Genomic DNA, 72,089 nt, shown 5'->3' with positions numbered 1-72,089 from the left:
TCAGAAAAAACAAAGTGTCTTCCTCTTGTTAGTACACACACACATACACACACACACACATGTAATACATAAACACACACAAACACATATGCCCTGACACTATATATATATTATATATATATATATATATATAATATATATATATATACTATTATATTACAAACCACAACACACACATATGTGTTTATCACTTCTCAGGCTAAAGAACCATTTCTATACAGGACTTATTCCTGTTGAAATGGAACCTCCACTGACACATTTATTTCACTTTACATCATGGCTATTGATACTGCAACAGATCAGGCTGCCCATATTCACCAACTTTCAAGGACTCTCTCCAAGACAATTTTTTTCTTCTTTTCCCATTAGAGTATTTATTTTATAAAGAGTAGGAAGTGTGCAAGCAAATATGAATAATATTTCCTTTTCAGTCTTATCATTTTTTCTTTTTTCTCATTTATTTTCTATTTATTTATTTAGTTAGTTAGTTAGTTATTCACTTTACCTCCTGATTGCAGCCCACTCCTCCTCTCTTCCCAGTACCTCCTTCATATAGCCCTCTACCACATTCTCCCCTCCTCTTCTTCTTAAAGAAGAGGGATGTCCCCCATGGGTACCAAAACTGCCCTGGCACATTAAGTCACTGCAAGATTAGGCACATCCTCTGGAGGCCGGACAAGACAACCAAGTTAGGGGAATGGGATCCAAACGAAGACATCAGAGTCAGGGAGGGCCCTGCTCCAGTTGTTGGGGAACCCACATGAAGACCAAGCGGCACTTCTGCTACATATTTGCAAAGGGTCCTAGGACTGGTCCAAGAATGCTTGTTTGTTGGCACTTCAATCTCCATGGGCCCCAGTTAGTTGACTCTGTAGGTCTTCTTGTGGAGTCTTCAACCCCTCTGGCTCTTTCAGTCATTCTCCCAACTCTTCCATATGACTTCCCGAGTTCTGTCTAATGTTCAGCTGTGGGTCATCCAGGAGAAATTTTTGTGACTAAACTTTGACTCAAATAAAAAAAAATTAAAATTTATCTCAAGCACTTTAGTGACTTTGGCATAAAGCTCTTTCTCTTGATAACGGGAAAGTAAAAAGAAAGAAAGAAAGAAAGAAAGAAAGAAAGAAAGAAAGAAAGAAAGAAAGAAAGAAAGAAAATTTGAAAATTAGGCTTGTAGAATGCATTTTTCCCCATTAAAATAACATAAAGGTGATTTTTCTAGATACCCTTTCATGGTAAAAACGTATGATGAGATCCAGACAGTAGAACTCAATTATATTGCTCTATTTGACTCTACCTAGTTCCCAACACTGAAGAAAACATAAAATTTCAGCAAGAGTTCTTCAAGAAGTGAATGGAGTGAAGGAAAAACAGTCCCTTATACTCAGATGTAAGTGTAAAGCTCTCTAGCATATTGGTTCTTCTTGTCAGTGAAAACACAGTAAGTTAGCCACAAAGATGGTATGGAGAATGCCCCAGTATGAAATTTCTATAGCAAGAGCATGGCTGACCAGTTAGATGACCTAAAAGGTGACATACTTATTAAGGAAATTGAGGAAAAATTTAGAATAAAAAAAATTAGAATTTAGAGACATAGACAGATAGCCAGCTTATGTATGTCAAAGCTTGGTTATGTGAAGACTTCAACTTTTACACTGCATGTCAAAGATATATGCTGAGATCTCTCCTGAGAAATTAAAAGACACAACCTAGAACCCCTGCACAGATGTAGCCCATGGCAGTTCATTGTCCAAGTGGGTTACCTAGTAAGGGGAACAAGGGCTGTCTCTGACATAAATTCAGTGGCTGGCTTTTTGATCCTAAGGAGGGAGCAGCCTTACCAGGCCACAGAGGAAGACAATGCAGCCAGTCCTGATGAGACCTGATAGGTTTGGATCATACGGAAGGGGAGAAGGACGCCCCCCATCAGTGGAATGGGGGAGAGGCATGTGAGGAGAAGAGGGAAGGAGGGTGGGATTGGCAAGAGATAAGAGAGCGGCTATTGCTAGGATAAAAAGTGAGTAAATTGTAATGAATAATAAATAAATAAAATTTTAAAAAGGCACATCTGAGTGAACTGCTAAACTTCAAATGTTAGAGCTAATATCTAAGTGATACAGGTAACAAGCATACAGAGTGAGCACTATTTTTAATTAAATTTTTATTTTTATATTAATTACAGTTTATCCACTTAGTATCTCAGCTGTAGCCTCCTCCCTCAATCCCTCCCGATCCCACTCCCCCTCTCTCATCTCTTCCCATCCCCCTCTTCCCTAATAGGTCCTCATCTCCTTCCATCTGACCCTAGCCAATTAGGTCTCATCAGGACTGGCTGCATTGTCCTCTTCTGTGGCCTGGCAAGACTGCTCTCCCTCAGTAGGGGGTGGTCAAAGAGCCATCCCATGAGTTCATGTCAGAGACATTCCCTGTTCCCCTTACTAGGAAACCCACTAGGATACTGAGCTGCCATGGACTACATCTGAGCAGGTGTACCATTAATTAAGAAGTTTGATCTTTGCAGGATATTGTTAGGTTGACATTCTATTTTCATTTAAAGTGGAAGTGTATTCTTAATTTATTATAACTCCGTATCATAAATACTACTGAATTTTCATTTGCTAATAGGTAAGCACATGAAATATAAGCAAATCAATAATTACTTCAGGATCAAGACTGTTAGAAAAAGTAAAGTTAGGCAAATCTATAAAACATTGATAAGAAGACATTTTGGGAATTTAAAAGGTTAAAATTTCAATTTGAATGGCCAGAGCAGTATTTAACTGCATAATTGAAAGAGTCTAGGCCTACTTCTGCTACTCCAATAATTATCAAAAAGATTACAAATATGCTAGGTTTGGGATCAGATCTTATTATTTCCCTTCAATAATTTTTTTTCTTCATGTAAAAATGTTTTACATAAAGTTCTTGCAAAGACCAAAGTTTTCATATTATTAAGATAATAGTCATCTTTGAAATGAGGCAAAATGATGAAATTTAAATAATTTTACACTAAATTATTGGTATAAGACAACCAACAAAGACAAAAATTCTGAATCCAGGGGGTCCTGGAGAGATCTATATGCCAACCAAAGACCATGAATAAAGAGGAGCCAGACCTCCTGTTTCGTTTCCAAGTGTGTTCTTTAGTAAAAGGGGGCAGGGACAGTCTTGGACATGAACTCAGTGGCCAGCTCTTTGATCACCTTTCCATGGGGGAGGTGCAGCCTTGCCAGGCCACAGAGGAAGATGATGCAGCCAACCCTGATGAGACTTGACAGGCTAAGGTAAGATAGAAGCAGAGAAGGTCATCCCCTATCAGTGGGCTAGGGAAGGATTGTCTCTACCCCACCAAAAATATAAAATTCAGTGAAGAGCTTGAAGAAGTCATGCAGACGTCTAGGAAGATGGTGACTCAAACATAGATAACATCCAAAAAGGACAAGGAGATGAGGAAAAATACACGAGGGACCTCAGATTTGGACTCACAGTTACCATTACACCAATCAGTAGATTTCTCAACAGAATGGCCTCACACATGATAAGAAACACAGCAAAGAATATTGGCCTAAGCTCTGGATTGTAATACTCAAAAAAATGAATTTAGTCACATTGTTTGGATTCTCCATTTGATGTGAGCTATTGAAAGCATGGAATTCTGCACTAGAGAATCTTTAATAAAATGTCTTACTTCTAATTAGTAACTATCAGATATACTGGTCATTTGTTGTGCCCTGTTTCCATCCTCCTAAACTTGCTTTTTTGTTGGTATAATCTATGTATAGTGTATCAACTGGCTCTGAAGGTGTGCCCTTATATTCTCAGTTGCTGTGTCAGTGATGCCAGGACAATGGAATACGTAAATGTTTCCCTCTTCTTCACATGACCCCCCCCCCAAAAAAAAAAAACAGGTTACCTTGGAAAAGGTCATAGAGCCCTCAGTCTGGCCAAAAGGCTGCTGATTGGTTCAGAATAAGTAGCAATGGGATTTCTCCTACTTTGCTAATAGCATTTTTCTATGAAAAAGAAGAGTGCCATTTGAGGAGTAAATAGCTGATGGCTGGAGCTGGGGCAGGAGAAGAGAGAATACAGGCAGAGAAATAGGAGGATATCAGGAGAAGAACGGATAGCTAAAGAAGAGAAAGAAAGTCACATGGTGGGGACACAGAGACAGAAAAAAAAGGGTTAATGTAGATGGCTATATATCCTGTATATTAGCCATCTGTCAGATATAGGGTTGCTGAAAATCCTTTCCTAATCTGTAGGCTGTTGTTTTGTTCTAATGACCGTGTCCATTACTTTACAGAAGCTTTACAGTTTCATGAGGTCCCATTGATTGATTGTTGATCTTAGAGCCTGTGTTGTTGGTGTTCTGTTCAGGAATTTGTATCCTGTGCCAATGAGTTCAAGGCTCTTCCCCACTTTTTCTTCTAACAGACTTAGTGTATCTGGTTTTATGTTGAGGTCTTTGATCCACTTGGACTTTAGTTTTGTGCACGGTGATAAGTATGGATCTATTTGCATTTTTCTACATGTAGACAACCAGTTGGACCAGCACCATTTGTTGAAGATGCTATATTTTTTCCATTGTACAGATTTGGCTTCTTTGACAAAAATCAAGTATCTGTAGGTGTGTAGATTTATTTCAAGTTCTCAAGAAGTTAAAAAGCAACAAGAAAAAAAAATCCAATTAAAAATGAGGTACAGAGCTAAACAGAGAATTCTCAATAAAAGAATATCAAATGGCAGAGAAACACTTAAAGAAATGTTCAACATTCATTAGTCATCTATGATGTAAATCAAAATGACCCTGAGATTTCATCTTACACCAATCAGAATGGCTATGATCAAAAACTCAAGTGACAATACATTCTGGAGAAGACGTGGAGAAAGGCAAACATTTAACCTTTGCTGGTGGGAATATAAACTTGTACATCCACTCTGGAAATCAATCTGGCACTTTCTCAGACAATTAGTAATAGTGCTACCTCAAGATCCAGCTATACCACTTCTAGGCATATGCTCAAGTATACAACAAGGACATTAGCTCAACTATGTTCATAAAAGCTTTACTCATAATAGCCAGAACCTGGAAACAATCCAGATGTCCCTCAACTGAGGAATGGATACAGAAATAGTGGTACATTTACACAATGGAATATTACTCAGCAACTAAAAACAAGGAAATTAGGATCCAAGATGGCTGCGACCAGCGTGCACCATATCTGAGAGGCAGAAGATCTGAAACTCTGAAATTGGCGAGTGTAAAGGCAACTGAAGCCAGAAAATTAACATTGATGCTTCCTGAACAAGAAGGGACATCACATGAGCTGAGAACATTCAGATTCATGTTACTGGCGGACTTCCCTGGAGATGGAGAGGGGCAAACTTTTGAACATCTTGCACTTCCCTTTTTTGGGCTTCCCTCCTCCTGGGAGGAGCCAGCCCACAGCACCAGAGACTAGGCACAGAACTTACAGCAGAGGCAGAGCTCCTAGTTCCTCAACCACAGCTGCCAGCTGTACCAGCCTTCTGAGTCCCAGATCTGCAGTACCATCCTTCCCAGTCCTGGGTCTGCGAGCAGCTGTATTGACTCCACAGGGCATCCCAGCTGGTGACTGTATGAGCTGCCCAATCCCTCAGTATAGGACAACCAGCTAGCTGTACAGCCACAACAGACCTGCAAAACCACCTAGGTACACCAGGTGCCAGACCACCTAGGTCTGTGGACCATTGTTGTGGCCCCTCAGGACTTCCCAGCAGGCACTTGGACCAGCCTCCCAGTTCTGCAGCTGCAGCTGGACTCCCTAATTTGGTGGCTGCAGCACCACTGAGCTGACATAGCTCTTCCTCCTACATTTGACTCAGCAGGTCCAAACCTGAAACTAAAGAACAGGGAGAATCCCTTTGCTTTATGATTTGACCTGACAGTGAGTGCACCCTCAAGTGCCTACAGAGCCACAAATCCAGGGTGCTTCTAAGTTAAGAGACAGATATCAGATGCCACCCACCCACCCACACATCCACTGTGGAAAACAGAGGGACTCTTTGGACATTGAATCCCCTGCTCTGTGGGTCTACCAGTGTAGTTCAGCAAAATAACTCCTGGAGCTCAGTCATAGCCAAATATAAGCAGCTTGTAGGCTACTGAGGTATTCAGGGAATTTGCACCAGTGATTATCACTAGTGCCTGTGACACCTTCAGCACCTGCAACCCCTACAGTGCCAGCAAGGTGCCCCTTCCTCACACTGAAGGCCTCCACATTCTCTATCACCCTGTTCCCCAAAGCACACTTACACACACACACACACACACACACACACACACACACACCTAATAGAAGTCTACAGATCTTTTCATCCAAACTCAAAAGAGTATATCTTCTTTTTAGCACCTCATGGAACCTTCTCCAAAATAGACCATATAGTTGGTCACAAAGCTAGCCTCAGCAGATACAAGAAAATTGAAATAATCCCTTGTATTCTATCTGACCACCATGGTCTAAAGCTGGACCTCAACAACAACAGAAATAGTGAAAAGCCTCCACATACATGGAAACTGAACAACTTGCTACACAATACAAGTGGGTTAGGGAAGAAAGAAAGAAAGAAAGAAAGAAAGAAAGAAAGAAAGAAAGAAAGAAAGAAATTAAAGACTTCCTAGAATTCAATGAAAATGAAGATACAACATACACAAACTTATGGGACACAATGAAAGCAGCACTCAGAGGAAAATTCATAGCACTAAGTGCCTTCAAGAAGAAATATGAAACATCACATAAAAGCAACTTAACAGCTCACCTCAAATTCCTAGAAAAAAAAGGAGCAGGCACGCCCAAGAGGAGTAGATGGCTGGAAATAATCAAGTTCAGAGCAGAAATCAATAAATTATAAACAAATAAAACAATTCAAAGACTCAATGAAATCAAGAGCTGGTTCTTTGAGAAAAATCAACAAAATAGACAAGCCCTTAGCCAATCTAACTAAAAGGCAAAGAGAAACTGTCCAAATCAGCAAAATCAGAAAATAAAAGGGAGATATAACAATTGATACTGAGGAAATCCAAACAATCATTATGTTTTATGACAAAAGTCTATATGCCACAAAATTTGAAAATCTAAATGAAATGGACAATTTTCTGGATAAATTCCACTTACCAAAATTAGAGTAAGATCAGGTAGAATTGTTGAATAGTCCTTTATTCCCCAAGGAAATAGAAGCAGCAATCAAAAGTCTCCCTATAAAAAAGTCTAGGGCCAGATGGTTTCAGAGCAGAATTCTACAAGACCTTCAGAGATGAGCTAACCCCAATTCTCTTCAAACTATTCCACAAAATAGAAACAAAAGGAACTTTACCGAACTCATTCTATGCAGCCACAGTCACCTTGATAAATAAAGCAAGCAAACAAACAAACAAAAAACAACAAAAAAAGAAAACTTCAGACCTATCTCTCTTATGAACATTGATACAAAAATACTCAATAAAATACTGGCAAACTGAATCCAAGAAAATATAAAAGATATCATCCACCATAACCAAATAGGCTTCATCCCAGGCATACAAGGGTGGTTCAATATATGGAAATCCATCAATGTAATCCACCTTATAAACAAACTGAAGGATTAAAACCATATGATCATCTCCTTAGATGCTGAAAAAGCATTTAACAAAATCTAACTTTCATTCATATTTAAAGCCTTGGAGATATCAGCGATACAAGGCACATACCTAACATAGTAAAGGCAATATACAGCAAGCCTTTAGCCTACATCAATCTCAATGGAGAGAAACTTAAATCAATCCCACTGAAATCAGGGACAAAGTAAGGCTGTCTACTCTCTCTATATCTCTTCAACATAGTACTTGAAGTCCTACCTAAAACAATAAGACAAGTAAAGGAGATCAAGGATATACAAATCAGAAAGGAAGAAGTCAAGTTTCACTATTCACAGATGACATGATAGTATACCTGAGTGACCCCAAAAATTCAACCAGAGAATTCCTTTCAGCTCATAAACACCTTCAGCAAAGTGGCAGGAGCCCTCCTGTAAAACAAAGACAAAAGGTTGAGAAAGAAATCAAGGAAATAACATGCTTTACAATAGCCACTAATAACATAAAGTACCTCCGAGTGACTCTAACCAAGCAAGTGAAAGGCCTGTTTGGAAAAAAAAAAAAAAAAAAAAAAAAAACAACTTCAAGTCTCAGAAGAAATTGAAGATTATCAGAAGATGGAACGATCTCCCATGCTCATGGATCGGTAGGATTAACATACTGAAAATGGCAATTCTGCCAAAAGCAATTAACAGACTCAATTCAGTTCCCATCACAATACCAACATAATGCTTTACAAACCTTGAACAAAAAGTTCTCAACTTCATATGGAAAAAGAAAAAATTCAGAATTTCCAAAATAATCCTGTCCAACAACAGATCATCTGGAGGTATCTGCATCTCTGATCTCAAGATATAGAAAAGAGCAATAGTAATAAAAACTGCATGGTATTGGCATAGAAACAGAAAGATATATCAATAGAACCAAATAAAAGACCCAGAAAAAAAAAACACACATCTAAGGATCCTTGATATTTGACAAAGAAGCCAAAACCATTCAGTGAAAAAGAAGACAGCACCTTCAACAAATGGTGCTGTTCCAACTGCATGTCTACATGCAGAAAAATAAAAATAGATCCATATTTATCACCCTGCACTTAACTAAAGTCCAAGTGGCTCAAAGACCTCAACATAAAAACAGATACAATCAATCCGTTAAAAGAAAGAGCGGGGAAGAGCCTAGAATTGATTGGCACAGGAGACAACTTCCTGAACAGAACACGAACAACACAGGCTCTAAGATCAACAATCAATTAATGGGACCTCATGAAACTTAAAATCTTCTGTAAAGCAAAGGATATGTCATCAGAATAAAGTGTCAGTCTACAAACTGGGAAAGGATCTTCACCAATCTTATATCTGACAAAGGGCTAATATCCAGAATTTATAAAGAAGTAAAGAAGTTACAAAACAACAAATCAAGGAAACCAATTAAAAAACAGAGTACGGAGCTAAACAGAGAATTTTCTGTAGAGGAAAATAAATGGCAAAGAAACACTAAAAGAAATGTTCAACATCCTTAGCCATCAGGAGATGCAAATCAAAACAACCCTGAGATTTCATGTTACACCCATTGAAATGGACAAGATCAAAAATCTCAAGTGACAACACATGCTGGAGACCTTGTGGAGAAAGGGGAACCCTCCTCCATTGCTGGTGGGAATATCAACTTGTACAACCACTTTGGAAATCAACCTCAAGTACATAGCAAGGACATTTGTTCACCAAGTTTGTACCAGCTTTATTCCTAATAGCCAAAAGCTGGAAACAACCCAGATATCCATTAACAGAGGAATGGATACCGAAATTGTGGTACATTTACACAGTGGAATACTACTCAGCAATTAAAAACAATGAAATCACGAAATTTGCAGGCAAATGGTGGGATCTAGAAAAGATCAATCTGAGTGAGGTATCCCAGAATCAGAAAGACCACTCGGTAAATACTAACTTTTAAGTGGGTACTTGACCTATAAGATAGATTAAACATATTAAAATCTCTACACCTAAAGAAGCTATACAAGAAGTATGTTCTGGGGTAAACTGATCAATCCTCACATAGACAAATGGGGTGGACATTGGAAGTAGGAGAAAACAAGTAACAGGACAGGAGCTTACCATAGAGGGCCTCTGAAAGACTCTACATAGCAGTGTATCAAAGCAGATGCTGAGGCTCATAGCCAAACTTCGGGCAGAGTGCAGGGAATCATATGAAAGAAGGGGGAATTAGTAAGACTTGGAGAGAACAGGAGCTCCACAAGGACTAAATATATCTGGGCATAAGGGTCTTTTCTGAGACTGATTCTCCAACCAAGGACCATGTATGGATATAACCTAGAACAACTGCTCAGACATAGCTCATAGCAGCTCAGCATCCAAGTGGGTTTTCCCTAGTAAGGGGAACAAGTACCATTTCTGATGTGAAGTCAGTGGCTGGCAGTCTTGCTAGGTCACAGAGGAGGACATTGCAGCCAATCCTGAAGATACCTGATAAACTGGGGTCAGATGGAAGGAAAGAGGACCTCCCCTATCAGTGGACTTAGATAGGGGCAAAGAGGAGATGAGGGAGGGAAGGAGGGAGGGAGGATGAGATTGGAAGGGAATGAGAAAAAGGGCTGGGAACCAAAGTAAATAACCTGCAATTAATATAAAACCACAGAAATAAAATATTTGAGAAAAAAATTAAAAAACAAGGCAATCATGAAGTTTGCAGGCAAATGATGGGATCTAGAAAAGACAATCTTGAGTGAGGTATCCTAGAACCAGAAAGACACACATGGTATAAGCTCACTAATAAGTGGATATTAGAAATATAATACATGATAAAATATTTAAATCTGTACACCTAAAGAAGCTAAGCAAGGAGGACCCTGGGTAAGATGATCAATCCTCATTCAGAAAGACAAACAGGATGGACATCAAAAGAGGGAGAAATTAGGGAACAGGGCAGGAGCTTATCACAGAGGGCCTCTGAAAGACTCTACCCAGCAGGGTAACAAAGAAGATGCTGAGGTCCTAGCCAAACTTTGGGCAGAGTGCAGGGAATCTTATGAAAGACAGGGTTAATAGAAAGACCTGGAGGGGACCGGAGCTCCACTAGGAGAGCAACAGATCCAAAATATCTGGGCACAGGGGTCTTTTCTGAGACTGATACTCTAACCAAGGACCACACATGGAGATAACCTAGAACCCCTGCACAGATGTAACCCATCGCAGCTCAGTCTCCAAGTGGGTGCCCTAGTAAGAGAACAGGGATTGTCACTGACATGAACTCAGTGGCTGGCTCTTTGATCACCTACCCCTGAATGGGGAGCAGCCTTACCAGGCCACAGAGGAAGACAAAGCAGCCAGTCCTGATGAGACCTGATAGAGTATGGTCAGATGACAGGGGAGGAGGATCTCCCCTATCAGTGTGCTGCGGGGGGTGGGGGGGAAGGGAGGAGATCAGGGAGGGAGGCTAGGAATAGGAAGATATGAGGGAGGAGGCTACAGGTGGGATACAAAATGAATAAATTGTAATTAATTTAAAAAACAGTTTTTAAAGACAGATGGCTAGCTGAGAGACTATAGAGATATCTCCATGTCTTTATTCTTAAACCTGAAGTGGGATCCCCAAAAGCTCCCACAATAAGTTTTGTACAACTGACTTTGCATACTATGCATACTACCATGTGTGTTTTTCTTACAAAGCACAAATTTCAGTGTAAGGTCTGATGGCATCTTCTGCCTTAATCCCACAATACTATGTCCTCTCCCTCTTTTACCTCTAACTTTCTGTTATGGTGCTTGATTCTGTAACTATAATTCCTGCTTCATATATCTAGTGCATACACAGTCCTAGCAAAAAATATATCATTAACACCTTTGTGGAACTCCAACAGTAGTTGATAGAAGTCAGTGGATGAACCGTAACCTGTTTAACACAATCTGAGGCTTACATTTTACTTTCCCTTCCTCACTCTCCTCAGTGCTTTATTTTCTGTTTTCCATAATCAACTGTCTCTATTCAGCCCTTCCCTAAATGCTTGCTTTTGGAAAGCTTTCAGGGAGACTGTTGACCTTCATTTATCATTATATACACTCAAGTATACATCTTTAATACATATAGACATACATACATATATACATATGTACACTGAAGATTTATATATATTGTATATATGCCAAAGATTTATGTATATTGCATGTATGTGTGTATTTACATATATATGCATATATATGGCTATTATACAAACTTATTATACTCTAAGGTCATATCTGAAGAGTTTCCATTTACTAAGGACCATATTATAATATTCAACTAAGAAATTGCCTTCTAAAATGCCATTGTATGTGTTTTTTGATTTTTTAATGAATTTTGTACATGAATATAATGTCTTTTTAAAGTAGTTTACAAGCAATAGATTTTATTGTGGCAGTTTCATGCAGAATTTGTTTTGTTGATCCTCCCAACCTCTTTCTGCAATTCTTCTGCCTCATTTCCCCTCACTAGTTTCATTGTACTCTACTGTTATACATAATTCCATACTGTGTTTTCCTCCTCACTTCTTTAAAAGCTTCTCCTCTTTTATAGTTCTTTTTCTACTTTCATAATGTCCCCATACACATGTGTTCATGCATATGCATACAAACAACATATATACATACACACTTACATGCACATATACATTTAACTGCAGGAACACACAGCTTGGTGTCATAGTGCAGTTTTTGAGAAACACCTGGGTTTCAGTAAAAGGAAATTTAGTTCTCCTAGTCTAGAAGCTCCTCATTGATGGTTTGATGTTCACTCCTGCAAAAGACTGATCCATTAACAGTAATCAAAGTCAACATGAGTCAGCTCTAAGTGCTAAGATCTATATATTTTTCTTTTCTAATTTAAAAAAATTAATATTAATTACAGTTTATTTACTTTGTATCCCAGCTATAGCTCCCTCCCTTATTCCCTCCCAATCCCACCCTCTTTCTCTCATCTCCTCCCATATCCTTCTCCAAGTCCACTGATAAGGGACCTCCTCCCCTTCCATCTGACCCTCACCTATCAGTCCTCATCAGGACTGGTTGCATTGTCTTCCTCTGTGGCCTGATAAAGTTGCTTTCTCCCCTCAGGGGGAGGCCATCAAAGAGCCAGCCACTGTTCTCCTTTCTAGGAAACTTACTTGGAGACTGAGCTGCCATGGGCTACATTTGAGCAGGGGTTCTAGGTTATATCCATGAATAGTACTTGGTTGGAGTATTAGTCTCAGAAAAGACCCCGGAACCCAGATTTTTTTGGTTCTGTTGCTCTCCTTGTGTAGCTCTTATCCCCTCCAGGTCTTACTATCTCCTGCTTCTTTCATAAGATTTCTTGCATTGTGTCCAAAGTTTGGTTATGAGTCTCAGCATCTGCTTTGAAATACTGATAGGTAGAGTCTTTCAGAGGCCCTCTGTGGTAGGCTCCTGTCCTGTTTCTTCTTTTATCTTTCTTCCAATGTCCATCACCTTTGCCTTTCTGTGTGAGGATTGATCATGTTACCCTGGGTCCTCCTTCTTGTTTAGCTTCTTTAGGTGTACAGATTTCAGTATGTTTATCTTATATTACATGTCTAATATCCACTTATAAGTGAGTATATGCCGTGTGTGCCTTTCTGTTTCTGGAATACCTCACTCAGGATGATCTTTTCTAGATCCCACCATTTGCCTGCAAATTTCATGATTTTCTTGTTTTTAATTGCTGAATAGTATGTACCACAACTTCTGTATCCATTCCTCTGTTGAGGAACATCTGGATTGTTTCCAGGTTCTAGCTGTTTATGAATAAAGCTGCTATGAACATGGTTGAGCAAACGCCCTTGTTGTGTACTTGAACATCTTTGTATATATGCCTAGGAGTGGTACAACTGGATCTTGAGGAAGCTTTATTCCTAATTTTCTGAGAAAGCTTCAGATTGATTTCCAAAGTGGTTGTACAAGTTGGCATTCCCACCAGCAATGGAGGAGGGTTCCCCTTTCTCCACCTCCTCTTCAGCATGTATTACCACTTGAGTTTTTGATCTTAGCCATTCTGATTGCTGTAAAGAGAAATCTCAGCATCGTTTTCGTATGCATTTCCCTGATGACTAAGGTTGATGAGCATTTCTTTAAGTGTTTCTCTACAATTTGGTACTCCTCAATTGAGAATTCTCTGTTTAACTCCGTACTCCATTTTTTAATTGGATTACTTGATTTGTTGCTCTTTAACTTCTTTTCTAATTTATACAAAACTGTAAGAGATAGCTGTGAACAATCTTTCATACAAGTAACCTTAGCCTTGTTGAATCTGAGGCAAGAGAATTCTGAGCTGAAGGCAAGTCTGTAATGCATAGTGAGTCCTGGAATCAAAAGAAAAACAAACAAACAAACACAAAAAAATTATATAAAGTTTATAAACATATGCCTTTTAGGAACAATAAACAAGGCTTTGAGAAATCAGGAGCCTAAATCATAAAACTAAAAATTTATTGGATGTATCTATAGCAATATCTACAACTACTGTGTCCTTTGTCTCCTCCAAAGATCCTGTCCTTTCTCATACTGCTTTCATCAATATTAAAGAAATAACAGGTGTATAAATATTTCAAGAGCAATATTCAATTATTCAACATTTTTATTGTTGTAATCTTCATAGTTCCTGTTGCCTCTGATCATGTGGCCATGTTTTAACAAATCCATTACCTTTCTTCCTTTATCCCTCTCTTTTTTCTCCATGACTCTCTTTGTCAGTCATCCTGTATAATTGCTACATACACCATTGAGGATTCCATATATAAATATTTTTAAATGCTTATCTTGTTGTGGAGATGTTTAATGACAATTACTTTCCATTAAAGGCCTAATATTCTCTTATATACTTTATAATTTTTTAGATGTGATCTACATATATGCAATAACTGTGTAAAGAAAAAAAAAAGCTGTGAATTTAAAAGATACCAAAGAGGATAGAGTACATAAGAGATGATAAAGGGAGAAAAGGGAAAGGAAAAAGGTGATATAACTATAGTATAATTAAAATTGAATTCATACCAGAAAAGCTAAATGAATTATAGGACTGTAGACAGGAAAGTGCCACATCAGAATTTGTATTTGTCTCCTGGTATCCTGCTTCAATCATTGCAGTTAGTATATCTTGCCTTTAATGTTCTAGTTCAGAGACATGATATGGTCAAATTCAAAATCTAAATGACATCTTGGCCTATCAGTTCAGTGTTGAACCACTGCCACCACACAATCTTTATAAAATGGTTCAAAAATAATCTTGCTGCAAAATCTTGATAGCTCAGAAATCTCCATTCTGAGACCACAATCATGCAAATAAATAAAACAGGTGAACTTTCTAACACATTTAAAATAAAAGTGTACTTTGCAATTTAATTGTTGTAATAATGTCAAATACCATCTCTCAAACTAATTGTCATGATTCCTATCAAGTAATTTTAAAGCACCTCCAGTTTTACTTGGTCACTGATTTTGTGGTCTACACAAACTTGCTGATCCAAATCAAGTAAAAAGCAGAGACTGTGCTGGTAATTTTCCTAAGGCTACTTTGATGGACAGTCCAGTGCCTGCAGAGAAGTTTTTGTACCAACTTCCCTACAGAGGAGGTAGAAATAAGAATAGGGCAGGAAATTCTGTTACCCTGGGGAAGGGCTGTTCTTAGCAGTACAGTTTCTAAAGGCTTCAAAATAACATTAACGACAGATGCTCTTAGTATCTTAGTACTACATAGGAAATAGCTCTGTGGTCTGGAAAGGACCTGAAATAGTCTATGTAAGTTTTCTCAAAAGACAGCCAGCAAAATGCCTCACAAAAATCAAAAGATCATCGTGATCATCATTCAGAAGGGCAAATGGTATAGACTTCAGAAGGCAGAGAAGACAGGAAACAGGATGGGAGCCTACCACAGAGGGCCTCTGAAAGTATCTACCCACCAGGGTATCAAAGCAGATGCTGAGACTCATAGTCAAACTTTAGGCAGAGTACAGGGAATCTTACGGAAAAAAGGGGAGATAGACCTGGAGGGAACAGGAGCTCCACAAGGAGACCAACAGATCAAAAAAATCTGGGTGTAGGAGATCCTGCAGTAAATGATGAATCAACCCAGGGCCATGTATGGAGAAAACCTAGAATCCCTGCTCAGATATAAAGCACAGGAAGCTCGGTCTCCATGTGGGTTCCCTATAAGGGGAACAGGGGCAGTCTCTGACATGGACTCAGTGGCTGTCTCTTTGATCATTTCCCTCTGTGGGGTTTGGGGGACAGCCTTGCCAGGCCACAGAGGAAGACAGTGCAGCCAGTCCTGATGAGAGCTGATAGGCTAGGGTCAGATATCAGGGGAGGAGCTCCCCTATAAATGTACTAGAGGAGGGCATAGGAGTACAAAACGAGGTAGAATGGGACGAGGAGGAGATGAGGGAGGGGTCTACATCTGGGATACAAAATGAATAAATTTTAATAAATAATAAATCAATTAAAAATCACTCACAGGACTGTGCTTACCATTTGGTTCTATTTTGATCTTCATTAGTAAACCTTCTTCAAACCACATTTTAGAACAAACACTATTGGCACATTGCGTCTTAGGTAATGGACTTGTGGGAGAAAGGATAGAGTGCAATTTGCTAAAGGCACAGATTTTTTTATTTAATTTAATTTTAATCACAGGTCATTCACTTGTATCTCAGACATAGCCCCTTCCCTCCTTCCCTCCCAATCCCTCCCTCCCTCATCTCCTCCCTGCCCTCTTCCAAGTCCACTGATGGGAGCAGTCCTCCTCCCCTTCCATTTGACCCAAGCCGATCAGGTATCTTCAGGACTGGATGCAATGTTCTTATCTGTGGCTTAGCAAGGCTGCTCCTCCCTCGGGGGATGGGAGATCAATGAGCCAGTCACTGAGTTCATGTCAGAAATAATTCTTGTCCCCTATACTAGAGAAGCCACTTGGATACTGAGCTACCATGTGTTACATTCAAGCAGGGGTTTTAGGTTGTATCCATGCATGGTCCTTTGTGGTAGAAACAGTCTCATAGAAGAACCCTGTGCCCTGATATAAATGGTCCTTGTGGAGCTTCTTTCCTCTCCTGGTCATACTAACTTCCCCTTCTTTCATATGATTTCCCTCACTCTGCTCAATATTTGGTTATGAGTCTCAGCATCTGTTTTGATACACTGCTAGGTAGAGTCTTTCAGATGCCCTCTGTGGTAGGCTCCTGTCCTATTACTTGTTTTCTCCTACTTCCATTTGTCTTTCTAGGTAAGGATGGATCATCTGAGCCCTGGTGCTCTTTCTTGTTTACCTCATTTAGGTATATAGATTTTAGTATGTTTATCCTATCTTAATGGTCTAATACCCACTTACAAATGAGCATATGCTGTGTGTGTCTTTCTGCTCCTGGGGTACTCACTCGGTATGATCTTTTCTAGATCCCACCATTTGCCTGAAAATTTCATGATTTCCTTGTTTTTAAATGCTGAGTAGTATTCCATTGTGTAGCTGTACAACAATTTTTATATCCATTCCTCTGTTGAGGGACATCTGGGATGTTTCCAGGTTCTGGCTATTACGAATACAGCTACTGCAAACATGATTGAGCAAATGTCCTTGTTGCATACTTGAGCTTCTTTTGAATATATGCCTAAGAGTGGTATAGCTGGATCTTGAGGAAACAGTATTCCTGATTGTCTGAGAAAGCGCCATATTGATTTCCAGAGTGGTTGTACAAGTTTACATTCCCACCAGCAGTGGAGGAGGGTTCCCCTTTCTCCACAAGCTCTCCAACATGTGCTGTCACTTGAGTTTTTTATCTTAGCCATTCTAATGGGTGTAAGGTGAAATCTCGGGGTCGTTTTGATTTGCATCTCTCTGATGGCTAATGATGTTGAGCATCTCTTTAGGTTTCTCTGCCATTCTATATTCTTCCACAGAGAATTCTCTGTTTAGCTCTGTACCCCATTTTTTAATTGGATTGCTTGAATTATTGCCTTTTAACTTCTTTAATTCTTTATATATTCCAGATATAAGCTCTCCGTCAGAGGTACATTTAGTGAAGATCTTTTTCCAGTCTGTAGGCTGTCATTTTGTTCTGACAACAGTGTCCTTTGCTTTGCAGAAGCTTTTCACTTTCATGAGATCCTACTTATTGATTGTTGATCTTCGAGCTTGTGGTGATGGTGTTCTGTTCAGGAAGTACTCTCCTGTGCCAATGAGTCCTAGGCTCTTCCCCACTTTTTCTTTTAACCGATTTAGTGTATCTGGTTTTATGTTGAGATCTTTGAGCCACTTGGACTTTAGTTTAGTGCAGGGTGATACATATAGATCTATTTTCTTTTTTCTACATGTGGACATCTAGTTGAACCGGCACCATTTGTTGAAGATACTGTCTTTTTGCCATTGAATGGTTTTGGCTTCTTTGTCAAAAATCAAGTATTCATAGGTGTGTGGGGTTTTTTTCTGGGTCTTCTATTCGGTCCCATTGATCCACTTTTCTGTTTCTATGCCAATACCATGTAGTTTTTATTACTATTGCTCTGTAGTACAGATTGAGATCAGAGATGGAGATACCTCCAGATGATCTGTTGTTGTACAGAATTGTTTTTGGAAATTCTGGGTTTTTTGTTTCTCCATATGAAGTTGAGAATTTTTTTCAAGGTCTATAAAAATTGTGTTGATATTTTGATGGGAATTGCATTGAATCTGTAGATTTCTTTCGGCAAGGTAGCCATTTTTACTATGTTAATCCTATCAATCCATGAGCATGGGAGATCTTTCCATCTTCTGATAACCTTCTTCAATTTCTTTCTTCAGAGACTTGAAGTTTTTCTCAAAGAGGTCTTTCACCTGCTTCATTAGGGTCACACCAAGGTACTGTATGTTACTAGTAGCTATTGTGAAGGGTATTGTTTCCCTAATTTCTTTTTCAGCCCTTTTGTCTTGGGTATCCAGGAGGGCTTCTGATTATTTTTTTGAGTTAATTTTGTATCCAGCCACTTTGCTGAAGGTATTTATCAGCTAGAGGAGTTCTCTGGTTGAATTTTTGGGGTCACTCATGTATACTATCATGTCATCTGCGAATAGTGAAACTTTGACTTCTTCCTTTCCAATTTGTATCCCCTTGATCTCCTTTAGTTGTCTTATTGCTCTAGCTAGGATTTCAAGTACTATGTTGAAGAGACATGGAGAGAGTGGGCAGCCTTGCCATGTCACTGATTTCAGTGGAATTGATTTGTTTCTCTCCATTGAGTTTGATGTTGGCTATAGGCTTGCTATATATTGCTTTTACTATGTTTAGGTATGAAGGCACAAATTTTTAAGATGTGCATGTTTGCCTCATTTTAATCACATTTGGCCATGTCTTCACTGAAGACATGAAGATCTTATCACTTTACTGGTAGTTTATCACTACCCATGAACTGATAGGTTTCCCATAGGCAGAAAAAAACCCTTAACAACGCCAAAATTATATTCTACAAAATAATAGAGATTCATATACCCTAGTAGAACCCAATCAATTAGTTATTCAAAACTATGTTATGCTCTTTATGAAAAGAATGTCAACACATTGATCTACCAACTGAAAACGAATGAAGAAAAGGGAATGATTTTTGCTTTAGCTACTTGGAAAATACCCTGCATTAAGATTTTCTATCCTGTTCACTGATACTCTTACAATTTAAGGGCATTATTTAAATACACATCAAATGCCAATCTTATTTAATGAAGTTTGAGAAAAAAATACCACATTTCCTTTTAGGATTTTTTTTTTTTCAATGCAGTTTATTCAGGAACATTGAACAATCCTTGGACCCCGGGGAAAGCCAGCCCACAGCTTAAATAGCCTCTGGGTAGCCAACCCAGGCGTGCCACGGGGGCAATGCAGATAGGTCCACATACATGGAAGCAAGCCAGATCCTCGGCCTTAGCCAAATGTGGAGTTGTTCGTGACAGAGAGCACTCACCATCGGGAAGGTGGAAGGCGGAAACCAGCTCCATCTTTAAGGCATAGCATTCCGCAGCTCTCTACAGTTCCCCCTTTTTGTTTTAGACGCATCAGGCAAGAGTAGAGGTTTGATCTCTGATATTAGAAATAAATTGGGACTTTGTACAGATGTTCATTTAGGTGTCATCCACCCAAAGAGCATCAGACCGTCCGATACCTTTTTCTCAGAGGCGGGACCTGGGGCATCAACCCGCATGCAATCAGACATGCTCTTCTCTGGGTCCAAAGCAGCTGACCCTGAGTGCAGTGCTTAGCCTCGCATCCTGAGCATATCATTTTAGCTTTTTATGGTATCCAACCATGCTTGGGGAGAATGTCCTGCTTCAATGGCTGTAAAGGCCTGAATGATCATGGCTGCATCACACTGTTGTGAGACTCTAATCTTGCATATATACCACAGGCAAACCAAGGAGACCAACACCAGAAGGCCTGCTAACGCTCCCATGCCCGCCCATTCCTTCAGATGATTCCTGGCTGCAGCGATCCATGTTGATAATCCTGTGGCTAGTCCTGCTTCCACTCCGGTAGAATTTACTGTGACAATGGCCACTCTCAGCTGCTCCATCGTAGTATCGAATTCTCCAGTCCCAATTACCTAAAATATAGCTCGACAATTGTTTAGACAGATTTGCAGCGCAGGAAAAATTCTCATGTTGTATGCTAGTGACACAAAGTCCAGCATACTTTCTTTGACAGCCAGGTTGAGCGATTTGCCATAGGGTATCAATTTGCTCCTGCTAGAGGTCAATCCTCTGATTGAACACCATCAAGCTTCCTTTTAGTTGAGCATTAATTCCTTTATGTACAACTAAGGCATGAGCTACATTGGCTAAATGATTATTCAGGGTCTGAGCAGTCTGCCCAGTATGACTCATGGCTAATGCCCTGGTGGTAGCTCCAACAGCCGTCAATGAGATGGTAGTAACAATGGTGGCTGTAGTTCCAAGATCCCTTTTCTGTCTGAAGAGAGTCATAGCGTGAGGGGCATCAATGGGCATAGGCACCCAGTGAGGCATGCGAGTAACCAGGGCATACCTAACTTTACTAGCATTCCAGCATTGGGCAAAAAAGCAAGTATCATTACCACAATTACTTGGCTCTATCTGGCTAATAATGAATAAAAATGGGGGATATAGACAAACAGGTGTGGGCTTATAGGAAATATTATGAGAAGCCTTAACCCCTCGTTGGAACATCCTGCGTCAGTTCTAGAACTAGCAGTGGTGGTGTCCGAGGTCTGAGTAGGTTCAGGAGACCATTGCCCCCAGGGGCGAGACGTGCTCCATGCCAATTGACTAACTCCATGTTTTCCTCCAATTTTGAAAGTCATTTAAGGTTCTTAAATTACTTTTTTCCCTTTTTTCTTAAATTTTTCATCAATTACACTTTATTCATTCTGCATCCCCCCATAAGCCCCTCCCTCCTCCCATCCCAATCCCACCCTCCCTCCTCCCTCTGCTTACATGCCACTCCCCAAGTCCACTAATAGGGGAGGTTCTCCTCTCCTTTCTGATCTTAGTCTGTCAGTTCACATCAAAAGTGGCTGTATTGTCCTCTACTGTGGCCTGGTAAGGCTGCTCCCCCCCCCCCCCAGAGGGAGGTGATCAAAGAGCAGGCCAATCAGATTATGTCAGAGGCAGTCCCTCTTCACATTACTATGTAACCCAATTGGACTCTGAACTGCCCTGGGCTATATCTGTGCAGGGGTTCTAGGTTATCTCCATGAATAGTCCTTGGTTGGAGTATGAGTCTCTGGGAAGTTCCCTATGTTCAAATTTTCTTGTTCTTTTGCTCTCCTTGTGGAGACCCTGTCCTCTCCAGCTCTTACTATTTCCCAGTTCTTACCTAAAATTCCGTTCACTCTGCCCAACAGTTGCCCATCAGGCTCAGCATCTGCTTTGATAGTCTGAAGGGCAGAGGCTTTCAGAGGCCCTCTGTGGTAGGTTCCTAGGTTGTTTCCTGTTTTCTTCTTCTTCTGATGTCCATCCTCTTTGCCTTTCTGGATGGGGTTTGGACGTTTTAGTTAGGGTCCTCTCTCTTGCTTAGTTTCTTTAGATGCACAGGTTTTAGTGGGTTTGTTCTATGTTGTATGTCTATATGAGTGAGTATATACCATGTGTGTCTTTTTGCTTCTGAGACAACTCACTCAGGATGATCCTTTCCAGATCCCACCATTTACCTGCAAATTTCATGATTTCCTTATTTTTCATTGCTGAGTAATATTCCATTGTGTAGATATACCACAATTTCTGCATCCATTCTTCAGTTGAGGGGCATCTGGGTTGTTTCCAGCTTCTGGCTATTACAAATAAAGCTGCTACAAACATGGTTGAGCAAATGTCCTTTTTGTGTACTTGAGCCTCTTTTGGATATATGCCCAGTAGTGGTATGGCTGGATCTTGAGGAAGCGCTATTCCTAGTTGTCTGAGAAAGCGCCAGATTGATTTCCAGAGTGGTTGTACAAGTTTACATTCCCACCAGCAGTGGAGAAGGGTTCCCCTTTCTCCACAACCTCTCCAGCATGTGTTGTCACTTGAGTTTTTGATCTTGGCCATTCTCATGGGTGTAAGGTGATGTCTCAGGGTTGTTTTGATTTGCATTTCCCTAATGGCTAATGAGGTTGAGCATTTCTTTAAGTGCTTCTCTGCCATTCGGTATTCCTCTACAGAGAATTCTCTGTTTAGCTCTGTTCCCCATTTTTTAAGTGGATTACTTGGTTTGCTGCTTTTCAGCTTCTTTAGTTCTTTATATATACTGGATATGAGTCCTCTGTCAGATAAAGGGTTGGTGAAGATTCTTTCCCAATCTGTAGGTGGTCGCTTTGTTTTGATGACGGTGTCCTTTGCTTTACAGAAGCTTTTCAGTTTCATGAGGTCCCATTTATTGGTTGTTGCTCTTAGAGCCTGTGCTGTTGGTGTTCTGTTCAGGAAGTTTCCACCTGTACCAATGAGTTCTAGGGTATTTCCCACTTTTTTTTCAAGCCGATTTAATGTGTCTGGTTTTATGTTGAGGTCTTTGATCCACTTGGACTTCAGTTTTGTGCAGGGTGACAAATATGGATCTATTTTCATTTTTCTACATGTAGACATCCAGTTAGACCAGCACCATTTGTTGAAGATGCTATCTTTTTTCCATTGTATGGTTTTGGCGTCTTTGTCAAAGATCAGGTGTCCATAAGTGTGTGGGTTTATTTCTGGGTCCTCTGTTCGGTTCCATTGATCCACCATTCTGTTTCTATGCCAGTACCATGCAGTTTTTAAAACTGTTGCTCTATAGTACAACTTAAGATCAGGGATGGAGATACCTCCAGAAGATCTTTTATTGTAGAGGATTGTTTTAGCAATTCTGGGTTTCTTGTTATTCCATATGTAGTTGAGAATTTTCCTTTCCAGGTCTGTAAAGAATTGTGTTGGTAATTTGATGGGCATTGCATTGAATCTGTAGATTGCTTTTGGTAAGATGGCCATTTTTACTATGTTAATCCTACCAAGCCATGAGCATGGGAGATCTTTCCATCTTCTCATATCTTCTTCTAATTCTTTCTTCAGAGATTTGAAATTTTTTTCATACAAGTCTTTGACTTCCTTGGTTAGGGTTACTCCGAGTTACCTTATGTCATTTGTGGCTATTGTGAAGGGTGTTGTTTCCTTAATTTCTTTCTCAGCCCTTTTGTCTTTTGTATACAGGAGGGCTACTGATTTTTTTGAGTTAATTTTGTATCCTGCCACTTTGCTGAAGGTGTTTATCAGCTGTAGGAGTTCCCTGGTAGAGTTTTTGGGGTCACTCACGTATACTATCATATCATCTGCAAATAGTGATAATTTGACTTCTTCCTTTCCAATTTGTATCCCCTTGATCTCTTTCAACTGTCTTATTGCTCTAGCAAGGACTTCCAACACTATGTTGAAGAGATATGGAGAGAGTGGGCAGCCTTGTCTTGTCCCTGATTTCAGTGGGATTGCTTTAAGTTTCTCTCCATTCAGTTTGATGTTGGCTATAGGCTTGCTGTATATCGCCTTTACTATGTTTAGATATGTGCCTTGTATCCCTGATCTCTCCAATACTTTGAACATGAATGGATGTTGGATTTTGTCAAAGGCTTTTTCAGCATCTAGGGAGATTATCATGTGGTTTTTTTCTTTCAGTTTGTTAATATGGTGGATCACATTGATGGATTTCCGTATATTGAACCACCCCTGCATACCTGGGATGAAGCCTACTTGGTCATAGTGGATAATATCTTTGATGTGTTCTTGGATTCGGTTTGCAAGTATTTTATTAAGTATTTTTGCATCAATGTTCATAAGGGAGATTGGCCGGAAATTCTCTTTCTTTGTTGAGTCTTTGTGAGGTTTAGGTACCAAGGTGACTGTGGCTTCATAGAATGAATTTGGTAATATTCCTTCTGTTTCTATTTTGTGGAATAGTTTGAAGAGAATTGGTGTTAGCTCTTCTTTGAAGGTCTGGTAGAATTCTGCGCTGAAGCCATCTGGTCCTGGGCTTTTTTTGGATGGGAGACTTTTGATGACCGCTTCTATTTCTTTGGGGGATATAGGTCTATTTAGTTGATTTACCTGGTCCTGGTTCAGCTTTGGTAAGTCAAATCGATCAAGAAAATTGTCCATTTCATTTAGATTTTCAAATTTTGTGGCATATAGACTTTTGAAGTAAGTCCTAATGATTGTTTGGATTTCCTCAGTGTCTGTAGTTATATCCCCCTTTTCATTTCTGATTTTGTTGATTTGGGTGGTGTCTCTCTGCCTTTTAGTTAGCCTGGCTAAGGGTTTGTCGATCTTGTTGATTTTCTCAAAGAACCAGCTCTTGGTTTCATTGATTCTTTGAATTGTTTTATTTGTTTCCAATTGATTGATTTCAGCCCTGAGTTTGATTATTTCCAGCCGTCTACTCCTTCTTGGTGTGTCTGCTTCTTCTTTTTCTAGGGTTTTTAAGTGAGCCATTAAGTTGCTTGAATGTGCTGTCTCGAATTTCTTTTTGAAGGCACTTAGTGCTATGAACTTTCCTCTTAGCACTGCTTTCATTGTGTCCCACAAGTTCGGGTATGTTGTGTCTTCATTTTCATTGATTTCTAGAAAGACTTTAATTTCTTTCTTTATTTCTTCTCTGACCCAGCTGTCATTTAGTAAGAAGTTGTTCAGTTTCCATGTGTGTGTAGGCTTTTTGTTATTTCTGTTATTGTTGAGGTCCAGCTTTATTCCATGGTGATCAGACAAGATACATGGGATTATTTCAATCTTCTTGTATTTGTTGAGGCTTGCTTTGTGACCCACTATGTGGTCTATTTTGGAGAAGGTTCCATGAGGTGCTGAGAAGAAGGTAAATTCTTTTGTGTTTGGGTGTAAAGTTCTGTAAATGTCTGTTAGGTCCATTTGATTCATGACCTCTGTCAGAGACATTGTTTCTTTGTTTAATTTCTGTTTGGTTGACCTGTCCTTTGTTGAGAGTGGGGTGTTGAAGTCTCCCACTATTAATGTGTGTGGATCTATATGTGCTTTAAATTTTATCAATGTTTCTTTCACAAATGTGGGTGCCCTTGTATTTGGGGCATATATGTTCAGGATTGTGATGTCTTCCTGGTGGAATTTTCCCTTGATGAGTATGAAGTGTCCTTCCCCATCTCTTTTGATTAATTTTGGTTGAAAGTCTATTTTATCAGATATTAGAATGGCTACTCCTGCTTGCTTCTTGGGTCCGTTTGCTTGGAAAGTCGTCTTCCAACCCTTTACCCTCAGGTAATGTCTATCTTTGTGTCTTAGGTGTGTTTCTTGTATGCAACAGATTGCTGGGTTTTGTTTACGTATCCATTCTGTTAATCTGTGTCTTTTTATTGGAGAGTTGAGTCCATTGATGTTGAGAGAGATTAATGACCAGTGGCTGTTAGATCTCTTGATTTTGATGTTGGCTGTGGTCATCAGGTTGTGTGCTTGGTTGCTTTTTGTTTTACTGAAGTGAGGTTATTTATTTCCTGTGTTTTCTTGAATGTAGCTAGCTTTCTTGGGTTGTATTTTCCCTTCCAGTGTCTTCTGTAATGCTGGATTTGTTTGTAGGTATTGTTGAAATTTGTTTTTGTCATTGAATATCTTGTTTTCTCCATCTATGAGGACTGAGAGTTTTGCTGGGTATAGTAGCCTGGGCTGACATCTGTGTTCTCTTAGGGTCTGCATGATATCTGTCCAGGCCCTTCTGGCTTTCATAGTCTCTGTTGAAAAGTCAGGTGTGATTCTAATGGGTTTGCCATTATATGTTACTTGGCCTTTTTCCCTTGCAGCTTTTAGTATTTTTTCTTTGTTCTGTATACTTACTGTTTTGATTATTATGTGGCGGGAGGATTTTCTTTTCTGGTCAAATTTGTTGGGTGTTCTGTAGGCCTCATGTATTCTAATTGGCCTCTCCTTTAGCTTGGGGATATTTTTATTTTTGACATTTTTATACTTATATGCAATGTATTATGATCACATTATAATGACAGCATGACCTTCTATTATTCCTCCTCCTACTCCTTCCAACTTATTATTCTTAATTAGCTCTTCTATATAAATAACACTATTCCTCAACATACCCCAAATTTTACTGCACCATACTATTCCCTGATACTGGCTGGGCATGTTATTTCTTCAGTAGGTATAACCATATGGCAGCAATCTTTGTGATTTACTTGATGCACTAAGAAACATCTCAATATTCATTGAAACTATTCAGCAGCGAGCAAAAGTTCATCCACAGAGCCTATCTTACTTGCTTGCATCTCTTCTGTTTTTTTAAAATTTCTAACTATGCTTTTAATTTGTCTAATTCATCTACTCGCTCATCCACTAAAAAGTTGATATACATATTAGAACATAGTTATTGGCCTTGGTTTTCTACTTGGAAAGACGTTTCTCAATAGACATTTTCTCAATACTGCTCCTTATTCCTGGCTTTTCATAATTTCTGTCTAATCATAAGACAAAGTAAACCACAGCAACTTGCTTTAGAGATGTTGATATCTTTAATTCTCACCAAAAGTACATTAAGTACATTGTACAAAAGTACATTGGGAAATGTCATATACCAAAATTGATCTTTGTGGGAAAATGTCATTTTGATAATTAACTTGATATATTCAAACACTAAGGTAGACTAGAGAGTCACACTCCAAAAACAAGTGTTTCAAGATCCAATATTACTGTATGTTAAAATTATAAAAGAAATATCTCACTGAACAGTGAATTTGGGATATTTTTGGGAGGGATTAATGAGGATGATATAGTAAAAAAATCTTGAATTCTTGGGTTCATAAAGGGTTTTGTTGTTGTTGTTAGTAATATGTAACACTTGTTGATTCCCATGGTCACTGAGAAGTATTCCTGTTAAACTATATTGCCGCAAGTGAGAAGAGACTACCAAGAATAAAAAGAAAAAAGAAAGAAAGGCAGAAAATAAGGAATGGAAGGAGGGAGAAAGGAAGGAAGAAAAAAAGGAAGAAGGAAAAACACACTTTCCTCCAAGAACAAAGGGAATCGCTTAGCCGATGTAGCAATTCCTTATCCTTATGTATAAGCATTACAAAAATTACTGAATTTTCATTCACAAATGGAGGACAGAGAATTAGAAACTAGATTTAAATCAAGCAGTTGACATGATGTGTGATTTGAAGAAAATATATTAGTAGCCTGCTCAGCTTCAATTTTCTTCTTTGTAAGATGGATATAATTAGTATCTTTAACATGATAAGTTTAGAATTTGGTTTATATCATCTGCATAAGTAAATGTGTCTGATAGATAATAACATATCTAATACAAACATATGAAATATAGTTATATATACATACGTTATATGAGAAAATTATTGGGAATATTTTAGTATGATTAAATAGAAGAATCTTTATTCATGTTGCTACATTGACTACTCTAATGCTAACAAAGAAGAAAAAGTACTATGCTTTATATTAAAAAAAATTGAGCCATGAAAATATTTGAGACAGTAAGAAGAACTTAAGAGTAATTTCAAATTTCTACATCATATTTTTTCCTGAGGGGAAAAAAAGAGACAGATTGGAAATTGTTACCTCTTTTTGTATACTTGCTTGCACTACTTTTTATTATTTTATATAAATAATAACTGATATAAATGAAGTTAAGAAGTCAACAAAGTTGCTTTTATTCCTCAAATATCTGGTTTTCACTTATCTAATTTTTCCTTGTAAAACTTTTTTTTATTAATTACACTTTATTCACTTTGTATCCCCCTATAAACCCCTCCCTTCTTCCCTCCTAATCCCACCTTCCCTCCCCCTTCTGCACACATGCCCCTCCCCAAGGCTACTGAAAGAGGAGGTCCTCATCTCCCTCCTTTTGATCTTAGTCTATCAAATCTCATCAGGAGTGGTTGCATTGTAATCTTCTGTGGCCTGGTAAGGCTGCTCCCCCCTCAGGGGGAGGTGATCAAAGAGCAGGCCAATCAGTTTATGTCAGAGGCAGTCCCTCTTCCCATTACTATGGAAGCCACTTGGACACCAAACTGCCATAGGCTACATCTGTGCAGGGGTTCTAGGTTATCTCCATGCATGGTACTTGGTTGGCGTACGAGTCTCAGGAAAGACCCCTGTGTTCAAATTTTCTGGTTCTGTAGTTCTCTTTGTGGAGTTCCTGTCCTCTCCAGGTCTTACTATTTCCCTCTTCTTTCATAGGATTCCTTGCACTCTGCCCAACAGTTGGCCATAAGTCTCAGCATCTACTTTGATAGTCTACGGGGAAGAGCCTTTCAGAAACCCTCTGTGACAGGTTCCTAAATTGTTTCCTGTTTTCTTCTTCTTCTGATGTCCATCCTCTTTTCCATTCAGGATGGGGATCGAGCATTTTAGTCAGGGTCCTCCCTCTTGATTAGTTTCTATAGATGTACAGATTTTAGAAGGTTTATCCCATATTATATGTCTATATGAGTGACTATATATCCTGTGTGTCTTTCTGCTTCTGGGACAGCTCACTCAGGATGATCCTTTCCAGTTCCCACCATTTACCTGCAAATTTCATGATTTCCTTATTTTTCATTGCTGAGTAATATTCCATTGTGTAGATGTATCACAATTTCTGTACCCATTCTCCAGTTGAGGGGCATCTGGGTTGTTTCTGGCTTCTGGCTATTACAAATAAAGCTGCTACAAACACACGTGAGCAAATGTCCTTATTGTGTATTTGAGCCTCTTTTGGATATATGCCTAGGCGTGTTACAGCTGGATCTTGAGGATGCACTATTCTTATTTGTCTGAGAAAGCACCAGATTGATTTCCAGAGTGGTTGTACAAGTTGACATTCCCACCAGCAATGGAAGGGTTCCCCTTTCTCCATAACCTCTCCAGCATGTGTTGTCACTTGAGTTTTTTATCTTAGCCATTTTGATGGGTGTAAGGTGAAATCTCAGGGTTGTTTTGATTTGCATTTCCCTGATGGTTAATAAGGTTGAGTATTTCTTTAAGTGTTTCTCTGCCATTCATTATTCCTCTATTGAGAATTCTCTTCTGGAGGTATCTCCATCCCTGATCTTAAGCTGTACTATAGAATAACAGTAATAAAAACTGCATGGTACTTACATAGAAACATAATGGTGCATCAATGGAACTAAACAGAAGACCCAGAAACAAACCTACACACTTATAGACATCTGCTCTTTTACAAAGATGCCAAAACCATACAGTGGGAAAAGACAACATCTTCAGCAAATGGTGCTGATCTAACTGAATATCTACATGTAGGAAAAATGGTAATAGATCCATACTCATCACCCTGCACAAAACTAAAGTCCAAGTGGATCAAAGACTTCAACATAAAACCAGACACATTAAGTCGGTTAGAAGGAAAAGTGGGGAAGACCCTAGAACTTATTGGTACAGGAGACAACTTTCTGAACAGAACACCAACAGCACAGGCTCTAAGATCAACAATCAATCAGTGGGACCTCATGAAACTGAAAAGCTTCTGTAAAACAAAGGACACCATAATCAAAACAAAATGAATGGCCTACAGATTGGGAAAGAATCTTCACTAAACCTTTATCTGACAGAGGGCTAATATCCAATATATACAAAGAACTAAAGAAGCTGAAAAGCAACAAACCAAGTAATCCAATTAAAAAATGGGAAACAGAGGCGGGGCAAGATGGCGGCATCAGGAGGACTCTCATTCTGACCAGCAGCACGGCAGGATCAGCATAGTGACCAGCAATCAGGACTTGCTGCCATAAAACACAGTGATTGTGTTTCCCAGGTGAGAGGATACCCCACGGTGGGGGATTCAATCAACTTTTAACTCACCAGCTAAACCTCAGAAGAGATCCTTGTTCTGCAGGATGCTTGGTTGCCAGACGACAGCCCCAGCCCCAGCCCAGAACCACAAGCCAGTGTCTCTGGTCACAGTCCCAGACTGAACCGTGCGCACCACACTATCAGAGACTGGAATTTTCAGTTGAGAGACAACCCCACTGTGCAGGAAACGATTGGGACCAACCTTAGGTCACCCAGACATCCCCTGGAAAAGACTCGGGTTCCACGGGCACCCCAGGAGCTAGCCTGGAGCCAGAGCCAGGGACCCAGGCTCCAGCACAGAGCCCTGCCTGCATGCCTGATTCTCCACCTGAGATAGAACTGTGGGCACCAGGGCACCAGTGAATGAGTTTCACTGTGCAGTGCAAACACACAGGGAGGGAAACAGCTGGTCTGATCTCAGAGCACTCAGCCAACACCCCCACCCCAAAAAGGTCTTGGGAAAATTATGCAGTTTAGGCAGAGGTCCAGGCTCCCAAAGGCCGGAAAGGAAGACACAGGCAGTTTCTGCGTGCCAGACAGCTGGCTGAGACTGAGCCGCCATCACTCAGCTGTGCTTCAACACAGGCAGTTTCTGCAGCCAGCCAACTGGCGGAGACTGAGCAGTGCGCACCAGGGGAAAAAAAGAGAGAGAGAGAGACTGGGAGTCCCTGTCTCCAGAGAATCCATACGGAAGAAAGGAAACTGTACTGGCTTAAATCAACCAATCCTTCCCTGGAAAAAGTCGAGCAGACCAGCAGGACCCAACCGCCATCACTCAGCTGTGCTCCAGACACAGGCACAAACAGTTGCTGCGTGCCAGATGTCCAACTGGGTCACAGCAGCTGATCATTAAATTTACAGCAAGAAACCCAGAAACAGGGCAGCTGTCCTCAGGACTTCCCTGGGTGAGAGGAGAACCCTCTCGACTAACAAAGACCACAGTTACCACTCAGGTCTCTATCCCTGAGGTGAGCAGCAACTCCTGAAAAAACGCCAGCCATCCAGGGACTATACCCAAAATTCTGAGAAGACATTCTTCAGGAAAAACCAGCTTTCTGCAAAGGGGATTCTCTCCACCACAGGATTCCCAGGAACCACCAGAAAATAACCCCAAACACCTAAGATAGCACAATGGGTAGAGGCCAACGTAAAAGCTCAAGCAACAAAAGACAGAGCAATATGGCATCTCCAGAACACAGTTACCCAGGGGCAAGTATCCCTGGACACCCCAGCATAACTGAAATCCAAGATGACCTAACAACTATGCTCATGAAGATGATAACAGAGGAAACAAATAAGATACTTAAAGACATAGAGGAAGATAAACTCAAACAGAATATTGCCATCCGTAAAGAAATAGAGGAAGCTGCAGCCAAACAGTTTATAGCCTTTAGAAAGGAAATGCTTAAAGCAATGAATGAAATAAAAGAAACAGAGTTGAAGGAACTAAAAGAAAAACAGGAAAGTACAATCAGACAGGTGAAGGAAGTAAACAAAACAACTCAAGACATGAAATAGAATTGGAAAAATTAAACAAAACACAAAGGGAGGAAATAATGAGGAGGAAGAATCTAGGGAAGAAAACAGGAACTACAGAGGCAAGCATAACCAACAGACTACAAGAGATGGAAGAAAGAATCTCAGGTGTAGAAGATACAATGGAAGAAATCAATGTATCTGTCAAAGAAAATGTTAAATCAAAAAAATTTCTGACACAGACTGTCCAAGAAATCCAAGACAATATGAAAAGACAAAACCTAAGAATAATAGGTATAGAAGAAAAAGAAGATTCCCTTCTCCAAAGCCCAGAAAATATTTTCAACAAAATCATTGGGGAAAATTTCCCCAAGTTAAAAGAGAGGCCAATAAGAATACATGAGGCCTACAGAACACCCAACAAATTTAACCAGAAAAGAAAATCCTCCCGCCACATAATAATCAAAACAGTAAGTATACACAACAAAGAAAAAATACTAAAAGCCACAAGGGAAAAAGCCCAAGTAACGTATAATGGAAAACTCATTAGAATCACACCTGACTTTTCAACAGAGACTATGAAAGCCAGAAGGGCCTGGACAGATATCATGCAGACCCTAAGAGAAGACAGAAGTCAGCCCAGGCTACTATACCCTGCAAAGCTCTCAGTCCTCATAGATGGAGAAAACAAGATATTCAATGACAAAAACAAATTTCAACAATACCTACACACAAATCCAGCATTACAAAAGACACTGGAAGGGAAAATACAACCCCCAAAAATTAGCTTCTTTCCAGAAAACACAGGAAATAATTAACCTCTACAAAATATGATAAACATAATGAAATCTACACACCTAAAGAACATAATCAAGAAAGTCGACATGGGCGAAGATGATCAATCCTCACTAAGAAAGACAAATGGGATGTGCATTGAAGGTATGACAGGAATCTACCGCAAAAGACATCTGAAAGACTCTACCTAGCAGTGTATCAAAGCAGACACTAAGACTCATAACCAAACACTCTGCACATTGCAGGGAATCATATGAAAAAAGGGGAGTTAGTATGATTTGGAAAGGATAGGAGCTCTACAAGGATCAAATAAATCTGGGCACAGGGTCATTTCTGAGACTGACACTAAACCAAGGACCATCTATGGATATAACCTAGAACTTCTGCTTGGATGTGGCCTGTGGTAGCTCAGTAACCAAGTAGTTTTCCAAAGTAAGGAGAATAAGGACTATTTCTAACAGGATCTCAAGGTCAGCCTCCTTGACTCCCCCCCCAGGGGAGGAGCAGTCCTGTTAGGCCACAGAGGAGGACTCTACAGCCAGCCCTGAAGATACCTGATAAAACAGGGTCAAATGAAAGGGGAGGAGGTCCTCCCCTATCAGTGGACTTAGAAAGGGGCAGGGAGGAGACGAGGGAGGGAGTGTGGGGTTGGGGAGGGAATGAGGGAGTGGGATACAGCTGTGACACAGAGTTAACAAAATGTAACTAAAAGGAAAAATAAAATTAAAAAAAAAGACCTCAACATAAAACCAGACACATTAAATCAGCTAGAAAAAAAAAGTGGGGAATACCCTAGAACTCATTGGTACAGGAGAGAACTTCCTGAACAGAACACCAACAGCACAGGCTCTGAGAGCAACAATCAATAAATGGGACCTCCTGAAACTGAAAAGCTTCAGCAAAGCAAAGGACACTGTTGTCAGAACAAAATGACAGTCTACAGACTGGAAAAAGATCTTCACTAACCATACCTCTGAGAGAGAGCTTATATCTGGAATATATAAAGAACTAAAGAAGCTGAAAAGCAGCAAACCAAATAATCCACTTAAAAAATGGGGAACAGAGCTAAACAGAGAACTCTCTGTAGAGGAATACCGAATGGCAGAGAAGCACTTAAAGAAATGCTCAACCTCATTAGCCATTAGGGAAATGCAAATCAAAACAACCCTGAGATTTCACCTTACACCCATCAGAATGGCCAAGATGGAAAACTCAAGTGACAACACATGCTGGAGAGGTTGTGGAGAAACCTCCTCCACTGCTGGTGGGAATGTAAACTTGTACAACCACTCTGGAAATCAATCTGGCGCTTTCTCAGACAACTAGGAATAGTGCTTCCTCAAGATCCAGCCATTACTGCTCCTAGGCATATATCCAAAAGAGGCTCAAGTACACAATAAGAACATTTGCTCAACCATGTTTGTGGCAGCTTTATTTGTAATAGCCAGAAGCTGGAAACAGCCCAGATGCCCCTCAACTGAAGAATGGATGCAGAAATTGTGGTACATCTATACAATGGAATATTACACAACAATGAAAAATAAGGAAATCATGAAATTTGCAGGTAAATGGTGGGACCTGGAAAGGATCATCCTGAGTGAGTTGTCCCAGAAGCAAAAAGACACACAAGGTATATACACACTCTTATAAACATACAACATAGGATAAACCCACTAAAATCGGTACATCCAAACAAACTAAGTAAAAGAGAGACCCCTAACTAATACGCTCAATCCCCATCCTGAAAGGCAAAGAGGATGGACATCAGAAGAAGAAGAAGAAAACAGGAAACAACCTAGTAACCTCCTACAGAGGGCCTGTGAAAGCCAGAAGATGAAAACAGGAAACAACCTAGGAACCTCCTACAGAGGGCCTGTGAAAGCCAGAAGAAGAAAACAGGAAACAACCTAGGAACCTGCCACAGAGGGCCTCTGAAAGCCTCTGCCCTGCAGACTATCAAAGCAGATGCTGAGCCTGATGGCCAACTGTTGGGCAGAATGAATGGAATTTTATGTAAGAAGTGGGAAATAGCAAGAGCTGGAGAGGACATGAACTCCACAAGGAGAGCAACAGAACAAGAAAATTTGAACACAGGAAACTTCCCAGAGACTCATACTCCAACCAAGGACTATTCATGGAGATAACCTAGAACTCCTGCACAGATGTAGCCCATGGCAGTTTAGTGTCCAAGTGGGTTACATAGTGATGGGAAGAGGGACTGCCTTTGACATAAACTGATTGGCCTGCTCTTTGATCCCCTCCCCCTGAGAGGGGAGCAGCCTTACCAGGCCACAGAAGAAGACAATGCAGCCATTCCTGATATGATCTGATAGACTAAGATCAGAAGGAAGGAGAGGAGGACCTCCTCTATCAGTGGACTTGGGGAGGAGCATGCATGCAGAAAGTGGAGGAAGTGTGGGATAGGGAGGGGAGGAGGGAAGGGCTTATGGTTGGATACAAAAATGAATAAAGTTTAATTAATAATAATAATAAAATAATGGGAAACCGGGCTAAACACTTATCTATTTTTTTTGCATTACCACAGACTATGCAAAATTTATTTAAAGCACTACAGAAAAGCCAGTGCTCCCCAAGTAAAAATGTATGAAGCAATTAAAAAAATAATGGTGATCAAAGCAACAGCCACTGAGCTCATGTCAGATACAGCCCCTGTACCACTTTGCAGCCTTGCCAGGCCACAGAGGAAGATTGTACAGCCAGCCTTGATGAGACCTGATAGGCTTGGGTCAAATAGAAGGGGAGGAGGACCTCCCCTATAAGAGGCCTAGGTTAAAGGGCATAGGGAGAGAAGAGGGAGGATGGGTGGGCCTGACAGGAGACAAGAGAGAGAGAGAGAGTGAGAGAGAGAGAGAGAGAGAAAGATACATAAGAAGTAACAGTGAATCTCTAAAGAAAAACATAACTCCAGGATCATTAAAATTGTATAGTTGGTATTTTCTGTTGGAAATACAGAATCTATAAATATCAATTTTTGAACCTTGAAAACACACATTTAGAGCTATTAAAGGCACAAAAGCGGGGTCTATTCACTCTTAAGTGCCCCAAAACACTATTATAGGAAGTTTTGTTTTTCCTATATGTTAATAATCTGTGCAATTTGTTAGTCCTCTTCCACAGTTTACCACAAACATAATACTACTGGCTTTGACACATCAGCGCCTTCTTGCCACACTCCTCTTCAACAAACTCTTCATGGCCTTCTTTACCTCTGTGTTTCTTGCTGTATAAATGATGGGATTTAACATGGGAGTAAGGATTGCAAAGAACACAGTCACCAGCTTGTCCTCAGGGTAGGTGGTCACAGGCCGCATGTAGGTAAATATGCAAGGCACAAAGAAGAGAACAACCACAGTGAAGTGAGAGCCACAGGTGGAGAGGGCTTTGTGCCTGCCTTCAGAACTATGTGATTTCAAGGATTGCAGGATGACTATGTATGAGATGAGGAGCATGGTAAATATGAGCAAACACATAGCCCCACTGTTAGCAGCCACTATGATGCCCAGTCTGTGTGTGTCTCTGCAGGCAAGTTTCAACAATGGGAAGAGATCACACATGAAGTGATATTGGGACCACAGAAGGGCAGATTGATCATAAAAAATATTTGCATGGTGGCATGCAGGATCCCTCCAATCAAGGCTACCATCACCAGTAGCCTGCAGAGGCCTTGCCGCATAATAGTCATGTAATGCAGAGGTTTGCATATGGCCACATAGCGGTCATATGCCATAACAATGAGAAGGATAATCACTGATCCTCCCAAAAAGTGTTCCACAAAGAGCTGGGTCAGACAGCCACCCAAGGATATTGTTTTCCTCTGGTAGAGCAGATCAATTATCATTTTGGGGGTGGTGACAGAGGTGTAGAAGGCATCTATGAAGGACAAGTAAGTGAGAAAGAAGTACATAGGTGCTGAAAGGGTAGGGCTGAAGGAAATGGTGAGGACAATGAGCAGATTAGCTAACACTGTAAAAAGGAAAACAAACAAAAAGACAATGAACAGTACTTTCTGCAAGCATGGATTCTGTGTGAGACCCAAGAGAATAAATTCAGTCACATTACTGGGAGAATTGTAAAACTCCATTCAGGATATTAAGCCTTCCCAAGACCTGAAATTCCTACAAAAACATAAAGGTAGATCATTAATTCTGAATTCATTGTAGTATGATATTCATAGTGCAGAAATAGTGCTTTCTGTAACTGTGGATCACATTCCTTATATTCTTCTAACTCAGTAGTTGTTTCTATTCCTTTTTACCTCCTTATCATGTTCTCCTCAAATCTAATACTATCAGTTACAACATATCTATAGGGCAATAATTACTATTTAAAGAAAAAGTACTGATCTATATATAGATTCTTCTATTTCTAAAGTCCATGTGATGTTTCTGTGTTGCTCCTGGAATCTGTGTATCTGAGCTCTCCCATTAGTCTGTGTACCGCCATATGATCAGACACATTTCATAAGCTAAAAAAGTGCTCAGCCACATAAAACTTAATTATTGCTTTCTGAATTTACATTTGATCACATGAATGTTACAGTGAAAGAAAGACATGGTTTAATCACTAACTCACCCCAGCCATAGTTACCTGCATAGAAACTGCAAAAGCACAACAAGGCAAATGTCTGCCATACAGGAAGGAAGTTCCCATCCTGTACTGGGGAATTATTGGCAATTGTTGCTGGAGAAAAAAGAATTTTTTTAACTTGTGGCTACACTGAAATAAAGATTCCCTTGCTTCAGTGGATGATCTCACAACCATAAACAAATACTAACACTAATTAGATTTAGTGGATTATCATGTTTCATTGTGTATATGTATACAATTCAAAGGATAAAAAATTAATATTTTAATAAACCTGACTATGCTATATCTTTGATAAGCAGGGGTTTTTAGCAACATGTACAATTGAAGGCTATATTTACTCCATAATATTACCATACCTATATGCCATATACATCTATTTTCTCAGTATGTTAGTATGGCATCTATCGTAACACCTTCAATGTCTACCACATATTATGTGATGAGGAAATACATGATGAATCTTCATACTTTATACATTTTTGTTTATAAGAATACAGATGCTTCCCAGCCCAATTGGGAAGAGCCCAATCAAAGAGCCCAATCACCTTCAGCTACCCAGTCACTCATCCATGCTACCAACTCTATGAGAAATATGATGAATCTTTCACAGGCAAAGTGTAGTGAATATTTTTGATATATTTTAGATGTTACTATAATGCTAATTATTTTTAAGAAAAGTATTATTCACTTTCCAAATAGTTCATTGGTTATAAATATTGTTTATCCTTCAGAGTTTATGTTTTCCATAAATGTCTTTATCATGGCCTCATTTCTCTAAGTGTTGTTTTACACATACACATACACACAGAATGCAATATGCAAATACATATGGAGTGTATATACTTATATTCCTAAGCATATAAACATAATCAGTTTAGTCTATATAATTATAGACATTATATGTGACACATATATAATGATATGCATATTTAATATATATTATAAATATAAATAATGATTATCTTAGCTATTAAGTCAAAGATAATCAGCCACAAATCCACAGACCCAGAGAGGCTAAGTAACAAGGAGGGCTCAAGAGGATATCCACAAATCTCTCTGGGAAGAGGAAATAAAATAAATATTGTGGGTGGACAGGGCTGGGTGGGAACAAGAACAGGAGGGAATCAGGTCTGGGGAACATGGCAGGAGAGAGTCCTGGGAGAGACAAAGGAACTGTAGGGTATTGTGGAGCAGCATAAATATGGATATATATATATTACATATAAAAATGATATTTATTTATATAATCTTATCGGACAGTCAATTTCATCTTCAATAAATTTAGTTTCAATAAATGGAGAAAAATACTTTATTTAGGTTTTTAAATACATAATAACTTACTAATAAAGGAAACATTTATTTTAAAGCTTTTAAAAAGAACTTTAAAACAAATACATAAAGGAGTTGTCTGCTAGGTAAGATAAAGTAGCATGCTTATACACACACATATGTGCTAATTAACATAAACAAGTATCTATTAGTTACTAAGAAAAATATTTATTAGACCCATATATGTATGCATATAGTTATATATCTGTACATGTTTTTCTGTATGAAGACTATAAAAATGTCTGTGATGAAAGCCTACAAAAGTCCTGTCCTGACATTTTTGTCTTTACAGATCATCTATCTAGGAAAAGATGAATCGCCCCTATTTCTATGTACTTTTAATCTACGTAGACTAATTTTTCACCAATAACCCAGATCTTACACTATGCATTGCTTCTGGATTTAAAAAAAATCAAATAAATCATAGAACATGGGCAATACATTCTGATTTTCAGACATAAATTTTCCAAAAAGAAAAGAAAGCATGGTCCTTGGTTAGGGTATCAGTCTCTGCAGGGCCCCCAGGACCCAGTTTTTTTGTTGTTGTTATTTTGTTTTGTTTTGTTTTGTTTTGCTCTGTTGGTCTCCTTCTGGAGCTCCTGCCCCATCCAGGTCTCCTTATCTCTACCTTCTTTCATAAAGTTCCATGCCTTCTGCCCAAAGTTTGGGTATGAGTCTCAGCCTCTGCTTTGATACCTCGATTGGTAGAGTCTTGCAGAGGTCCTCTGTGGTAGGCCCCTGTCCTGTTCCCTGTCTTCTCCTGCTTTGGATGTCTATCATGTTTGCCTTTCTGAATGAGGACTGAGCATCTTCCCTAGGGTCTTTTTGCTGTTTAGCTTCTTTAGGACTATAGATTTTAGTATGTTTTTCCTATATTATATGTCTAAAAACCACTTATATGTGATTATACACCATTGTTGTCTTTTGGAGAGGATCTTAAACCTCTGCTCAGATGTAGCCCATAGACTCAGCCTCCAAGTGGGTTCCCTAGAAAGGTGAACAGGGGATGTCTCTGGCATGAACTCAGTGGCAGGATATCTGATTATCTCTCCCCTAGAGGTAAGGGGTGCAGCCTTGCCAAGCCAGAGAGGAGGACAATTTGGCCAGTCCTGATAAGACTTGATAGGCTAGGGTCAAATTGAAGGGGAGGAGGTCCTCCCCTATCAGTGGACTGGGGGAAGGGCATAGGGGTAGAAGAGGGAAGGAGGGTAGGATTGGGAGGAGACAAGGGAGGTGACCACAGCCAGAATACAAAGTGAATAAATAGTAAAATATAAGAAAAATTAAAATTAAAACTTTTTTGAAAATGAAAAGAAAGCATACCTATGACAAATGCATTTCATATATTCTATGCTAAACATGTAAAAAATTCACAATTTTTTATTATTTTTATTATTCAAGAAGAAATTTTCATGTTTGTGAGACTATGTTGGATTATCACCACATCTCTTACTCTGAGTCAGCTCTTGCAGAAGTCCAGAAAGAGCACAGGGCATGTATTCAAGGTGACATAGTGACTTTGTAGTGACTAAGACAGTGGTTCTAACCTATGGGTCATGATTCACTTAGAGGACTGCATATCAGATATTTACCTTATAATTCATAACAGTAGAATAATTACAGTTATGAAGTAGCAATGAAATAATTTTATGGTTTGGAGTCACCACAACATGAGGTACCATATTAATGCTCAGAACTTTAGGAAGATCACTGGTTTAGAGCATTACAAACTGTTTACCTTTATTCTACAACCTTCCAATACTTATCTGAAAAATAAATGCAAAGGTAAATATTTCTTAAAGAAAAATACTTTATAGAAATATTATATATGTAATTATAAAAAACTGGGGATAACAGAAATCATATCAATCAGACATTAGAGAAATGTGTATGAAATATTGCATATCACCTGGAATGCTGTGTAACTGTCAGTGAGGTGTTTTATCCTGGCAGAGTTTTGCACGGCTGAAATATCAGCATTTGGAAAGTGAAAGCAGGAATAACAGAAGCTCAAAACCACCCTCTGCCATGTAGCAAGTTCTAGGCCAGCCTTGTTGCATGAGACTCTGTTAATAAAAAGAAACAAGAAAAAGAGTTTTATAATTTTTTAAAACATCATCGGAATTGACCTAAGTATGAACAGTGGCGGTGTGTCCTCTACATAGTGTTTTCCAAGATGTATTTTGTGTTAACTCATTAAACTTATTCTGGTCATCTTCTCATACCATATTAAAAAATCCTTATTAAAATTAGTATTTTATACAGCATAGTTCCAAGAATTATTTTAATACTGATTTTTATTTTGGACCAGGTAGATAGTCCACATTTTTATAAATTCCCTTAATGTAATGTTCTTAAAACATTTTAATTAAACTTTTCAGACCTGAAAACATTATTTACACAATGAAATGTAAAAGCAAAAACCAAAAACATAAGACTCACAGAGGAGGACTTTGCAGCCAGCCCTGAAGATACCTGATAAAACAGGGCCAGACAAAAGGGGAGGAGGTCCTCCCCAATTTGTGGACTTGGAAAGGGGCAGGGAGAAGCTGAGGGAGGGAGGGTGGGATTGGGAGGGAATAAGGGAGCAGGATACAGCTGGGATAGAGAGTTAATAAAATGTAACTAATAATAATAAACAATAAAAAATGTAAAAAAAACCCATAAGACTCTTGTATTATTATATTAATTGGGGAAATTTAGAATGAAAAAGTTAACATATAGTATGACTTTACTAATTTAAATATATTTAAATATATAGGAAAGCCTTCATGATACTTTTACTTCTACAAGGGTGAAATTAGTGTTTGGCATGCTGAGAACAAGCAAGCCTAGAGTGGCTAGAAGAGTGGGTGATAATGTGATTTTAAGTTCCTTGTATTCCTTGGGGCCTATAATTACATGTTTTCTTTACAAAACACAAAACTCTTACCCATCAACTCAATCTGACACAGTGAAATGTATTGGATCCCAGGTAGCTGTTAGTTCCTCAAGGCATAAAGCTATATAATTTTCAAGATGTCAACCAGCTCAGCCAATGCTAAGTCATTGTTCATTATAAATGGCTCCTTTGGAGAATGCCTTTCTCTGGAGCTTACCAACTGTTACCAAGTGCCTTATGAGCAGTTAAGCCCTGAACTTTCCTAAACCTAATTAGGTCTCAAGAGCATTCCACCACCATTAGTGCTAAAAAAAAATAATAATAATTTATTTCACTGAATATTAGAGAACTTCTATAGCACCTGCAATTAAATTTTACTTGAGCCTAGCTGAAGATCCATCTCTGTGCAATAAAAAAACCAAAACGTTCAATTACTAATGAACTTAAATATTTGTTGAAAAATTAAGTAATATTTATATGGAGTCTGGGAATTATATATTTACATTAAACATGTATGTGGATAACTGTGATTTTGAAATTATCATTATAATATTTTATTTATAAATTCATACTTCACTATTATTTTGAAATATTTTCAGATATAAAGAGTTTTAGTGATGGTCTGTGTTACTACAGTAGCACATTACCCAGACACAATTCAAATCAACCATTTTTCATACTAATCATTGAATTATATTATCATCACAATGATGAAAATTGTCAAATTCTTGAGTTACATGCAGAGTTGTAAAATTCACTTCAGCCGTTTATATTAAGTCTACAGAACAAAGAAGCCATTGGTATTGCCAAACTATAATATGGAAAACTGAATCAGGTTATCAGAACATCATCTGCCAAGACAAAATAAAGGTCTAACTTCCTGAATCCTGGTCCAGTATCCTTATTCTGTCCAAAGATCTTATTCTCAGATATTTGTCTTTGGTAGTGAATGTGTCATGTTCTATTAGCTACATAAAGAAACATAATTAATTTAAAATTATCTTAATTTAATTCAAATAAATTTATGTAGCAATTAAATATTACTACATGAAATCACATGTATTCAGTTACATTCAATTAGGCTCCCTAAAAATTAAAAAATAATAGTGTTACTTTCTTGAGAAAATGCAGAGAATATGAGTGATATGTGGGAGGGTAAACAAATAAATAGTTAATATTGAGAGTACCTGAATAAACATGTTTTTTTTACACTGTCATATACACGTATACGATACATTGTTCTTTTTTAAATTATTATCATTTACTATAATTTATTCAATTTGTATCCAGGCTGTGGCCCCCTCCCTTGTCTCTTCCCAGACCCACCCTCCCACCTTGTTCTCCCGTCATACCCCTCCCCTAGTCCACTGATACAGGAGGTCTTCCTCCCCTTTTTTCTGACCTTAGCCTATCAGGTCTCCTCAGGACTGGTTGCATTGTCTTCCTCTGAGGACTGGCAAGGCTACACCCCCTCTCCCCAAGAGGGAAGTGATCAGAGAGCCTGCCATAGAGTTCATGCCAGAGAAAGTCCCTGCTCCCCTTTCTAGGGACTCCAATTGGAGACTGAGTCTATGGGCTACATCTGAGCCAGAGTTTTAGGTCCTCTCATTACATTGTACTTGGTTGGGGTATCATTCTCTTCAGGGCCTCAGGGCTCAGTTTTTATGGCTGTTGGTCTCCTTTTCAAGCTCCTGTCCACTCCAGGTTTTTCTGTCTCCCCCATATATCCTAAAATTTCCTCCACTCTGCCTAAAGTTTGGCTATGAGTCTTAGCCTCTACTTCAATATGTCCATCAGTAGAGTATTTCAGAGGACTTCTGTTGTAGTCTCCTGTCCTGTTGCCTGTCTCTTCCTTCTTCTGATGTCTATCACATTTGACCATCTGAATGATGATAGAGCATTTTCCCTAAGATCCCTTCTTGTTTAGCTTCTTTAGAAGTATAGATTTTAGTTATGTTTATATTATATGATGTGGCTAATATACACTTATGGGTGTAAATACCATGTGTGTCTTTCTGCTTCTGGGTTACCTCACTCAAAATGATCTTTTCTAGTGTCCACCATTTGCCTGCAAATTTCATGATTTACTGGTTTTTAATACCTGAGAAGTACTCCATTGTGTAAATGTACCAAAGTTTCTGTATCCATTTCTCAGTTGAGGAACATCCAGGTTGTTTCCAGCTTCTGGCTATTATTACTAGAGCTGCTGTGCACATGGCTGAGCAAATGTCCTTGCTGTATAGTTGAGCATATTTTGGATATATGCCTAGGAGTGCTATAGCTGGATCTTGAAATATTACCCTTGAAATAATCTTGAAAATTATTCCTAATTTTCTAAGAAAGTGCCAGATTGATTTGCAAAGTGGTTGTACAGCTTCTACTTGCACCAGCAATGGAAGAGGATTCCCCTTTCTCCACATCCTCTCCAGCATATGTTGTCGCTTATGTGTTGTGGGTTATAATATTTACTATTGGTCTATCTTTTAGTTAAGCAGTGGTTATTCCTAAACAGCTGTATAATCAAATCACCACCAGAGACTAGGATTTGTTTAACTAGCCTAGAGCACAATGCTGGGCAATAGTTACTCCATCCTAAACCTCCAAGCCCACATAGTTTCCTACCATTCAGATTTCACCCATTATACTTGCTTTTAGTCATATCTTAGGTCCGGTTCATTTCTCCATGTGGTTCCAAGAACTATCCTGTAGATTCTCCTCTTCTCTCCTGCTTCCTCCTTGCTTCCTTCTCTTTTTTCTCCAGACCAAGATGCCCCACCCTATACTTTCCATTGCTCAGCTGGTTGTTTAATTGACAATATAGAGAACAAATGGTGGCATGTTTACACAGACTTGAGACAGGTGATGCTTAGAATAAACATTACAATGCAATGTCTGGATTGAAACTAGATACTGGGATAGAGAAATCAGCATTTGAATAAACAAGAGTAAATTGTATACATTCCAAAAGAACATTATACCAATACTTGAGGTTTTGATCATAGCTATTCTGATGGGTATAAGGTGAAATCACACAGTTGTTTTGATTTGCATCTCCCTGATGACTAAGGAGGTTGAACATTTCTTTAAGTGTTTCTCTGCCATTTGATAATCCTCTATTGAGAATTCTGTTTAGCCCTGTACCCCATTTTGTATTTGGATTACTTGGTTTGTTGGCGTTTAATTTCTTGAGTTCTTTATATATTCTGGATATTAGCCTTCCATCAGGGTTGGTGAAGATTCTTTCCCAGTCTGTAGGCTGTCATTTGTTCTGACAACAGTGTGCTTTCCTTTACAGAACATGTTCAGTTTCATGAGGTCCCATTTATTGATTGTTGCTCTTAGAGCCTATGCTGTTGGTGTTCTGTTCAGGAAGTTGTCTCCTGTGCCAATGAGTTCTAGGCTTTTCCCCACTTTTTTTTTTCTAACAAATTTAGATTATCTGGTTTTATGTTGAGGTCTTTAATCCACTTGGACTTTAGTTTTGTGCAAGGTGATAGATATGGTTCTATTTTCATTTTTCTGCATGTAGACATTCAGTTGGACCAGCACCATTTGATGAAGATTTTGTCTTTTTTCCATTGAATGGATTTGGCTCCTTTTTCAAAATCAAGTATTCATAGGTGTGTGGGTTTATTTCTGGGTCTTCTATTCAGTTCCAATGATCCTCCATTCTGTTTCTATGCCAATAGTTTTTATTACTATTGCTCTGTAGTACAGCTTGAGATCTGGGATGGAGATACCTACAGATGATCTGTTGTTGTACAGGATTGTTTTGGAGATTCTGGGTATTTTGTTTCTCCATATGAAGCTGAGAATCTTTTTTTCAAGTTCTGTAAAGCATTGAGTTGGTATTTTGATGGGAATTGTGTTGAATCTGTAGATTGTTTTTGGCAGGATGGCCATTTTCACAATGTTAATCCTACCAATCCATGAGCACCTGACATCTTTCCATCTTCTGATATCTTCTTCAATTTTTTTCTTCAGAGACTTGAAGTTTTTCTCAAACAGGTCTTTCACTTGCTTGGTTAGTGTCACCCCAAGGTACTTTATGTGGTCAGTGGCTATTGGAAAGGGTGTTGTTCCCCTTATTTCTTTCTCGGCCCTTTTGTCTTTGGTATACAAGAGGGCTTCTGACTTTTTTGAGTTGATTTTGTATCCTGCCACTTTGCTGAAGGTGTTTATCAGCTGGAGGAGTTCTCTGGTTGAATTTCTGGGGTCACTCAAAAATATGATACTATGATACTATCATATCATCTGCGAATAGTGAAACTTTGACCTCTTCCTTTCCAATTTGTATCCCCTTGATCTCCTTTAGTTGTCTTATTGCTCTACCTAGCACTTCAAGTACTATGTTGAAAAGATATGGAGAGAGTGGGCAGCCTTGTCTTGTTCCTGTCTTCAGTTGAATTGCTTTAAGTTTCTCTCCATTGAGTTTGATGTTGGCTATAGGTTTGCTGTATATTGCCTTTACTATGTTTAGATATGTGCCTTGTATCCCTGATATCTCCAAGACTTTAAACATGAATGGGTGTTGGACTTTGTCAAATGCTTTTTCAGCATCTAAGGAGATGATCATGTGGTTTTTCTTCTTCAGTTTGTTAATATGGTGATTACATTGATGGATTTCCATATGTTGAACCACCCTTGCATGCCTGGGATGAAGCCTACTTGGTCATTGTGATGATATCTTTGATGTGTTCTTGGATTCGTTTTGCAAATATTTTATTGAGCATTTTTGCATCAATGTTCATTAGAGAGATAGATCTGAAGTTCTCTTTTTTTGTTGGATATTTTTGTGGTTTAGATATCAAGGTAACTATAGCTTCATAGAATGAGTTTGGTAATGTTCCTTCTGTTTCTATTTTGTGGAATAGTTTGGAGAGAATTGGAGTTAGCTCTTCTTTGAAGGTCTGGTAGAATTCTGCACTGAATCCATCTGGCCCAGGACTCTTTTTTGGAAGGGAGACTGTTGATGACTGCTTCTTTTTCTTTGGGGGACATAGGTCTATTCAATCTTTCTACCTGACCTTGACTTAATTTTGATAGATGGAATCTATCTAGAAAATTGTCCATTTCTTTTAGATTTTTGAATTTTGTGGCATATATGCTTTTGTAGTATGACATGATGATTTTTTGGATTTCCTCAGTGTCTGTAGTTATGTCCCCCTTTTCATTTCTGATTTTGCTGATTTGGATAGTTTCTCTCTGTCTTTTAGTTAGTTTGTCTAAGGTTTGTCTATCTTGTTGATTTTTTTCAAAGAAGCAGCTCTTGGTTTCATTGATTTTTTGAATAGTTTTATTTGTTTCTAGTTGATTGATTTCTGCCCTGATTTTGATTATTTCTAGCTGTCTGCTCTTCTTGGGTGCATTTGCTTCTTTTTTCTCTAGGGTTTTCAGTTGGGCCATTAAGTTGCTTGTATGATATGTCACAAATTTTTTCTTGAAGGCATTTAGTGCTATGAATTTTCCTCTGAGCACTGCTTTCATTGTGTCCCATAAATTAGGGTATGTTTTACCTTCATTTCCATTGAATTCTAGGAAGTCTTTAATTTCTTTCTTAATTTCTTCCTTAACCCAGCTATCACTGAGCAGCAAGTTGTTCAGTTTCCATAGGCTTTTTTCTAATTCCATTGTTGTTGATGTACAGCATTATTCCATGGTGGTCAGATAGAATACAGGGTATTATTTCAATCTTCTTGTATCTGTTGAGGCTTGCTTTGTGACCAACTTTATGGTCTATTTTGGAGAAGGTTCCATGAGGTGCTGAAAAGAAGGTATACTCTTGCATTTTGGTGGAAAGTTCTTTAGATGTCTATTAGGGCCATTTGATTTAGGACCTCTGTAAGTGCCTTTATTTCCTTATTAGGTTTCTGTCTAGATGATCTGTCCCTTGGTGAAAGTGGGGTGTTGAAGTCTCCCACTATCAAGGTGTTGGGATCGATGTGTGATTTAAGTTTTAGTAATATTTTGTTTATGAATGTAGGCGCTCTTTTATTTGGGGCATAGATGTTCAGAATTGTGATGTCCTCTTGGTGGATTTTTCCTTTGATGAGAATGTAGTGTCCCTCCTCATCTTTTTTGATTAATTTTGGTTGAAAGTCTTTTTTATTAGATATTAAGATAGCTACCCCAACTTGTTTTCTGGATTCATTAGCTTGAAAGAAATTTTTCCAGCCCTTTACTCTGAGGTAGTGTTTATCTTTGTTGCAGAGGCACATTTCTTGGATGCAGCAGATGTTGGATCCTGTTTCTGCAACCATTCTGATAGACTGTCTTTTTATTGGTGAGTTGAGACCACTGATGTTAATAGATAATAGTGACCAATAAATGTTAGTTTGTTTTTTGATGGAGTCACCGGTCTTACTGTGTTTCATTGCTTGTTTTCTTTTCATTTTTGTTGGGATATTATCTGTGTGCCATGTTTTCTTGGGTGAAGTTGTTTTCGTTGGATTGGAATTTTTCTTCTACTATCTTCTGTAGGTTTGGTTTGCTGTGTAGATATTGCATAAATTTAGTTTTGTCATGGAATATTTTGTTTTCTCCATTTATGTTGATTGAAAGCTTTGCAGGGTATAGTAGTCTGGGTTGACATTTGTGATCTCTTAGAGTCTCCATGACACTTGCCCAGGCCTTTCTGGTTTTCATTGTTTCTGAAGAGAAGTCTGGTTTGATTCTGAAAGCTCTACCTTCATATGTTACTTGGCCTTTTCCCCTTGCTGCTTTTTTTAAAAAAAAAAAATTCATTTAACTTTATTATTTATACTTTATTCATTTTGTATCCCCCCATAAGCCCCTCCCTCCTCCCCTCCCACTCCCACCCTCTCCCCTTTTCTGCGCACATGCCCCTCCCCAAGTCCACTGATAGGGGAGGTCCTCCTCTCTTTCTTTCTGATCTTAGTCTATCAGTTCTCATTAGAAGTGGCTGCATTGTCAGGGTTCTAGGTTATTTCCATGAATAATCCTTGGTTGGAGTCTCTGGGAAGTTCCCTGTGTTCAAATTTTCTTGTTCTGTTGCTCTCTTTGTGGAGTTCCTGTCCTCTCCAGCTCTTACTATTTCCCACTTCTTACATAAAATTCCGTTCACTCTGCCAGACAGTTCACCATTAAGCTCAGCATCTGCTTTGACAGTCTGCACAGCAGAGGCTTTCTGCTGCCCCTCTGTGGCAGGTTCCTAGGTTGTTTCCTGTTTTCTTCTTCTGATGTCCATCCTCTTTGCCTTTCAGGATGGGGATTGAGCATTTTAGTTAGGGTCCTCTCTTTTGCTTAGTGTGTTTAGATGTACAGATTTTAGTGGTTTTATTCTATGTTGTATATTTAAATGAATGAGTATATACAGTGTGTGTCTTTTTGCTTCTGGGACAACTCACTCAGGATGATCCTTTCCAGGTCCTACCATTTACCTGCAAATTTCATGATTTCCTTATTTTTCATTTCTGTGTAATAGTCCATTGTATAGATGTACCACAATTTCTGCATCCATTCTTCAGTTGAGGGGCATCTGGGCTGTTTCCAGCTTCTGGCTATTACAAATAAAGCTGCTACAAACATGGTTGAGCAAATTTCCTTTTTGTGTACTTGAGCCTCTTTTGGATATATATCTAGGAGTGGTATGGCTGGATCTTGAGGAAGCACTATTAATATCTTTTCTTTGTTCTGTAGATTTAGTGTTTTGACTATGATGTGACGTGATGTGTTTCTTTTCTGGTCTAGTCTATTTGGTGTTCTGTAGGCCTTTTGTATATTTATGGACATCTCTTTCTTTAACTTGGGAAATTTTTCTTCTATGATTTTCTTGAAAATATTTTCTGGACCTTGGAGCCTGGAGTCTTCTTTTTCATCAATTCCCCTATTATTCTTAGATTTTGTCTTTTCATGGCATCCTTGATTTCTTGAATATTTTGTGTTTGGGACTTTTCTGATTTCACTTTTTCTTTGAGAGAAGTATCAATTTCTGCGAGTGTATCTTCAGCTCCAGAGATTCTCTCTTCCATCTCTTGTATTCTGTTGGTGATGCTTACCTTTGTGGTTCCTGATCTTTTCTCCAAGTTCTCCAGCTCAAGGATTTTCTCAGTTTGTGTTTTCTTTATTGAATCTAATTCTTTCATGCCTTGCACCATTTCCTTCATGTGTTTGAATGTGGATTCCTGTCTCTCTATGATGGTCTCTATTTTTTTTGTTCATTTCCTTTCTATATGCCACTAATTTTATCTCTACTTGTGCCCCTATTTGTTTGGCTATGTTTGCCTCTATTTCTTTAAGAATTTTGTCTATTTCTTCTTTCTTTACCTCCAATTGACTGGCCCAGTCTTTGAAAGATTTGTTCATTTCCTCCTTCACTGACTAAATTTGCATGGTTATTGTACTGAGAATGTTATTTGTTTCTTTTTTATGAGCCTCAAATAGTTGGGTGAGCATAGCTTTAAAGTCATTTATGCTTCTGATGAATTGGAGTATCCATCAATTTTGGGGTTGCTGGTGAAGTCATGATGTCCTGATTTATGTTGGAAGTGTTCTTTTGCCTACCCCTGGCCATTGGCTTATCTGAAACCTTCCCCGTTTGGTTTTGGGTTCTGCAGTTCAGACTGGTACTGTCTCTCTCTCTGGCATCTGGGGAGTTCTTCAGGAAGCTGAGAGAGGTTCTGTGTCCCCAGCGTGTGCTGAGAACTAGCTGTACCTGTGGGAGAAAAGTACACAGGCACAAATGGGGCAAATGCAGGTGTGCACGTGTGTGTGTGTGTGTGTGTGTTTGTGTATGTTTGTGTGCGTGTGTGGAAGTGTACATGAAAGTGTGTCTCAGGGGACAGAGTGATAGATAATGTTGAACCATTGAGTGTGTGGGAGGGGCTCTGCACTGTATATGTAGCAGGCGCTAGTGATAGTCGTGGTGCATTTTTTGGCATTAACTACCTTAACTCCTCAATTGGACCCACAGAGCAGGGTCTTCAATGTCCCAAGTGACCCTCTGTTTCCCAAAGTGGGTATGTGGGTGGGAGGGGTTTGATGCCTGGCTTCTGTTTAAGCAGGACCTTAGATCTGGGGCTCTGCAGATTCTCAAGGGTGCACTCACTCAGGCAGGTCACTTGGCAGTAATGGGGTATCTAGACTCTCTGCTCTCTGGTTTGGCCCTGCTTGTTTGATGTTCTCCACCAGCTCAGTGCTGCTGCCACTGTCAGGATAGGAGGTCCCACTGCAGCTGGAGACTGGGATGCCAGTCCAGATGTTTTCTGGTAAGACCTGGAGGCCCTCCACTCTACTCTCCAAGCCTGGGAGGCCGAGGGCCTGGTGTGCTTAGCTTGTATGGCAGGTCTGCTTGGCTTTGGTGCGTATATAGTGTAATATCTGTCACTGAGGAATAGGAAGGGCCATGAAGTCAGTATCTGAGCATCCCTGCGGGGCCAGTATGTTAGCCAGCAGACCCGGGACTCTGGGATGATGGTGCCGCGGGTCTGGGCCTGCAGTGCATGGGCCTTGATGTCCCAAATGACCCTCTGTTTCCCACAGTGGGTATGTGGGTGGGAGGGGACTGATTCCTGGCTTCTATTTTAGAAGGGGCATGAATCTGGGGCTCTGCAGACATGCAAGGGCGTACTCACTCTCAAGGTGGTCACATCAGCAGGGATCGGGCTAACCAGGTTCTCTGTTCTCTGGTTTGGCCCTGGTTGGTCTTAAGCTGAAGGACTGGTGAGCTATGCCAGCTCAGTGCTGCTCTACTGCCAGGTTAGGAAATCCCGCTGTATCTGGAGACTGGGTTGCCAGTCCAGATGCTTTCTGGGAAGTCCTGAGGGCTCTCCACTGTGCTCTCCAAGCTTGGGAGGCTCAGCACCTGGTGTGCCTAGCTTTTATGGTGTTTCTGTCTGGTTTGGTGAGTATATAGCATATTCTCTGTCACTGTGGAGTTGGGCGGGCTGTACTGTCAGTGATAGCGATCCTGCAGAGCCAGTATGGTGTCTAGCAGACTCCAGCCCTGGGTGGATGGTGCCATTTGGTACCACTGGCAGTTGCTGCTAAAGGGCTAGGAGCTCCGCTTCAACCGCTGCAGACCCCAGGCAATTAGGTCTGCACTGAGAATTTCGATGAGTCTGCTGTGTGAAGGAGGAGGGAGGTCTGGGAGATGGGAGTGCTGGGAGATCAACGGATTGTTTCTCTCCTTCCCCAAACAAGTCCCCGGGTGACCAAGTCCCCCAAGACCAAAGTTTTCACCTCATGCGATTATCCCTGTTGTTTAGAAAGCCTCACCGTTGTTTTCCTGGGTTCAGATGTCCTTCCACTCACCAACTCAAGCGTTCAGCTCTTCCACAGCTCAGAAGCTGTGTGTTAGTCGCCATCTTGGCTCTGCCTCCCCCCTTTAACTTTAGTTTTTTTATACTCTTACTAAATTCTTCCCCCATCTCTTAGCTTTTTATTCATTCTTCAACAGAAACCCTTCTCTTCCAATCAGTCCCAGCCGCCTCAGGTCCTGGTCACTGCACAGCCCTCCTTGACTCTGCAGGCTAATTTCTCCTTGTGCTCTGCACTCCACTCCTGCTGACCCCAAAGTCCTAGTGTCTTCCTTTCAGGCAAACTGAGTGTCCTTTCATCAATCGCCCTCATCAGTCCCGATAATAACAACCCATACTTCTGAAGCAAGATAGAATTTTTTTTCTTTTAAAAAAACCTCACAAAATGTCTTCCAGATTGGTTAGTGTGTATTGGCTTTGGTGCCCATCTTTTAGATGTTTTATGAATCATTTTGCTTATTGGGATTGCAAAAAAATAAAATCAACGTTTTCTCTTCTGGAAAAAAAAAGTTTGTCTATCTTGTTGATTTTCTCAAAGAATCATCTCTTGGTTTTGTTGATTCTTTGAGCTGTTCTCTTTGTTTCTAATATATTGATTTTAGCCATGAGTTTGATTATTCCGAGCCTTCGGCTCCTCTTGGGTGTATCTGCTTCTTTTTTTTCCCTGGTATTTTCAGGTGTACCATTAAGTTGCTTTATTGAGATACCTCATTTTTATTTTTTTAATGAAGGCAATGCTTTCGTTGTGTCCCAAAAGTTTGGGTAAGCTAAGCTAAGCCTTCACTTTCATTGAATTCTAGGAAGACTTTAATTTCTTCATTTCTTCCCTGACACAGCTCTCATTCAGTGAGAGTTAATCAGTTTCCATGTGTGTGTATAGGCTTTTTGCTATTTCTGTTATTGTTGAAGTCCAGTTTTAGACCATGGTGGTCTAATACTAGGGATTCTTTTTAGTCTTCTTGTATCTGTTGAGGCTTACTTTGTGTCCAATTATATGCTCAATTTTTAAAATTTTTATTTTACTTTTATTAATTACATTTTATTCACTTTGTAGCCCAGCTGTAGCCCCATCCCAATCCAGCCTTCTGTCCCTCTTCTCCTATGCCCCTCCTCTAGTCCACTGATAGTGGAGGTCCTCCTCCCCTTCCATCTGAACCTAGTCTATCAGGTCTCATGAGGATTGGTTTCATTGTCTTCTTCTGTGGACTGGTAAGGCTGCCCCCCCCCTGCCTCAGGTGGAGGTGATCAAATAGCCAGTCCATGAGTTCAGGTCAAAGATGGTCCTTGATCCTATTACTGGGGAACCCCCTTGGATACTGAGCTGCCAAGGGCTATATCTGTGTAGAGGTTCCAGGTTATCTCCATGCATGGTCCTTGTTTGGATATCAGTCTCACAAAAAGACCCCTGTGCCCAGATTTTTTGGTTCTGTTGCTCTCCTTGTAGAGCCCCTGTTCCCTCCAGGTCTTTCTACCTCCCCCTTCTATCATAAGATTTCCTGCACTCTGCCCAAAGTTTGGCTATGAGTCTCAGCATATGAGAAGGTTCCATGGGATGCTGAGAAGAAGGTATACTCTTTTGTGTTTGGGTAAAAAATTCTGTGGAATCTCTTATGTCCATTTGATTTAGTATCTCTGTTAGTGTCATTATTTATATTTAGCTTCTGTATCAGTGATCTGTCTCTTGGTGAGAGTGAGATGTTGAAGTCTCCCACTGTTAAGGTGTTGGGATCAATGTGTGATTTAAGCTTTAATAAGATATATTTTACAAATGCAGGGGCCCTTATATTTGGGTCATAGATGTTCAGGATTGTCATACCCTCTTGGTGGATTTTTTTCTTTGATGAGAATGAAGTGTCCCTCCCCATCTTTTTTGATTAATTTTGGGTAAAATCTATTTTATTAGATATTAGGATGACTACTCCACCTTCCTCCTTGGGCCCATTTGCTTGGAAAACTTTTTTTCCACAGTTTAATTCTGAGGCAGTGTCTAGCTTTGTTGCAGAGGTATGTTTTTTAAATGCAGCAGAATGTCTGATACTGTTTCTGAGACCATTCTATTAGTCTGTATCATTTTATTGGAGAGTTGAGTCAGTGATGTTAATAGATAATAGAGAGTTCCTTGTATTATGGAGTTGGTTGTGATTGGGCATTTGTGTGCTTCTTTTTGTTTCCTTTTATTAAAAGTAAAAATAGATTTATTTGGGGCAGCTCTTGGGTAGGGTTCGCTGGCCTCAGAGAATGGGGCCAGGAAAATCACCATGGAAACAGGGAGACCTATGGGGGAGCAGAGAGAGACAGAGAAAGAGAGGAAGAAGGAAGAGAAGAGAAGGAGGAATGTGGGAGAGAGATAGATATTTGGGGTACTTGGTGGGTCCCTTTATCCCACAGCACAAATCTGGAGTGCCTGGTGGCAGCAGGTGATGATGTAAGCAATAGCTAGGTCCCTGAGAGCAGGCCAGTGGAATTGCCTGTATATTAACAGGGTTAGAGTTAGGCGACCTGGGTTTGAAATCTAACATCGCAGCCTTTTTTTTCTCTTGAATTATTTTTATTTTTTATTTTTTTATTATTAGTATTATTAGTTATATTTTATTTACTCTGTATCCCAGCTGTATCCCGCTCCCTCATTCTCTCCCAAACCCTCCCTCCATCCCTCATCTCCTCCCTGTCCCTTTCCAAGTCCACTGATTGGGGAGGACCTCCTCCCCTTTCATCTGACCCTGTTTTATCAGGTATCTTCAGGACTGGCTGCAAAGTCATCCTCTGTGGCTAACAAGACAGCTCCTCCCTTGGGGGGTGGAGAGGTCAAAGATCCTGCCTTGAGTTCCTATCAGAAATAGTTTCTGTTCCCCTTACTATGAGAGATGTCCAGTGGTCAAGAGTGGGTGCTGGAGATTAAGATGCGAAGGATGCACTGTTAAGTTCACTGTCTCTGCTGGCTCACTGTTTGTGACTCAGGTAGGCCAGGCAGCTGGGGCTCAGGCCAATAGATCTCCAAACCTTGAGCTGCTCCAGTGCCCCCAGGCTTCTTTGAGCTGGCAGACAATGGGACTTGGGTCCTGTGACTAAGTCAGCTCTGGAGGGTTTATTGTCTGTGATGGGATCACTGTTTCTGGCCAAAGTGGGCCAGGTGGCTGGGGAGCAGGCAGAATGAAGCCATACTCACATCCACTGCAAGTGTGTGCCAGGCCTGCTACCACTGAGACAAAAAATTGCCCTGCTTCTGGCTCTACATAAGGCCAGCTGGCTCCTAGAGGAGACTAGCCTTTTGCAGGTTGACGGGAAAGGAAACACTTAAACACTAGCTAGGGCTTAAGAGTCTGAGAGACAGTCAACCTGATACTGGAGCTGAGCTGCAGGTCTGAGTAACTGGAAAGGAATTGGAAAGAGGGTGGACACAACCCTTAAGATGACATCACTAGCCGGGCATGGTGGCTCATGCCTGTAATCCCAGCACTCAGGGAGGGAGAGACAGGTGGATCTCTGTGAGCTCAAGGCCAGCCTGGTCTACAAAGCAAGTCCAGGACAGCCAAGGATACACAGAGAAACCATGTCTTAAAACAAAACAAGCAAAACAAAACAACAACAACAACAAAAATGAATCTTCAGAAATCCGGCAGATCTTCAGATTTATCTATGAAAAGATGTAGTGAAAATACAATCATAGGTAGAGTTTATATTTGCATATTCATATAAAATATCAACAGCATAAATCATAAAATTTTGAGTCAAAATTTAGAGACAGTGTTTCTGATTATACAGTATGAGCTCCTAACACCTGTAAATAAGAGCAATTGTAATAAAGTTTGTTCTGTAAATGATCAAAATAATTTAACTGAATCTCAAACTTTCTTGAGTGTTAAATTTATTCTAATCGTGAAAATAAAAACGGCAATATTTTGAAACATATACACATACTCAAGTGAACACACACAAACAAGCATAATACATCAATTAAAATCATATTTTTATAAGCAAGCTTATTTTTGAAAAAGAGACATCCAACTCAAGGTAGATTTACACTGTCTGTACAGTGTTTTCAAAATTTCTTTTTTTTAACCATTTTTTAAATTATTTATTAATTATACTTTATTCACTTTGTATCCCCCCATAAGCCCCTCCCTCCTCCCCTCCCGATCCCACCCTCCCTCCCCCTTCTGCATGCATGCCCTTCCCCAAGTCCACTGATAGGAGAGGTCCTCCTCTCCTTTCTGATCTTAGTCTATCAGTTCACATCAAAAGTGGCTGCATTGTCTTCTACTATGGCCTGGTAAGGCTGCTCCCCTCCAGGGGGAGGGGATCAAAGAGCAGGCCAATCAGATTATGTCAGAGGCAGTCCCTCTTCCCATTACTATGTAACCCACTTGGACACTGAACTGCCCTGGGCTACATCTGTGTAGGGGTTCTAGGTTATCTCCATGAATAGTCCTTGGTTGGAGTATGAGTCTCTGGGAAGTTCCCTGTGTTCAAATTTTCTTGTTCTGTTGCTCTCCTTGTGGAGACCCTGTCCTCTCCAGCTCTTACTATTTCCCACTTCTTACATAAAATTCCATTCACTCTGCCCAACAGTTGCCCATCAGGCTCAGCATCTGCTTTGATTATTTGTAGGGCAGAGGCTTTCAGAGGCCCTGTGTGGTAGGTTCATAGTTTGTTTCCTGTTTTCTTCTTCTGGCTTTCAGAAGCCCTCTGTAGAAGGTTCCTAGGTTGTTTCCTGTTTTCTTCTTCTTCTGATGTCCATCCTCTTTGCCTTTCAGGATGGGGATTGAGCATTTTAGTTAGGGTCCTCTCTCTTGCTTAGTTTCTTTAGATGCACATATTTTAGTGGGTTTGTCCTATGTTGTATATCTATATGAGTGAGTATATACCATGTGTGTCTTTTTCCTTCTAGGACAACTCACTCAGGATGATCCTTTCCAGGTTCCACCATTTACCTGCAAATTTCATGATTTCCTTATTTTTCATTGCTGAGTAATATTACACCATATAGATGTACCACAATTTCTGCATCCATTCTTCAGTTGAGAGGCATCTGGGCTGTTTCCAGCTTTTGGCTATTACAAATAAAGCTGCTACAAATATGGGTGAGCAAATGTCCTTTTTGTGTACTTGAGCCTCTTTTGGATATATGCCCAGGAGTGGTATGGCTGGATCTTGGGGAAGCGCTATTCCTAGTTGTCTGAGAAAACGCCAGATTGATTTCCAGAGTGGTTGTACAAGTTTACATTCCCACCAGCAGTGGAGAAGAGTTCCCCTTTCTCCACAACCTCTCCAGCATGTGTTATCACTTGAGTTTTTGATCTTGGCCATTCTGATGGGTGTAAGGTGAAATCTCAGGGTCGTTTTGATTTGCATTTCCCTAATGGCTAACGAGGTTGAGCATTTCTTTAAGTGCTTCTCTATCCTTCGATATTCCTCTACAGAGAATTCTGTGTTTAGCTGTACCCCATTTTTAAGTGGATTACTTGGTTTGCTGCTTTTCAGCTTCTTTAGTTCTTTATATATACTGGATATGAGTCCTCTGTCAGATAAAGGGTTGGTGAAGATTCTTTCCCAATCTGTAGGCAGTGGCTTTCTTTTGATGACGGTGTCCTTCACTGAGCAGAAGCTTTTCAGTTTCATGAGGTCCCATTTTTATTGACTGTTGCTCTTAGAGCCTGTGCTATTGGTGTTCTTTTCAGGAAGTTTTCTCCTGTACCAATGAGTTCTAGGGTAATCCCCACTTTTTTTTCTAGCCGATTTAATGTGTCTGGTTTTATGTTGAAGTCTTTGATCCACTTGGACTTCAGTTTTGTGCAGGGTGAAGTATGGATCTATTTTTATTTTTCTACATGTAGACATCCAGTTGGAACAGCACCATTTGTTGAAGATGCCCTCTTTTTTTCCATTGTATGGTTTTGGCATCTTTGTCAAATTTCAGGTGTCCATAAGTGTGTGGGTTTATTTCTGGGTCCTCTTTTCAGTTCCATTGATCCACCATTCTGTTTCTATGCCAGTACCATGCAGTTTTTAAAACTGTTGCTCTATAGTACAACTTAAGATCAGGGATGGAGATACCTCCAGAAGATCTTTTATTGTAGAGGATTGTTTTAGAAATTCTGGGTTTCTTGTTATTCCATATGAAGTTGAGAATTTTTCTTTCAGATCTGTAAAGAATTGTGTTGGTAATTTGATGGGAATTGCATTGAATCTGTAGATTACTTTTGGCAAGATGGCCATTTTTACTATGTTAATCCTGCCAATCCATGAGCATGGGAGATCTTTCCATCTTCTGATATCTTCTTCTAATTCTTTCTTCAGAGACTGGAAGTTTTTTTCATACAAGACTTTGACTTCCTTGGTTAGGGTTATTCCAAGGTACCTTATGTCATTTATGGCTATTGTGAAGGGTGTTGTTTCCCTAATTTCTTTCTCAGCCCTTTTGTCTTTTGTATACAGGAGTGCTACTGATTTTTTTTGAGTTAATTTTGTATCCGGCCACTTTGCTGAAGGTGTTTATCAGCTGTAGGAGTTCCCTGGTAGAGTTTTTGGGGTCACTCATGTATATTATCATATCATCTGCAAATAGTGATACTTTGACTTCTTCCTTTCCAATTTTTATCCCCTTGATCTCCTTCAACTGTCTTATTGCTCTTGCAAGGAATTCTAGAACTATGTTGAAGAGATATGGAGAGAGTGGGCAGCCTTGTCTTGTCCCTGATTTCAGCGGGATTGCTTTAAGTTTCTCTCAGTTCAGTTTGATGTTGACTATAGGTTTGCTGTATATCGCCTTTGATATGTTTTGATATGTGCCTTGTATCCCTGATCTCTCCAATACTTTAAACATGAATGGATGTTGGATTTTGTCAAATGCTTTTTTAGCATCTAGGGAGATTATCATGTGTTTTTTTTTTCTTTCAGTTTGTTAATATGGTGGATCACATTGGTGGATTTCTGTATATTGAACCACCCCTGCATACCTGGGATGAAGCCTAGTTGGTCATGGTGGATGATATCTTTGATGTGTTCTTGTAGTCGGTTTGTGAGTATTTTTTTATTTTTTTGTTTGAAGCATTTTATTTAATACATATAAAATAATTCTGTACAACTCTTACAAAAGCATAACTTTTGTATGCGTTAAAATGTTGATGACTGGAACTACTAAGGACCATAACGATATTCCAATATATAGATTCAAAGAAAAGAAACATGAAAAAAGTAATCAATGAAGAAAAAAATCCTGAAACCACCTTTTGTTGAAATAAAACGGATCATTCTAGATTTTAAAGTGTGAGATCACACTTTGGTCTGTAAACATATTTAACTGTGCTTTTTTATTCAGCTAGGTACATAAAGTGACATCTTAACTGTTGTTTAAATGACCCATTCAGAGGCTTGATTCTTAGAATAAAGGATTTAGGGGGTGAAAACCTCAGAGGGTTTATTTTGGTAGTTTTTCAATTATGATGCGAGATACAGAGTTCCATCCAGTAGAAGCGTCTCCTTTGGGGTAGTCGGAACAAGTGCCCACCCAGATGGCCACATCTACCAGCCCGGCGCCAATCCCTTTGCAGAGTCCTTCCACAGAGGAAGTACGATGGATATTAATAGTTGAATTTAATTCAGGGCTTCCTTGGTCCAGATAGATGATGGCTTCAATGGGAAGAGGCCCAGAGCATTCAGCTCCATTAAATGTAAAGTACCTGTGCTGACAGCATGCGTTTCTGCATTTCAACCGGAAGGAGCCACTGAACAGAACTCAGAGAGCACTGTTGGAGTGCACCTTGGTGAATGTGCACTCCGCAATTTTCCCAAGATCTATGCCATAGTTGAGTGAGCTCCATGAGCACTGCTTGTAGTTTGGGGTCCAGGACTCCTCGAAGCTTTCCTGTAAGCATTCCTCCTTCTCTCCTTTGAATCCATCCCGACCAGGGATCCCAGGTATGCCAGGAATGCCATTGGCCCCAGGGTTCCCATCCTGACCAGGAAAGCCCGTGGTCCTTGTAGGCACATTCCATTATACATTCCATTTCTGATTTTGGTGATTTGGATGGTGTCTCTGTGCCTTTTAGTTAGCTTGGCTAAGGGTTAGTCTATCTTGTTGATTTTCTCAAAGAACCAGCTCTTGGTTTCATTGATTCTTTGAAATGTTTTATTTGTTTCTAATTGATTGATTTCATTCCTGAGTTTGATTATTTCCAGCCGTTTACTCCTTTTTGGTGTGTCTGCTTCTTTTTTTTTTCTAGGGTTTTTAAGTGAGCCATTAAGTTGCTTGAATGCGCTGTCTCAAATGTCTTCTTGAAGGAACTTTGTGCTATGAACTTTCCTCTTAGCACTGCCTTCATTGTGTCCCACAAGTTTGGGTATGTTGTGTCTTCATTTTCATTGAAGACATTTCTTTAGAAATTTCTTTAGAATTGATTATGACTATTTCTAAATCAAGACTGGAAAAAGGTAAAGATTTTGCTATATGCAAAGGATTCAATGATAGTTTTGATTCTGTCATTTTGGAATAATCAAGCACAACATTTTATTCCTTGTTTGAGATCATATGTTCTTTCTACCTGTGTAGTTTCTGAATCATTGACATTGATATTAATGCCAATATTGATATTGGCATTATCCTTTAGATGCACTCCATTTCATTGCCTAAACAGTTCAGCAGATATTTGAGAAATACAGAATGTTCTGTCTTTTTACTTCAAAGAAGTCAAAGCTATCCACACACAGGCAAGGCAGAGTAGAAGCTTGGGTAGGATGATGACATAACAAGAGGATAGATAGCAAGCAACAGCAACTACAGTCACCATGGAGTAAGAACGATTGGTGAACAATTAGTGTGGAACTAGAGTGAGACTGAGTACACTGAAAGTCAACTTGTTTCAGAGTCCCTGAGCTGCCACTCAGAAGGTGAGCTACAAGGAAGGTGAGCATTTTTAATAGAACTTGCTTCCAGAAAGCTTATGCTTTTGCTTCAAAGAAAACAAAATGGATGAAAACCATATCCAAAACCAAATGTTAGTGTATATCTGAATATATGATCTGTCTAAAGAAGGATATGCATCTCAGAGGCCTCTGGTGACCCTGCAAACACAACTGTGAATCTGGGTCTGCAATTAAAACAGAAAATAAATACTATTCACAGGAGCTGTTTGAACGTGGAAAGATACCTTCCAGCTTAGTGTTTTCCCAGTTCACCTATAGAAGACATAAAATGATAATAGCTAGCACTGTGTGTTCCATAAATATCTTGATATTAAAATATTCTTATCCTTAGCTATCAGGGAAATGCAAATCAAAACAGCCCTGAGATTTCACCTTATACCCATCAGAATGGCTAAGATCAAAGACTCAAGTGAGAACACATGCTGGAGAGGATGTGGAGAAAGGGAAATTCTCCTTCATTTCTGATAGGAATGTCAAATTGTACGACTTTGGAAATCAATCTGATGCTTTCTCAGACAATTAGGAATAGTACTACCTCAAGATCCAGCTATCTCTTAGGCATATATCCAAAAGATGCTCAAGTACACAACAAGGACATTTGCTCAGCCATGTTTGTAGTAGCTTTATTTCTAATAGCCAGAAGCTGTAAATAACCCAGATGTCCCTCAACTGAGGAATGGATACAGAAATTGTGGCACATTTACACAATGGAGTACTACTCAGCAATTAAAAACAAGGGAATCATGAAATTTGCGGGCAAATGGTGGAAACTAGAAAAGATCATCCTGAGTGAGGTATCCCAGAATCAGAAAGACACACATGGTATACATTCATTTATAAGTGAATATTGGACATATAATATAAGATAAACATACTAAAACCTAAAGGAGGTAACCAAGAAGGAGGAGCCCCACAAGTAGATCAACAGAACCAAAAAATCTTGACACAGGGGTGTTTTCTGAGACCGATACTCCACCCAAGGACCATGCATGGAGATAACCTAGGACTCCTACACAGATGTAGCCCATGGCAGCTCAGTGTTCAAGTGGGTTCCCTAGTAACCCACTGTCTCTGACATGAACTCAATTGCCTGCTCTTTGATTACCTCCCCCTAATGGAGGAGCAGCCTTCCCAGGCCACAAAGGAAGATAATGCAGCCAGTCCTGATGAGACCTGACAGGCTAGGGTCAGAGAAAAGGAGAGGAGGGCCTCCTTTTGCAGTGGACTGGGGAAGGGACATGGGTGGAGGAGAGGGAGAGAAGATGGCATTGGGAGGGGACAAGGCAAGGGGCTACAGGTGGGATACAAAGTGAATAAACTGTAATTAATATAAAAAAATTAAAAATTAATTAAAAAAGTAAATTAAATGAAACATAATAGTAGAAAAAGATGTAAACAATGATGATAGCTAAACAACAATAAAATCCAAAGCCAAGCGATATAGAAACAGCAGTGATGAAGTCCTATGACTACTCTACTGTCTGCATCTCCTAAGTCCTGATGGGTTTTCCAATCATTGGGATCAATGTGACATCAGCACTTCTTTTTAAATTAAGTTTTTCCTAGCTTTTCTTTTTTGTTATTTTTTCCCTGCAACTTATTTTATCATACTCATTGTTTTTCCTTAATTCTTCCCAGATTCTCCCCACCTCCCTACCCAACCAATGTCCTGTTCTTCCCTCTACCTTTCTCTCTCAAGAAAAAAAAAAAGGAAAATCAATAAGATAAAATTACCACAAATTGAAATTATATAAAAAATATATCTGGAGTCCCATTTTATGTCGATTAACTTCTGAGTATGAGATTTCCCTTTCATTTGTTCTATATGCTTAGTGTTGCTCCATTAAAGAAAATGGATTTACCCTTTCCCAGAAGCTAACAATTGCACATAGCTTCTTGGCTAGAGGTGGGATTTTGTGCCCACTTTCCCTGCTCTGTGCTGGGATTTATATTGTGGTGATTCTATGTATGCTCTCTATAATCTGAGTTCATACGTGTATCTGCCCTCTTGTGTCTGGAAATTTGTGTTTCCATAAATTCATCCATTAGTTCTAGTTAAGATCTGTCTCCTTGTCCAGATAGATATCTGAACCTTGAGGGGAGAGGTGTGCTCCAAAGCATGTTACAGTCTGTACTTTGTCTAGTTGTGAATATTGCTGTTAATTACCATTTACTGTAAGAAAAGTTTTCCTGTTCAGAGTTAATTGAGACACTGATCTTTAATTCATTAAGAATCAGTTTATTGCTATGAACATGTAGGCAGATAATGGCATTTGTTTTTCTATATATCCCATGAATTATCTGGCCTCAGGTTACATGTATTGGTCCTATCTCTTGAAGTGAGCATGAATGGTCAGGTTGGTTAATTCTGAGGGTTCCCTAGAATTCTTCTGGGTGATTTTTCATTGGAGATACACATTGGTAAACACTAATGGGCACTTTCCACCTTCTTTCCCAGGGATGACTAGCATAAAGTTACAGTCAACCCAAGAAGAAAAGATATACAGAAAGGAATGGGCCAACCAAGTATTAACTCTCAAGACATCAAGAAGTGATTCAAAATCTATAGCAAATTGCAAAGGGCTCCAGGGAAATAATGTAGTCACAACAGACATGGAGCAACAGTACTTATGAGAAAATTTTTCTTCTGTCTATCCCTAACCCTAACCCTCTGGCTGTTACTTAAGTCATCATCATAAATTGATGTTTCTTCTTCTTTATATAGGTTGAACAAAATTTTATACAAATGTCTATGACATTTTGAACTTCAGAATTTTTGAAAGCATGAATGGCCACTATTTCAACTGATAGTTTTGATTAGCTTCCTTTAGTTAATATATTATAAGTAAGTATGAAATAATTTTTTTAATTTACACATATAATTTTTTCCAATTCAGAGAACTTGCCTAATATAAAAGGGAAAACAACATTCTCTAAACCCCAAAATAATGCCAGTTCTAGAGAATTGCATTAGCTTATTATAGGTAATAAACACACTGTAGTAGTTGTGTGCAACAATTTTGATTTTTTTACTCTTTATATTAATTTTGATGAACTGTAGCATATATTTACTTTTCATTGGAAACTGTTATCAGTTGATTCCACACTTTACGTATGGCATTTTTCATATCCTTATTCCTAAAAGTGTAAATCATAGGATTAAGCAAAGGGGATAGCATGGTGTAAAATATTGCTACCATTTTGTCAAAGGAGAAAGCAGTGTGAGGCCTTGCATATATAAATATGCATGGGACAAAGAACAGGACAACAACAGCAATGTGGGACCCACAAGTAGACAGAGCTTTCCATCGCCCTTCAGAACTGTGGGATCTCAGAGAGACTAAGATAAAACAGTATGAGACAAGCAACAAGAAAAAGATTATGATACAGATCAATCCACTGTTGGCAACTACCAAAAGGCCAAAGATGTGAGTGTCAGTGCAGGCAAGTTCCAGTAATGGGGATAAGTCACACATGAAGTGATCAATGACATTGGGTCCACAAAAGGGCAGCTGCAAAGTGAAGACAATTTGTACAGTAGAATGTAAAAATCCTCCTGCCCAGGCCACCCCAACCAGAGTGCCACAGAGCCTCCGTGTCATGATGGAAGAGTAGTGTAAAGGCTTACAAATGGCCACATAGCGGTCATAGGCCATGGCTGTCAGAACAATCATCTCAGCCCCACCAAAGAAGTGTTCAGCAAAAAGTTGTATTATGCATCCTTCAAAGGAGATAGTTTTTCTCTCATAGAGTGAATCCACCATCATCTTGGGTGTCATGGCAGAGGAGAAGCTTGCATCCAATAAAGACAGGAAAGCCAGGAAGAAGTACATGGGGGAGCCCTGCAGTGTAGGGCTACAGGCAATAGTCACCACAATCATCATGTTGCTCCCAATAGTTACAATGTAAACAAGTAAGCATATGATAAATATTAGCTTTTGAACATTTGGATTCTCTGAAAGTCCCAGGAAGACAAATTCAGTTACACAACTCTGATTTTGCATGTTTTCCAAGAAAAAGGTGGGTGCCCAATAGAGAGTGTATAATTCGTCAGTGGTGATAAACATTTGCTTCAGTCCAGTTTGTAGTTTTGTAGTCACCAATAATTTATTAAGGCCATTTCCAAAATTGTTTTCGGTGCTTTAATTTCATTGAGAATACAAAAAAAAAAAACCCAAAAAACAAAAAACAAACAAACAAAACAGAAAAAAATTCAGAGTGATAGTCAAAGATCAGTCAAACTGAGGCAGGGAAAACTTATGCAATATTTAAAATCAAGAGCTCTCTATACATGAAAAAGGAAACTGCTACATGTTGTGAAGAAGAATTGTTCAGATAAAATGTATATGCTCAGCTCCTAAAATTATGATGCTATATCTGGCTTGAAATTGCAGTGATATTTCCTATGGTAATTGTGCCGTTATCAAACTTAGTTATTAAGTTAGTAAAATGCATTACCCACAGGATTTTCCATGCTTTTCAACTTGAACACACAGAAGAAAAGAGTGAGATATTTTTACACATATTACTGACATGTATCAGTCAAGAAGCACATGTTTGTGAACATATGTACATGCTCACACCTGTAAACGGTAGAATACTATTTAAAATATTTAAAATAACTCTAGCTTATTAATTCCATTTGCAGTTTCAGAAATTATCTAACTATGAATAAAAACAACAAATATGTAAGTTGTACATTAGTTTTTCTCCTCAGATCTCAGATTCCTTTCTCCTAGTTGTCTATACTATAAGTTCCAAAACTACTTATGAAATATCACCAAAGAACAGGAAGACTAAACAAACTAAATGATCACGAATCAGCCACTAGCTATTAACCTTAGAAGAAAGTATGCCAATGGATGACTTATGGTCTGAATAGGGCTGCATTAGGAAAAAAATGGAGTGAGATATCAGAAAATTGTCTCCTGACTCTTGCAGACCTGCTCAATACAAGAGTATCTATTATTCTATAGCTTGGAGCAGATGACTTAAGTTTCTAAAAACTCCCAAAACCTCATCTGATATTTCTGTGTACAAACATGATAATAATATAGCTCAATTGTTTCTTTTAAATTTTATTTTATTTATATATTTATTTATTACAATCTATTCACCTCATCTCCTCCCATTCCCACCCACCCTCCCTCTTCTTTCCCTATGTCTTTTTCCTAGTGCCCTGAGAGGGAAGGACATCCTCCCCTCCTATCTAACCCTACCTTATCAGGACTCATCAAGGCTGGCTGTATCATCTTCCTCTGTGGCATGGCAAGGCTGCACCTGCCAGGGAGAGAGGATCAAAGAGCCAGCCACTGAGTTCATGTTTGAGTGAGATAACCCAGAAGCAGAAAGACACATGATATATACTCACTTATAATTGGATATTAGCCATATAATATAGGATAAACATACTAAAAGCTATAGTCCTAAAGAAGCTAAACAACAAGGAGGACCTAGGGAAGATGCTTAATCCTCACTTAGAAGGGCAAACAGGATAGACATTAGAAGTAGGAAGAGACAAGGAACAGAATAGGAACCTTCCACAGAGGATCTAGGAAAGATGCTACCCACCAGCGTATCGAAGGAGATGCTGAGACCCATAGCCAAACTTTGAGCAGAGTGCTGGAATCCTTATGGAAGAAGAGGGAGATAGAAAGAACTGGAGGGTATCCATTCCTCTGTTGAGGGACATCTGGTTTGTTTCCAGGTTCTGGCTATTACGAATAAAGCTGCTATGAACATGGTTGAACAAATGTCCTTGTTGTGTATTTGAGCAAGCAGATCATGAGACTCATAACCAAACTTTGGGCAGAGTGCAGGGAGTCATATGAAAGAAGGGGGAGTTAGTAAGACCTGGAGAGGACAGGAGCTCCACAAGGACCAAATATATCTGGGTACAGGGGTCTCTTCTGAGACTGATTCTCCAGCCAAGGACCATACATGGCTATAACCTAGAACCCCTGCTTGGACGTAGCCCCATGGCAGGTCAGTGTCCAAGTTGGTTTCCTAGTAAGGGGAACAGGGATTGTCTCTGACATGAACTCAGTGGCTGGCTCTTTGACCTCTCCACCCTTCGTGGGAGGAGCAGCCTAGGTAGGATACAGAAGAAGACATTGCAGCCAGTCCTGATGAGACCTGATAAGCTAGGGTCAGATGGAAGGGGAGGAGGAACTCACCTATCAGTGGATTTAGGGAGGGGCAGGGAAAAGATGAGAGAAGGAAGGCGGGATTGGGAGGGAAAGAAAGAGGGAGCTGGAATACAAAGTAAATAGACTGTAATTAATATAAAAACTAAAAAGTTAATTTAAAAAAAAAAGAAAGACCTGGAGGGAACAGGAACTACATAAAGAGAACAACAGAGTCAAAATACCTGGGGCGGTGGGGGCCTGCAGAGGCTGATACTCCAACTAAGGGTCATGCATTGAGAGGACCTAGATCCCCTGTTCAAAGGAAGACTATTATCTACAGTTTCCAAGTAGGTACCCTAGTAAGGGGCACAGAGGCTCAATGTCCCTTAAGGGAATTGGAAAATATTATATCATGAATACATTGCGAATATCAGGAGAAGACAGTGTGGAGTAGTGAGAACATGGCCACAATCAGAAGGATGACATTCCATTTCTGATTCCAGCTGTACTAACAGTAATTAAAATTTAGCAGTCCTTGTATATGTTGAAAAGGATTAACAAAAGGATTTGGCCAGTCACAGTAATGAAATACATATATTCTAAAATGTATTACACATTTATTTTTGAGATATAACTTAATTACGACATTTCTCCCTTGCCTTTTCCTTCTACACCCTCCCTAATACCACTTCTTACTATCTTTCAAATTCATTGACTCTATGGTCATTCATTGTTATTTCATTCATATATATGAATATATATTCCTTATATAAATGTATACATATACATATATACATGCATATGTGTATATATACTTATATATATATGTGTGTGTGTGTGTGTGTATGTATACATAACCTTTTCAGTCTGGGTAATTTTACATCTATATGTTTTCAAGGCTGAGAATTTAGTATTGGCTAATCAATTTGTATTGAATAACCAATGTGTGTGTTCTTCCCTGGAGAAGACTATTTCTTCAACTCTTAACATTCTTTACTTTTCTGTAGTTCTTGTGTAGGATTGAGAGCTGATAGACTTTTTCTTGTACACTTTGGCATGGCTATCATGTCATCCTCAGATTTAGGTAATCCTGTTGGGACCTTATGAATGGAAATCAAGAAGTAGGAGGAGACACAACTCACAGCAAACGCTCGGATCCTCTGACTCTCACACTCCATTCCCCCACTCTTCAGAAAGGTTTCCTGAGCTCTAGGTGTGTGCTTTGTAGATGAATTCATCTAGACTGGGCTCCACAGCTCTGCATTTTGATGATTTTGGGTTTCTGTAGTTGACTCTGTCTTTTGTAAAGAAGAATTTTCTTGATAAGTGGTGAAGACCTCTTTACTAACCAGAGTAATCACTAACAAAAATCTGAACATCTGCCATTCACTGATATACAAATTTATGACACTGCTCTCAGACCTTTTGTTCCAAATAGCTTCATTGTATCAAAAAAATCAAATCAACTGAGACAATGAGAGGAATACAAAACTTATATTAATTAAAAAACTCATCACCTAGCCCCTTAACAAGTTTACTCAATTTAAACTTATTCCAAATAAAAGTTAATTTTAATAAATGTTTAGTTTCTACAATCAAATATCTAGCATTGCCAGCTTGTGCCATGCAGCAACAATTGTCAATGAACAAACTAAGGCACTTCAATAGAGACAGTAACACAGATCAAGCTCAGACCTGTAAAAAGTCCACTAGGCAGTTATTGTAACCACATTACACAACAAATGTATGAATGATGATAGAAAATATAGATGTTAGCATTATCTTAAGCATCAAATACATAAAGAAGTATTTTATTAGTATAATAATATTTTCTTTAAAATTATGTGAATTTCAATTATAACTATTAAAATTTCAAGAAAAGTGGTTCATCATTTAGTTATTTTAAAAAGTATATTAGTAGATAATTCTGAAAGTGAAAACGTGTTTAGAACCTTAATACTAATAAACTCAGCCCTAAAATCTTATTATAAATATGAAATTAGGTAGGAAAATGATATAATAGAAGATGGTACATTACAGATATTAGTGAGAGAGCTGCTTTATTTTAATCATTTACTGATAGAAAGATGTTCAGATAAATGAAACATTTATTCCTCACTCATCTAGGTTAAAAAAATTCTTTTATATGACTATCTAGGAAACATATCCTCTTCAAATTTCAGTAACTTCTCTCAGCTTTCACTACTGCTCTGATGACTGCCCCAAATGCTTTTCATACTTTTACTATTTCTGAAACAGATGAGGGGTGACATTTCTGTGTTTCCACTGCTGCTCATTCATGAGGATGCCTGATGCCTCTCCTGCTGTCTTGCTAAGTCATCTGTTTTAAGGGAGACACTAACCCTGACTAACACTAACACAATGCAGGGCTTCAGATGTTCAATGAATGTTTGTGAACATTCTAAGGCAGGAACATCGCATTATTCACAAACATCAAACACAGTTTGGGAAAGTAAGTTAACATTTAACGTGGAATATTCCTCTCTGCGATGCATCATTTTCTTACCTTAATGTCCATTCTTGTGAAATTGCTTGGTATGTGGTTGTGAAAATGGTAAAAATCCATGCTGTTCACTAGTAGATATAAAGAGAACAGAATTCCATGGTTCTTCATCAGGGTTCTATAAACATTCTCTGAAACTTCATGTTTTATTCTTGAAAATGAGGAAGGGTTAAAGAGTGAAATATGTTTTAAAATATTTCTGTTGGGGAGGTAAAATAAAATATGTGATTGCAAGATTTTAACTTCTTTGTATTAAATTTATAAATAAAATTTAATTATAGTGTTAATGTAATTAAACCTATAAGAATGGCTGCTTTGCTCCCCATTTCATAATTCTGACTGCTTATAAATGGCTTCAGTTTTTATTGGATTTTTTTTTATGTATTAAGCCCTTTCCTACAGGTTTCATGTGTGTTGTTTTCCCTGTTTTTCTCATCATTGATTATCAAGCAGTCACAGTTTAAACACTACACCCTAATTATAAATCTGAAAATGAAACAAATGAATTTGAAAATGAAAGTTTGAAAATGAAACAAATGAATTACAAATTTCACTTGTGCCAATCAATTTCTTAACAATTCTAGTGATGAAATCCACCTATTTTATATGGAGTAGGTCTACTCAGAGTCTGGTCAAACACTAAGGCTTTTTTTCATCTTGGAAAAAGAGGAAGAGCATCTTTAGCAAACTACTGCCTTTCACGTGCTGTGTACAGCATGATATAATGGAGAAACAAAAGAAGCATGTTTTCCTTTTGTTGCACAACTCGATTTTAAAGAGTTTTTCATGGGATTTGAGAACATGTAGCCCCACCCACCCCTAGACTTGGAAACTTTCCATCATCATGATTTTCCAAGACATAATTTTGAATGGTTTCACTTCTTCACTTGCTTACATATTTCTATGTCCCCAAAGAAATAAAGATGTCTTTTTCTTTTCTTTTCTTTTCTTTTCTTTTCTTTCTTTTCTTTTCTTTTCTTTTCTCTTTTCTTTTTTTTTCTTTTCTTTTCTTTGACTTTGAAGATAGAAGAACTGAGTTATGAGGCTAGGTTATGTCCAACCCTTTGAATTTGAAGATGCTACCAAATAGAAGAACTGAGTTATGAGGCTAGTTTATGTCCATCCAAAAGAAACACAACCTTTTTGGAGATTTGAATGCTTATCAGAAAATGTATACTTACATATGGAAATATTTACCTTCTGGCCAAAATGTTATAATTTAATCCCATAAACTGATTTTGGAGGTTTCATTGACTTTAACACTAAATGTAAAATTTTGGTGGTTAATTTTCCTTCTTTCACATAGAGTGAGTACAGCTGCTCAGTGTCATTTTAGAGTAACATAGTGCTGAGTCTAGAACATAAAAGAAAACTTGTGCTTAGCTTACTGGAATCTTTCAGAAAAGACTATTCAAGAAAAACAACTGGTTTGCTCATTTTTTTTCTTTTGGTCATTTTTATTTTCATAATTTTTATTTATTTCTTTAATTAATCACAGGTTATTTACTTTGTATCCCAGCCATAGCCCCCTCCCTCATTCCCTCATAATCCCACCCTCCTTCCCTCATATCCTCCCTGTGCCTTTCCAAGTCCACTGATAGGGGAGGACCTCCTCCCCTCCCCTTCCATCTGACCCTAGCTTATCAGGTATCTTTAGGACTGGCTGCAATGCCCTCCTCTGTGGACAGGCAAGGCTGCTCCTCCCTTGCGGGAGGGTGGGAGGAGTCAACGAGCCAGCCATTGAGTTCAAGTCAGAAATAGTCCTTGTTGCCATTTGGATACTGAGCTATCATGGGCTATATCCAAGCAAGGGTTCTAGGTTATATCCATACATGGTCCTTGGTTGGAGAATTAGTCTCATAAAAGACCCCTGTGCCCTGTTATATTTGGTCATTGTGGAGCTCTTTTCCTCTCCAGATCATATTAACTCCCTCTTCTTTCATATGATTCCCTGAACTCTGCCCAAGGTTTGGTTATGAGACTCAGCATCTGCTTTGATACACTATTAGGTAGAGTTTTTCAGAGGCCCTCTGCACTAGGTTCCTGTCCTGTTACTTGTTTTCTCCTACTTCCAATGTCTGTTCCATTTGTCTTTCTAAGTAAGGAGTGATCATCTTACCCCAGATCCTCTTTTTTGTTTATCTTTGTAGGTGTACATATTTTACTATGTTTATCCTATCTTACAGGTCTAGTATACACTTATAAGTGAGTATATATTGCGTGTCTTTCTGCTCTGGGAATACCTCACTCAGGATGATCTTTTACAGATTCCACCATTTGCCTGCAAATTTCATGATTTCCTTGTTTTTAATTGCTGAGTAGTATTCCATTGTGTAAAAATCACCACAATTTCTGTATCCATTCCACATGCTGAAAAGGATGTGGAGAAAGGGGAACCCTCCTCCATTGCTGGTGGGAATGTAAACTTGTACAGCCACTTTGCAAATCAGTCTGGTGGTTTCTCAGTCAATTAGAAATAGTGCTTCCTCAAGATCCAAGTATATCATTCCTAGGCATATATCCAAAAGAAGTTCAAGTACACAACAAGGACATTCGATCAACCATGTTTGTAGCAGCTTTATTCATAATAGCCAGAACCTGGAAACAACCCAGATGTCCATCAATGGAGATTTGTTCATTTTTAAGAATTTTATTTTACCAGTGATGCACAGAATCATTATCACTTCAATAACCTAGAAGATTAAATTTACACTTTAATTTCACTGACATTAATAAACCATGCTAAAAATTAATTCTGTGAATATTAAAAAAATATTTACAGCATTTTCATTTCATTTTTTTCTCGACTCCAGTTGAAGACAAATCACTATGTGAGGAAAAATCAAAATAGTCAGCTATTAATAAATGTTAATATTTGATGTCAAATGAAATAAGTATATTTATAAAGAGTGTAGAAATTAAAATTTGAAGTTAACATTTAGGTGGATAACTGTGATTTTTTATATTTTCATTACCAATCCATACTTTATTGACATATTGAAATATTTTTCAGATAAAATGAGTTTTAATTATGACCCGTGTTACTATAATAGCACATCACAGTAGATACTATTCGCAGTGCTTCAAATCAGTCATTTTCATACTAATTATTGAATTTTATTATCATGATGATTAAAATTATAAAATTCTGGAATTATGTTGAGTTGTAAAATTCACTTCAACCATTTATATTAAATCTACAGAACTAAAGAAGGCATTGGTATTACCATAC

General features: G+C 39.1%; 1 protein-coding gene and 2 pseudogenes across 1 annotated transcript; all 3 read right to left on the bottom strand.

Annotated features, from left to right (window-relative positions):
• Positions 1–35,361: 35,361 nt before the first annotated feature.
• On the bottom strand, positions 35,362–39,704 carry LOC110543726 (olfactory receptor 4C3D-like; annotated as a pseudogene).
• Positions 39,705–58,688: 18,984 nt separating this feature from the next.
• LOC110542923 (collagen triple helix repeat-containing protein 1-like) lies at positions 58,689–59,284 on the bottom strand (annotated as a pseudogene).
• A 3,989-nt stretch (positions 59,285–63,273) lies between these two features.
• Positions 63,274–64,209, bottom strand: LOC110542924 (olfactory receptor 4C15-like). The gene has a single exon (XM_021629401.2). It carries the CDS (start codon positions 64,207–64,209, stop codon positions 63,274–63,276), a length of 936 nt encoding a protein of 311 aa, XP_021485076.1.
• Between the last annotated feature and the right edge of the window lie 7,880 nt (positions 64,210–72,089).

The sequence above is a fragment of the Meriones unguiculatus genome, chromosome 18 (genome assembly GCF_030254825.1).
Source record: "Meriones unguiculatus strain TT.TT164.6M chromosome 18, Bangor_MerUng_6.1, whole genome shotgun sequence".
Taxonomy (NCBI): Eukaryota; Metazoa; Chordata; class Mammalia; order Rodentia; family Muridae; genus Meriones; species Meriones unguiculatus.
The sequence above is the reverse complement of the archived record's forward strand: the minus strand, read 5'-3'. Positions and strand labels throughout refer to the sequence as shown.

Bases quoted from the DNA above. Each gene is read 5' to 3' on its own strand.
- LOC110542924 (XM_021629401.2), bottom strand. From the start codon at position 64,209: ATGCAAAATCAGAGTTGTGTAACTGAATTTGTCTTCCTGGGACTTTCA.